Below are 70,002 nucleotides of genomic sequence, written 5' to 3' on the forward strand. Positions count from 1 at the left end.
GCATCCTGGGAAAAGCCAGTGGGAGCAAAGGCAGGACTGGGGCTCACTCTGCAGGGGGGCAGGGAGGGAATGTGCTGTGGGCACCACAGTGGGTCAGGAAGGACTCTAAGGGTACACCAGTGAGACATCCTCTGCCCTCCAGGGCCAAAGGGCCCCTGTGTGCTCTGGCCACCAGACAGTGCCGAGTGAAGGGTGCAGGCAGCCCTGTGGGGCAGGGCAGGGTGGGAGCCAGGGCGGCAGCTCAGCTGTGAGCCAGGGAGGGACGTGGATCCTCCAAGAGAGGAGGAGGGGACGGAGGGGACCAGGTGGCAGCAGGGCAGAGGCTCTGTTCCCTTACGTCCATTCTACAGAGCGGGAAGCCCAGGCTCAGAGGCCCGGAGGTGTGAGTGCAGAGAAAGTCCTTTCCTCGCTCCCAGAGGCTGCTGCCTCGGTCGTCAGCTGTTGCATACCCTGAGATGGGCCGCCAGCCTCACTGGCAGCTGTGGGCACAGGCACCGCAGGGGAAGTGGGGAGAAGGGTGAGGGGTCAGAAGTTGGGGCCAGCCCAGGGCAGCACTGAAGTTGCAAAGGAACTGGCCAGCGAGCCTGGGTAGAGGTGGGCTGCCAGAACTCTGGCCCTTCTAGCCATCGGTCCCCACACCTTACCCAGCAAAGCCCGCAGGAATGGCCTATGTGTGGGAGCAGCCGGGTGGCAGGCCTGGTGTGGGCGACACCTGCAGGGCAGGGCTGGCCAGGGCTAAGCACGTGGGGTCACCACCCCATGTAGCAGTGAGCCACTGAGTGGGGGTGCGAGGGGCTGGCCAGGTGGAAATGCTCCCAAAATATAAGCCTTAGGGGGGGAGCCTGGGGCTGGGGTCAGGTGGGCCCCCAGGCCAGGCTAGCGGCAAGGGCGAGGCCTCCAGCGGGCCCCCTGGGAGGATGTGCAGGGCAGCCCGAGGGGACTGGGCGGGGATTGAACCAGAGCCAAGAAATCAGTACAGTCTGGGCACCAGGGCCGGGCATCTCAGAGGCTTCCTCATTCCTGGCCCTGTGGGAGTAGCCGGACCCCAGCGTGCCGCTGCCGCCGCCGATTCACTTACTGTCTCACGGGGAACCAGGGCCTCCTGCCAAACTGCCCAGCCCAGGCCCCATGCATGCCAGCCCCATGGGCCCTACTGACCACCAAGTCCTGGCCCCAGGCTACCCCCTGCTCTTAGATGGGGAGACTGAGGCTGTACATCCAGGAGGGTCGCCCCAGAGGCTGCCCATGCATCAGGAAGGAACAGGGCTGGGGCTGTGAGTCCAACGCTCTTCTGGCTGTCGCCCCTTCTCTGCACCCTGGAGGGATCCATTCCCCTTGAGAAGCCCCTCCACTGGGATCTGGGTCTGGGGCCAGTTCCGTGGGTGCCCAGGCTGGGCACAGCAAGGATGGGGTCTGTTTGATCAGCAGTTTCGCCCAATGCCAGGCTGCTGGGACAGCAGGCAGTGGCCAGACCGGCCCTGCCACATGCCTCCGCCCCTCGGGGGAGCACTGTGCATTGCCGTGTGCACGGCTCTCGCAGGCTGCAGGCTGGGAGGCCCTGCCACAGCTGGGCTCTGGGGAGGAGCAGTGGAGCCTGTGGCCAGCCGCAGGCTGTTGAGTTTCTGGGGGCCTCATGTCACCTTCCCAGGCCTGGTGAGATCAAGGCAGGCCCCAGGGCTGTGGAGCCAAAATCCACCAGACCCAGCTGGATGGACCTACAGGGACCCTGAAAGCCAGACGCCACCCTGGTCAGAGTGGAGCAGAGGCACAGGGGCCTATGGGGCCTGCTGTCCCTTCTTCTTACAGTAGCTCCGGCCCAGCCCCCGGTAACCAGGTGCCAGGCCCACAGCCCTCCTGTCCCTGCAGCCTGAGCCTGGTGCTGTCCAGCAAGGCCTCAGGGTCTGTGTCCAGTGCCCCAGTGCCCCTGGCTGGGTGGGGCCAGCCCAAAGGTGCCTGGAGGCAGGTAGGCATGACTCGAGCTCCAGGGTGGGCTCTGGGCAAGGTTCTCTGGTGTGAGGATGGGAAGGACGGCCCACAGAGGGGCACGGGGAAGCCAGATAGCTGGGGGCACATGAGGGCCTCAGGGGCTCGTCCTTGGTGGGCAGAGCATGTGTCCCCACTGGTGGGGCCGCAGCTGCAGGCGCATCGCATGGGGACTCCACACACACTCACTTTTCTGATTCCAGCTTTTATTGGGCTGAGCGCTCCCCTCCAGGGGAGGCTGCCGTCAGAAGGGCGGGACGCAGCACCTTGGTCGCCATCACCCCCATCTGGGCCACCCTGACCCCGTCTCACCCAGGCAAAGGGCCTGTTGCTGACAGACTTCGGGGTGGGCAGGGGCTCAGTGGGGTGCCCAGCAGCCAAGGGACAGTGCGAGTGGCTCGGTGGCATCAGGGGCCCCGAGGGTCTGTTCAAGCAGAAGGAGGAGCCTGGTTCGGGAGATGGGGGATGGGATGGGGGATGGGATGGGGAATAGGGATGGGAAATAGGGATGGGGGATAGGGATGGGGGATGGGATGGGGGATGGGGCCGCAGCCATCCCCCACTCCAGTACCCAGTGTAGGTCACAATAATTTAAAGACACTATAGACATTTCGACGCTATATAACATCATAAGTTAACCAGGTTCCTTGCAGAGGCTGCCGGGCCTATGGACTCAGGGGTGTTCTGGAACTTGGGGAAGGTGAGGGGATGGCGCCAGGCTGAGGGTGGGGTATTCATGGTGGCCCAGAGACTCACAGCATCCAGGCATGGTTAGGGGCACATGGGCTGGACCACAGGGTCAGAGCCCAGGAGGGACTCACTTGCCCCAGGCTGGGCCCAGGCCCTTGGCTTGTCGGCTGCTCAAGAACACATTCCCATAGGCTTCCAAGAGAACACACCCTAAATGGGGGCCAGGCCGTGGGCAGTGGAGGGTGCACCAGGAGCCAGCGGCAGACCATCCCCTCTGGCCTCGGATGAGTTCCTCCCTCTGTCACTCACGCTCCTCAGAGACAGGGGTGGGAGCGTCCAGAAAGGACACGTCCAGCTCTGGATACAGATTTTCTCAACATTGCAGTCAAGGTGAAAGGACTAGGACAGGGCCAGACAAACCCTCAAAGGCACCGAGGGGAGTGCAAGCCCCAGTGAGGCTGTCATGGCGGGGAGGGAGCAGCCGAGTGCCTCAAGGCATGGGAGCCACCTCTTGCCACCCTGGGCATCCTGATGTGTTCTCCTGGGTCCAGAGCCCCAGGCTGGGCAGGAGAAAGGTGTAAGCCTCCACTCACAGCTGCAGGGTCTCTGGCAGGTCCTTGTGCCACTCTGGGCCTCAGAGTCCCCATCTGTCAAATGGGACAAACATCCCTGACCACTCACCACCTGCCTGCCCACCCCGCAGCGGCACTGTCCCAGGGGTCAGGCTGGCTCCAGGGGGAAGGGGGGCTCTGTAAACTGGAGGTGCCAGGCCGGGAGGGCGACAGGATGAGGGAGGGAACGACACACTCCTGGAACCTGATGTGGGTGACATTTTGATTTGCTCGATATTCTTTTCTTTTTTCATTTTTTGTTTGTTTGTTTGTTTGTTTTTGAGACAGTCTCGCTCTGTCACCCAGGCTTGAGTGCAGTGGCGCAATCTCAGCTCACTGCAACCTCCACCTCCTGGGTTCAAACAATTTTCCTGCCTCAGCCTCCCAAGTAGCTGGGATTACAGGTGCGCGCCACAATGCCCAGCAAATTTTTGTATTTTTAGCAGAGACAGGGTTTCACCATGTTGGCCAGGCTGGTCTCAAACTCCTGACATCAGGTGATCCACCCACCTCGGTCTCCCAAAGTGCTGGGATTACAGGCATGAGCCACTGCGCCCAGCCATTGATAGGATTTTCAAAAGAAGGAAAGATGGCCTGGAGGAGCCTGTCCATGGCTCTCCTCCAAGGCCTGGTCAGGGCTGTGTGGTCCGACGCGCCCCTGCACAGCTTACTTCTAGAACCCGCAGGCACTGCGTGGTCCCCATCAACCCCAGGCTGCCTCCACTCTGCAGGGGCAGAGGGCCAGCCAGGTGGGGCTGGGAAAGGAAACAGAAAGGGTGTCGAGGGGATGGGCTGACACAAAGTACGGAGTTACGACTGGCTACGCATTAGTGCTGAGAATCCTCTTCTGATACTAAGAAAACATAAATAATTTGTGTCAACATCTGTCCCCACCGCCCCAGGGCCCAGCAGCAGACCCGGCCTGGGAATCGGTCTTGAGGGGCCAGCCAGCGTAGCTTTTCTGTGTCCATGTTGCCAGGTGGGGCAGGGGACGCTCAGTCTCGTCGTCATTTTGCTCTCTGGGATACACGTGTGTCCTGGAGGTTCATTTTCCCAGAGAGAAGAAAGGGAACTTGCTGGGCCGCGTCGGGGAGCACAAGGCCCCTGGCCTTGCTCTCTCGGTGGGTCACGGGGGCTGTTCTGCCGCAGGAGGTGATGGGAGGAGGTGGCAGGAAGGAGCCCCAGGGAGGTGGGTAGAGGGCGTGGGCCCCGGCCGGTGTCCTCCTGCACGTGGAGCTCCCCGCTTCTGCACCCGCCTCTGCCTGCCGCTGGCAGCACCAAGGCAGGGAAGGCGAGGATGGATGTGCAAAATGCCGCTGGGTGTCTGGGGTGCCCACGGCCGCCTCTGGGCCCGGCCTCACTTGCAGGTGAAGACCTCGGTGCGCTCGCTGCAGGTGTTGCACTTGACGAAGCAGCACCAGTGGAATTTGCAGTTGCACTGCCACACCTTGGTGTACTGGTGGGTATTGTAGCCTCGGCCACAGCACATGGTGTCACAGCCGTCCGCACCGGGCGACGTGCGGTTGCAGAGGCGGCCCTGCGTGCCCACGCTGCCCGTGGCCGCGTCCTCCTCGCAGTAGTTGGGTGACTTCTCGATGTACACCAGGTCCGTCTCCATGGGCTTCTGATAGCTGCGCAGCTGTTTGATGCGCAGGAAGGTGGGCTGCCGCAGGCGGCTGGCCCGCACCACCTCCACCTGCACGGCCGCGTTGTACTTCTCCTTCAGCAGGTGGCCCACCTCTCGGAACTTGGGCAGCGTGGTCCAGCAGGTCTTGGTGGTGCAGGAGCCAGACACGCCGTGACACTTGCACTCCAGCTGCATTCGGTCCTCCAGAACCTGAGGGCGACAGGGAAGCTGCTTGGCACGGCACGGCCCAAGCTGGGCCCCTCCAAGTTCCCCTACCCCTGCCTCCAGCCCACCCCTGGAGCCCGCTCCTTCACTTGCAGCTGTGTGACCACGGGTAAGTGTCTCTCCCTCTCTGAGCCTCAGCCTCCTCACCCATTACTTGGAGCTGCTAACAATAGGTCTCCACTGCATAGGAGGGTGTAAGGGTGCAGTGAGAATATTTGGGACTTGGCAGAGCCTGCTGTACATTTATCGAAGGTATTTTGTTAGACTCTCACAGCCCTTCAAAGAGATGCTATGTCCTGGTCATGCACTGGTGAGGAAACTGAGGCTTGGGGCTGTGGGACCTGCTGCAGGTCACAGGTGGGGTTCGCCCAGCAACAGTAGGTACTTAATAAATGCTCATTACCCCACCCTGCCATCTCTCCTGCTCCCCACCCTCGGGCTTGGCGTAGGGTCTGGCATGCAGTTGGTGCTTAACAAATGGCTGTTTAATGGAAGCCTGAAGTGCCGGTGGCCCTCGGTGCACATTTGCCCAAGGCCGGAGGGTGAGCAGGGGAGGCGAGTACACAGGTCAGTGAGGCCCGGGCGTGCTGAGAAGCCGACAGCCCCGGCCCGCCCGCTGTTGTTCTTCCTCCTCAGCTCCACAAGGGCCCTCCACGGGTGCAGTGTTTTCCTTGGGCCTCCCTGCATGGCCCCAGAAGGCTGATTCCCAGAGCCAGCCCTGACCCCAGGTACTCATTTACCCGGATCGAAAGGGCCCTGCCAGCCGGGCCTGATTGAAGATGGGGAATTATTAGCTGGCGCCCCGCGGCTGCAGAGGGGCCATTTGTCAGCTGTCAGAGCTCTGCTGGCCTCGCTCGGCAGCCCAGCCCTGCCGGGGCTTGGCCACCCTCTGTCCCTCGGGCCAGAACTCACAGTCATGGGGCACCTGCTGTTGGCCCCCAGCTCTCCCCAGTGGAGAAGTCCCCCAGGAAACAAATGAATGAATGAGTACAAGAAAAAGAGGGAGAGAAACAACTCCACAGAGATGGCTACTGCCCCGAGCAGCTTCCCTGGCCTGGCTGCATGAGGTCCTCTGGGGCTCGCAGTTCAGCATGGGACACAGTGAAGGTGCTGCAGGAACCCAGGAGAGTCTAATCCTGCTGGAGTCAGGGTGCTTGAGGTAGGGGCTTCCTGGAGGAGATGTGGGTATTGATGGATGTGTCGGAGCTCATTAGAAAAGGGGACAGCATTCCAGAAGGGGTTCAACATGAGCAAAGGTCTGGAGATCACCAAGCATGAAGGAAAAGACTGGGCCCAAAGGCTCAGCAGGTGGGTGCTGGGTGGGCCCTAGGCTGGCAGCCTGGAGCTGGGGTGTCCTCTGCTCTGCATCAGTGATGCCCTTGGGCAAAGACTGGAGAGACTGGGGAGACTGGGGAGACTGGGGAGAGGTGGCAGAGCGAGGCTGATGCCCCCCCCAGGATGGCTGAGGGTGGAAGGAGTCCAGGAGTCCTGAGAAGAGGGTGGGGCAGCTTTGGGGAATTGCAGGGCTCAGAGGCTGGGCTGAGGGGCGTCTGGGCCAAGGTCGTGGGCCAGAGCCTGGACTGGGTGTCTGGGCAACCCCCAGAGAGTATATTGGGACCTCCTCCCTGTCTCCTGCCCCTCTCCCATCCTGTCCATCACCCCAGCTCCCTGTTCATCTCTGCTGGGATCTGTCCCCTCCCGGAAAAGCCCCTCCCTCCACTAACCTGCCCCTCAAGCCTGGAAGCATTGCTGGCCCTGGCCACACGGCCTGCCCGGATGCTCCCCAGGCCGGGCGCCACTCCAGGAGCTGCCCTGATGGTGGCCCCTCTCGGAGTTCCCAGCTGGGAGAAGTTCACCCCACCCCTGGCTGTTCACCCTCCTCAGATGGGCCTGGATGGCTGGAGACCTGGCAGGCCTGTCCAGACTAGAGGGTGTGCAGGCCACGTGGTCCAGGCTCAAGCTGCCCTCTAGTGCTCCCGCCGTAGCCCAGGATGGCTGCCCCTGGTACCGTGCTCGGCATCCCTCCCCCTCCTCCCTCGCCTACCCCTGTCTCCCAGTCTTCATCAAGGCCAGGGAGCCCAGTTGTATGCTACTGCCCGCCTGGGGACAATCGGCCCCTGCAGGGCCAGGCCGGTGACCATCCGCAGATAAAGCCTAATGGGCCGCTGTTTGCAGAGCGAGGGGCCACATCCTCGCTTGGCTGGGTCCCTTGGGTCAGAGCCTCTCCCAGGAAGTGATCACAGGGTTCAAGAATGTGCCATTTCCTTCACCAGTGCCCTGGCTATTCGAGCCACAGCAATGGTGGCGCCAGCGCTGAGACCTGCCCCCTGCCCCAGGAGACCACCTGGCAGGGCGCAGAGTGAGCTCATCTTGCTCAGAGGAGCTGCAGGCTGCAGCAGGGGCCGCTCCTCCAGGCCTTGGTTCCTCCTCGACCCTGGGGGCCTGGTTGGGTGGTGGGGTGGTAGACTGAAGGGGCTCCAGGAAAGGGCCGATTCAATGTTCTTTCCCGAATAAGGGTGTAGCCTGGAAGCAGTGCTCAGGTATAGCCAGGCAGGGGAGTCATGGGGTTGGTGAACTAAAGTCCTTCTAGGGGGAGGCTGACCAGCCCAGGAGCCTGGCGTCCAATATTCCAGCCACTGGGGCCGACAAAAGGCATCTCACCCCGGATCCTGGCGATGGCCTGGGGCTGTGGAACGAGGTGCCTCACACCCTCTTCCACAGCACCTCCCATGCCTGCTGGTCCCTGCCCCTAAGTGTGGCCCTGACCTGTGAGCCCCTCAGGGACACAGCCCATGTCTGCTTCACCCTCTGACCACGAGCCCACAGAGTAGATTGAGTGTGGCCTCAAGTGAAGTTATGTCATGAGCCACTGGCCGAGGAGAGAGTGTGGAGGGTGTGCCCCTCCCAGGATCCGGCACTCCCATTAGGATGGTGTGAATGATATGCCCACCCAGCAGGACGCTGTGGACCCTCAGTCAGGGAAGAGCTGTGCCAAGATGTGGGACATGGCCAGCTAATGGGGTTCCCAGCCCCCAGTTCCAGGAGCTAGTGGCACTCCACAGCGATGGCTTCTAACCTCATGTCACCAAGAGAGGTGCCCTCAGCTGTCCTGACACCAGCCCCCAGGCCTCTGCAGATGGACAATCTCCTGCCTTCACTGGGTTGGTCTTGGGGGCATGGCCTCTGTCTGCCCTGCTGACCTGCCCCACACAGCAGTGAGGACCATGCACCAGGGGCAGAGCCAGCGCCGGGCACTGGGCACTCAGGTCTCCAAAACCTCAGGGGCTGCTCAGAGCTTTCTGCACAGGCACCCTGTGGCAGCCCATTAAAGGCCACTCTAGCCCACCAGGGAGCTTCGGGAAGGGCAGTCAGGGCCTTGGTCTGGTAGAAGTGGGGGCAGGGCGGGGGCGGGCCTTCAGACTCTGCCCATCTCACTCTTGCCCACCAGGGACACCAGCCTGGGCCACATGCCAGCTTGGGGAATGGCACAGTAACCCCCCAAATTCACGTTTGCTCAGAGCCTTGGCAAGTGACTTTATTTGGAAGTGAGGTCTTTACAGATATGATTAAGGAAAGGATGGAGAGGAGGTCACCCTGGGTTGTCCAAGTGGGCCCTAAATCCAATGAGAGGGTCTATACAAGAGATGGAGAGGGCCAGGCGCAGTGGCTCACGCCTGTAATCCTGGCACCTTGGGAGGCCAAGAGGGGCGGATCACCTGAGGTCAGGAGGTCCAAGACCAGCCTGGCCAACATGGTGAAGCCCCATCTCTACTAAAAATACAAAAATTAGCTGGGCACAGTGGCACACACCTGTAATCCCAGCTACTCGGGAAGCTGAGGCAGGAGGATTGCTTGAACCTGGAAGGCAGAGGTTGCAGTGAGCAGAGGTCAGGCCACTGCATTCCAGCCTCCAAGCAAGACTCCGTCTCAAAACAAACAAACAAACAAACAAACAAAAAAGAGATGGAAGAGAAGAAGACTCAGGCTCAGAGGAGACCTGGTGAAGACAGAGGCAGGGGCTGGAGGGAGGTGGCCGCAGCGGAGGAACACTGGGAGCTGAGGAATGCTGGGAGAGCCAGGAAGCATCCTCCCCTGGTGCCTAGAGGGAGTGCAGCCCTGCCAACCAGCACCTCGATTTTGGACTTGGGGCCCCAGCGCTGAGAGAGAACAGATGTCCTTTGTCGTAAGGCCCCACTTGCGCCACTTGTCTGTGGCAGCAAGTCAGCTGCTCTCCACCCACCTCACTGTGCAGTGGGGTCCTGAGGAAGTGGGGGACCCACCTCACTGTGCAGTGGGGTCCTGAGGAAGTAGGGGGGCAGAGGTGGGCCTGGTACTCTGTGATGGGGCCAGGATCCCAGCATCAACCCAGGAAGGGCTGGACTCAGTGCTTATGGAAATTTCCAGAAGCCCCACCCTACACTCACCCCCCACTGCCGTGATGAGCACCGTGCTCTTTTAAAAGGACCCTGTCCTGAGGGTCACCGTGACACCACCACCCTTGGCCTTTTCCAAGGGCTCAGGCCACACTTGTGCCCCACAGGTGCACAGGGTGGGGGCTGTTGGAGGGGCAGTGAGGAGTCGGGGGGACAAAGTGCATTGCACCTGCTGTGCAGATAAGAAGGCCAAGGCTCCGCAGAAGCATGGGTCAACCAGGGCCTCACCGACCATCCGAGACAAGGCTGATAGGAGAGTTGGCCACTGGTGGCATTGTCAGAGCCCTTTCCTGTGGCTGTCCTCTTTGTCCCCTGCCCACCTGTGGGGACCGTCACCAGTCTTCTTGTTTTCCCACCTCCTGTCTCCCCAGGGGCCAGTCCTACCTGCCTCCATTTCCCTTCTGCCTTTCCATCACTTGTGAGTCACCAGACACCTCCAAGTCCCATACCAAGTCAGCCCTGGGGTTCACACGGCACCCTAGAGCTAAATCAAACACAACTCTGGCCCTTGAGTTGGTCAGTGTCACTGCCCCAGGGCCCTGCAATGACACCTGTAGCCCAGAGACCAACAACACCCTACCCGGCCATCCCCGCCCTGGTCTTGCCACACTGCCTACCATGACCTGGGTCCCCCATGCCTTTACCTGTGCTATTCCCTCTGCCTGGAGCGTCCTTCCCCGCTTCTCTGCTGTGTACACTTCCCCACGAGCAGGGACCCAAGCCACTCAGCCAGGTCTGCTGCTCACTCTGGGCCTCATTCTCCTTATCTTTAAAATGGGGACAGTGAGAGCTTCTTCCCCGGGGGTGTGAGAAAGGCTCTGCTCAGAACCTAAGCAGCTGCAGAGGCTCAAGGGTGGTGGTGGTTCCCATGAGGGCTCAGCCTCGCCTTCTTCTCCTACTTCTCCTCCTCCTCCAGGGACTCCCCCAGGGAGTCCAGGTAAGTGACCCACACTTTCCTCTGGCCTCTTAAGGTTCGTGAACCTCCATTTATGGCATGGACTGTGATCTGCCCGTACCTGGAGACTAGTGTTCACATGCTGTCTGTGAGTTCCTTGGAGGCAAAGGCTGTGTCACTGATTCCTTCATCCATCCATCTATCCACCCATCCATCCATCCTCCCATCCATCCACCCATCCACCCATCCACCCACCCATCCTTCCATCCATCCATCCCCATCCATCCATCAATTCGTCCACCCATCCATCCACCTACCCATCCACCCATCTTTCCATCCATCCATCCATCTATCCAACCATCCATCCATCCCTCCATCCATCCATCCATCCATCCATCCCCATCCATCCATCCATTCATCCACCCATCCATCCACCTACCCATCCACCCATCCTTCTACCCATCTTTCCATCCATCCATCCATCCATCCATCTATCCATCCATCCCCATCCATCCATCCATTCATCTACCCATCCTTCCATCCATCCATCCATCCATCCATCCATCCACTCATTCATCCACTCATCCATCCATTCATCCATCCACCCATCCATCCACCCAACCATCCACCCACCGATCCATCCTTTCATCCATCCATCTACTTATCCATCCATCCTTCCATCCGCCCATGCATCCCATCCACACATCCACTCAACCATCTACTCACTCATCCACCCATCTATCTACCCATCCATCTATCCTCCCATCCACTCATCTATCCATCCACCCACCCACCAATACTTCCATCCATCCTTCCACCCACCCACTCATCCTTCCATCCATCCTTCCACACACCCACCCATCCTTCCATCCATCCATCCCCTCATTCATCCATACTTCCATCCACTCATGCATCCACGCATCCATCCACCCATCCATCCATCCATCCTTCCATCCATCCATCCACCCACCCATATACCCATTCTTCCATCCATCCATACACTCATACATCCACCCACCCATTCATCCACTCATACATCCACCCATCCATCCTTTCATCCATCCATGCATCCAGTCATCCATCTACTCACCCATCCATCCACCCATCTATCCACCCATCCGTCTATCAATCCACCCATCTACCCATCCATCCATTCATCCATCCATTCACCCATCAATCCGCTCATCCATCCACCCACCTATCCATTCACCCATCCACCCTGCCATTCATCCATCCACCCATCCATCCATCTAACAATAACTTAATAACCACCTGCATAATAACCTCCACATCTACAAGAGAAAGTCAAATCGTTGACCTGGTGTTCAAGATCTCTTCTTGAACAGGCCCTACTTCTTGTGCCAGGCCCTACTTGCTTCCCAAGTCCTGTGGCCATCAAGCCTTCACTCTGACACTCTCCTACACAACCAGGCCCTCACCATCCTGGGTGTGACCCCTGCACCCCTCTTGTGGACGCGGTTCCCATAGCCAAGGCCTTGTCTGATTCCTCTCTGCCCTGTGCCCAGCCTAGCACCTGGCACAGAAAAGGGCAGTGAGTGACCAGTGGTCTCAGCTATAGTCCCTGGGCCCGAGGGATTCTTCAACTCCTCTTTGCCTGGAATGGCAAGTCTGTCCCACACCTGAGGAGCCCCCTAGGCTCTGCTGCCCTGGGTGCAGCCCCCAGGCCTCGGAGCCAGAGCCGGCTAGGTGTTCCACTTGGCTGGCCACCCTATCTCAGGCCATCTTGCCGCCGTGCGGCTGCTCCTCCCAGCCCAGTATCTGGGGCCCTCATCTCCAGCGGGCGGAGCCTGGCTTGCTCTGACTTCTTCCCCAGTGTGTCCCTGCCTGAATTTCCTCCATTGCCACCCACCACACTCCGTCCCGCCCTGTGCAGGAGCAGCCTGCTCCCCAGCAGACCCCAGCTCACAGCGTCCACCTTCCTCAGGCTGCTCCTGCCTCCTGGGGGCATCCCTTCCTTGCTGAGTAAAAAGGCTGCCTCTGTCAGGAATTCTTTCCTGGTGTGCTGATGTGACCTCTGGGACCAGGAACGCCAAGGGCAGGGACAGGGGCTGTGGCCTGGGACCTCCCCTCACCAGGTCCCCAGCCAAGCCCAGCTCACACCCTGCATGGAAATAGGGTCCCCGTCTTAGCTGGGGGCTGTGAGCATCGCGTCAGCACTCAGAGCCTCAGCTCTCACGTCTCTGGATGGGGCCAGCCTCCTCCAGGTATTAGGAGGCTCAGAGCCATGCACGTGGAGGACCCAGACGGCCCCACCTGCTGCACACCTATGGAGACTCAACTGCTTCTGCTAGAAGAGGAGCCTGAGGCTCCGAGAGGTCAGCGGGTGACATACCAGTCCCAGCTAATGCCCCCACCAGCCGCACCCGCACCCTACCTTCCTGCCGGCCTCATTGTTGTGCAGGTTCATGAGGCGCCGCGCGTTCTTCTTGATCTCCCGAGCGTCCACGAAGCGCCGGGAGAAGTCGATGCCGTAACGCACGTCGGCCGAGCAGCCACCCCACTTCCAGCCCTCGGCCTGGTTGTAGTAGCCCTGCTTCTCTCGGTCACAGCCGCAGTTGCTCAGGTTGCCTTGGCTGCAGGCAGCAGTGACGGCGTGCGCTACGCCAGCCGCGGTGATGGCATACGTGAAGGCAGCCTCACGGCTCCCTGCGGGGACAGACAGGTGCACAAGGTGAGGCCCCAGGCCCTGGGCCAGGTGGGCTCAGGGGATGAAGTGCCGGGCCTCGATCCACCTGCTGTTGGCCAGTTGTGTGACCCTGGGCTCATTGCTTGCCCCTCTGAACCTCTGACTCACCAAAGCAGGGCTGATGGGAGCCACCTCTCAGGGCTATGGTGAGGGCAGTGCCTGGAATACAGCAGGCCCCAGTGCACCCTGAGACCCGCCCTCCAGCATGCAGCACTGCCGACAGCTTCTCTCCCTGTTCCCAGGACTGGGCGGGAGAGGCCCAGTTTCTCCAGCCCTGAGAGTGAGCAGTGGGGACCCGTGGAGGGGATGGGTATCCCTGCCTCTGCCCCTCCCCTCTGCCAGCCTCCCAGGAGCCCCTTCTCGTGAACGGGCATTTGCACTGACCCCGTGGGGACCAGCTATGCATGGCCAATGGAAGCTGGGGCCACGGGGAGCATGAGGGGCCTCACCCCCACCCCAAGCCAGGAACCCAGGTAGAAGTCACACAGCTCAGAAGCCCTTTGTTGCCATCTCCCCTCTTGGTCCACCCACCTTCAGTCCATCTCCAGATCCTGGGCCCCTTTTCCTCACCTTCTCCTAATACCCCTGCCTGACCCAGGGGCCCCAGAACTGCCTGGACCTGGGCAACAGTCCTCCCTGCCTCCCTCATCCCCCCAGCCACCAGCTGGTTCACTCCAAGGGCTGTCTGGCCAGGGCCCTCGCTGGCACCTTCGCTGATTCCCTCTGCTGGTAGAGCCAAGCCCACGGCTGAGCTGGGAAGGGAGGGTCCCAGGTCAATGCCCGCTGGCTGCCCCAGCCCTCTCTCCCCATCCTCTGCCCAGAACAATGACTCAGTCTTTCCAGGCGCTGCCCACATCCCCTGGGGATTATGTGGTCTTTTGGTGGAATTCCCTCCTGCTTCATACCCAAATACCAAGGACCTTCCAAGGCCCAGGTCTGAGGCCTCCCCGTCCAGGCAGCCTTCCCAGACCCCCGGACAGAAGGGAGCACTTGGTGCCTGACCCCTCAGTTCCAAATCTGACCCAGATCCGGACACCCTCTCCCTGGTGAGTCTTACAGGTGGGTACTTCCATATGCGTCCGAAGGCCCCTGAGACGGGCAGGTTCAGCTCTCATTTCCTCTTTGTTTTCCCCAGGCCCAGGCCAGGCCCTGTGCATCCTTCCATCCCGACCCTGGACTCTTGGGTCCCTCTCAACCTGCCCCTGCCTGGGTCTGTGTCATTCCTATGTCCCCAGCACCTGGCCCATGTGGACACCGAGCAGGCTCAACTGCGCCAGCTGGAGGACCAAGACCCAAACTCCAGCGAGCGGGAACCTCCCTGCCCATCTCAGCAACAGGCAGAACAGGGCCGGTGCTCAGCCCAGGAGAGGGCAGCTGGAGACTCACACTGCTGGCATGGCACAGTCCCCTGCCCAGCACCCGCGAGCACCCACACAGCCCTCAGTTGCCCACTGCTGTGCCTGTTATTGGGGCTGAGGTGACAGCCCACAGATTGAGACACAGTCAAGTCAGGTCTGTTCTATGAACAACCATTGAGCACCAACGGCATGCCCAGCCTTGTGCTAGGGGCTATGTGTGTGCTCTGGGGCCACTTCGTTGCCCGCAGCCAGCTGGGGGCTCAGCCAGGTGGGGTCCCTCTTCCCTAGGGTATCTTCCATCAGGGTGAGAACTGGGGTGGGACCCACCAGCGTTAGGAGAAGACCTTGGTGGGCTGTCCGTCTGCTGTCATGGAGGGAGCCACGGCTTCCTAGGAACTTCCTTCCTGAGAAGAACTAAGGGGAGGGTAGTGTCCAGCATCCCTCCCTCCCCAGCAAGGTTCGAGACTGCAATGATCAGCCTCCTCTGAGCTGCAGGCAGCACGGCCCCTGCCTTCGAAGGGCCTCATCCTGCCAGCCTCTCCTCCTCTGGCCGCTGTCCACCCACACTGCCCACTCTCTGCCTGGGCCAGAGCCAGGAAGATTTAGGAATTCACCTCCCCGAGTCTAAATTAGGTCAAGATGACCCAAAGGGAAGCCCTTGCATGATGTGTGAAGTGGGGTATTAAACGCCCCATCCTGTCTGCATTACCCAAGCACAGCAGGGCCTGCTGGCAAGAAAGCCTCGGAAATATCTCATGGGGGTAGGGGTAGGGGGCAATAAACCAAGAGGAGGATCCCAGTAAAGGGTCGAGAAGGGCCACAGAAGGGTCACGGCACCTCAAAGGATTCACTGACCTGCCTCTGTGGAGTGGAGTCAAGGAAGGCTTCCTGGAGGAGGTGACATTTTAAGTAGGTACAGTCTTAACAAGAAGCATGGATTCACGTGTGTGTGTGTGTGTGTGTGTGTGTGTGTGATGTGTATGTGTGGCTGTGGTAGGCATGTACTCCCAGCATGGTCACACAGAGGCAAAGATGCTGAGCTGTGGAAGGGTATGGTGAGGTCATGAGTGGCCATAGAGGAGGGGGAGAATGTCTTGCAAGCAGGTGGCACTTTCTGTCCAGGTGCCAGGGCCAGCTGCTAGGGAGGGCTGGATGTCAGGGCGCTTGCCTGGCCACACAGGTGTGGATTCTGGAACACTGAGAGGCCGGTTGACACCAGCACCAGTGTAGCCCATCCTCAGGGCTCTCCCCGTGCACGGGGTGCGCACCCAGCCCTCACACGCGCTCCCATTTCACCTGGACGTTAGGGTGAGGTGCGTCCAGCCATGAGTCCCAGTTTACAGAGGAGGAAGCAAAGGCACAGAGAGTGGCTGGAGCAAGATTCAGACCCAGGGAATGAATTCAAAGACCAGGAAGGCTGACGGAGGAGCAAAGCGCCTAGGGTCGGGGGCGCTGGAAGCTCTTCTGCCCCCACCTTGGCCTGTCTGAGTCTAAGGTGACCTGGGGCAGCAGGAGAGGGCGAATGTGGGCTGTGCAGCCCCCAGGGAAGATGCTGCCTGTGAACAGTCTGTGGACCTGGGGGGCAGGGGCAGCTGCAGGCAGGCTCTGGGTGGGAAGCTCTAGGGAGCCTGAGCTGGCTTCGGAGTGGGCACGTGTCACCTGACGGAGGGGGTCTAGGAACCCCAAACGATTGTGTGGGCCCAGCCGGTGGAGTTTGAGGACAGATGTGGATGTCCCCTCAGAGGTCCTGGAACAACAGCCTGTGATCCTCCTCTTCCTCCCCCATGGCAAGGCTGCAGAGTGGGTCAGAGGATGCCACTGTCCTGAAGTGCCTGAGCAGGCTGGCAGGTCCACAGTGGAGTTTGCACACTTGGAGGACGCTTCCTACAAGCCTCCCTTCCAGCCTCCCGCAAGCGCCTGCTCTCACCCGGCTATGCCCGCCCCAGGCTTAGACTCAGTTACTCACCAGTTACTCATCGCCTGCCGCTCCCGCTAATTCCTTTTTTATTTGCTTTTAATGAGCCAAACTCTCTGGTCTCCCATGGAGACAAGCAGGAGGCGAGCTGCAGAGAGTCGTAGTTTTGGGAGAATCAATAAGAATGACGTTAGGTCCAGCAAGAGTCGCTCCCGTGCGCCTGGCACGTTGCCTGTGTTGTCCGGTTAAATTCTCGCAGCAGCCCACGGGGGAGGGCCCGTTACCCGATGTTACTGACCTAGACGCCCACTCCAAGGGCTTTGTCATGGAGTGCCTGGGTGTGTAGTGAGAAGGGCAGAAGGGCTGCAGGCTTCCCCCGTGTCTCTCCCCAAGTCACCCCTGGAGCCATGACTGGGGCACCTTGCCAGTCCATGCACACACCATGCTTCCTCCAGGCTGACAGCGAGCTAGCGCTTAGACTTAGAAGCCGGTCCTCTAAGCGGGCGCAGACAGACTGGACCCATGCGCCTTGCTCAGCAGCTGTTAGTAGCCCCCAAGGCCTCTGAGATGACTTCCAGTGACTTGGCCTGGCCCCCAAGGTCCCAGAGGCCTGATCCCACCAGTCCTCGCCCACCATCGTCTGCAGCCCAGTGTGGCCCGCCTGCAGGTTGGGCAGCCACCTCCGGCGCACAGTAACTACTCCTGAATAAAGGACCTGCTGGCTTCCTGCCGCCTGCCCTGGGGACAGCAGCCCCTTCTCTTCCTGGAATACCTGCCCGCTCTCCCACATATCCATGCACTACTCAGGCTCTGGACGCAGGCAGGGCTGCTCCCTGCTCCCCGAATTCCCACTGTGGTGGGCACGCCCTCCTCTGGGCTCTCACTAGGTGCTCCTCAGGCTGCAGGGATGGTGGGCAGGATCCACGTCAGATTCTTTTCTGTACCCCCCACCCACCCACTGCTGTTTCCCAAATCCCATGCATGAGCAGGTCTGGGCTGGTCACCTCCCTACCACCACCTTGTCTCCAAGACAGCCCCGTTCTGATCAGACCCATTTCACAGATGGGAAAACTGAGCCTTCAAAGCAGGAAGTGATTTGCAATAGACCCATGGCAGGGACCACAGTCATCTGAGCTCAGCAGCTGCCCTAGATGTGTGTGGTGATGGGGAAGCTGGATGAGGGCAGCATGGATGCTCTGTTTGGGGCCGGCAGCTGTCCTGCTGATACACTTGGGGCTCGGGAGGCCTAGGGGCCTCTCTGAAGACCCACAGCTTACCCAAGCACAGGTCTGTACCCTCAAACTCTAGAGCCAGCAGCAGCAGCCAGCCGTATCCCTAGAAAATGCCAGAGCAGGCTATATTCTGGCCACCCCTCATCCCACAGCCCTCAAGAGCACTGGGCGGGTTTCTGAGTAATGGTCCCGAAGCTTCCAGCCCCGCTGCAGGATTCACTGTTTCCAGTGCAATCTATCTCTGGTGCCTCGGCAAGTCACCAACCCTCTCTGAGCCTGTGTTCCCATTTGCCACATGGAACTCAAAGTCCTCACCTTGCTGCACAGCCCTAGTTGCCAGCTCAGAGCAAACAGGACAAGAGGGCATGGTACCCACATCACCAAGATGGTGGGCAGTCCAGGGCCGGCTGAGGGTGGACCAGATGCAGCAAAGGACTCCAGGACAGGCTCAGGTGTCTCTCTGTGCTCCATGCAGACTGGGCTGGAAACAGCCTCCTCCCTAGGGCCAGCCCCCTCAGCCCTGCCCAGCTGTCCCCTCAAATCCAGAGTATCAGAGCAGCAGAGTCCTCAGAGGCATGTGGGTAAACGGAGGCTGCTGGGGCAGGAATGGTCTGGCTACACAAGGGCCATCCAGCTCTGCTCTCTTTTCCATAAGTTATTTGAACTCGAGCCCTCACTAGACCCCCTGGCTGGGCCCAGGACAGCCTGAGAGGGAGGAGACGCAGCCCCCTGCCCTGCCCCTGCGGTGCCAGCCAGACCCTGATGTCCAGGGAAAGGGGGTGTGCTAGGGCAGAGCCGGGCCCTCATCCACAGTCATCTCACTCTGACCATGAGGAGGACGCTGGGGACCCTGGCAGATCTTTGTGAGTAGCTTCTAGAAAGAACAGACGTGTCTCCTGAACAAAGCTGGGGCTTGGGCAGGACGGGGCTTCCCACTCCCCTCCTCAGGGCAGAGCTGAGGGCTGAGTCCACCCTCCCAGCCACAGCTGCCACTCCTCACCATCCACTCACGCTCCCTGCCACTTCCTAGCGTCCACAGGGGCCAGGGCGCTTTTACTAGCAAGCCGTGGCTGAGCTCCTAGTGACCTGATTAACTGCATGGAGGCAGAGGTGGGAGAGGTGCTTGGTGCCCTCTTAGGAGGAGAGCCAGGAGTCTGCAGCCTCAGTGCTGAGAAGGCCCTCGGGGACCATCCAGTGCGGCTCCATCCCAGCAAGGAGCCTGAGGCCCAGAGACGGGCAGCATGCTCCCCAAAGTCACACAGCAGCTCAGGAAATGGGGGATCCGGGATCTGAGGTTCTCAAGTGAATGAGGTGAAGGCAAAGGTCTGGGGGCCACACATGGTCCCGGAGCTTTCTGGAAGCAAGGGGGCGGCTCAGAGTCTGACACCCTGCCTTCAAGTCTAGACTCTGAAATTTGCCAGCTGAGTGACCTCAGACCGGTGAAGGGGCCTTTCTGTGTCCCCGCCTCCCTACCTGCAAAATGAGAGAACTGCTCCAATCCAGTCAGAAGGACACATACAGTCCTGGGGGCAGGTTGACCTAAGCTTCATGCCTACAGGTGTGACATACGACACATTTGGGATCTTCGTGGGCGGACACACATTTGGGCATCTCTGGGCAGCAGGTGTGCACCTCTGCACGTGTCCCTGGGCGTACACCTGGGCTGACCCTTGGAGGCAGTGCCTGGGAGCGGCCGTGTGAACCTGTGCTCATGGATCTGTGCTTCCGGCCCACACAGTTCAATTCTCCTCCTCCCTGACAACCTGTACTTGTCCCTCTTTTTTTTTTTAAAAAAAGGGACGTTTTGGGCCAGGCATGGTGGCTCACGCCTGTAATCCCAGCAGCACTTTGGGAGGCTGAAGCAGGCGGATCACCTGAGGTCAGGAGTTTGAGTCCAGCCTGGCCAACATGGTGAAACCCCATCTCTACTAAAAATACAAAATTAGTCAGGCATGGTGGCAGGCACCTGTAATCCCAGCTACTTGAGAGGTTGAGGCAGGAGAATCGCTTGAACCTTGGGAGGTAGAGGTTGCAGTGAGCCGAGATCATACCATTGCACTCCATTCTGGGCAATAGAGCAAGAATCCGTCTTAAAAAAAATGACATTTTCTACAACTCAATAATAAAATGGTTAACAACTCGATTAAAAAGGACAAAGACCAACGGATGAATGGGTAAAGAAAAGGTGGTATAGATACACAATGCAATATTACTCAGCCATAAAAAAGAATGAAACCCTGTCATTGCTGCAGTGGCACGCGGGTCATCGTGTTAAGTGAAAGAAGCCAGGCACAGAGAGACAAATATCGCGTATTCTCACTCACATGGAGGAGCTAAAAAAGTTGATGTTATTGAGGTAGGGAATGGAATGACAGATGCCAACGGCTGGGGAGGGTGTCGGAGCATGAAGAGAGGTGGGTTAAGAGGTACAAAGATGGCCGGGCGCAGTGGCTCACACCTGTAATCCCCGCATGTTGGGAGGCTGAGGCGGGTAGACCACCTGAGGTCAGGAGTTCAAGACCAGCCTGACCAACATGGTGAAACCCCGTCTCTACTAAAAATACAAAAATTAGCCAGGCGTGGTGGTGGGAACCTGTAATACCAGCTACTCGGGAGGCTGAGGCAGGAGAATTGCTTGAACCTGGGAGGTGGAGGTTGCAGTGAGCCAAGGTCAAACCACTGTACTCCAACCTGGGCGACAAAGCAAGAATCCATCTTGAAAAAAAAAACAAAAAACAGAGGTACAAATACACACAGGTGGAAGGAGTGAGGTGTAGTGCCTGACAGCACAGTGGGGTGACTAGAGTTAACAACAATATATTGTGTATTCAGAACAGCTAGAAGAGAGAACTGGAAATGTTCCTAACACACAGAAACGATAAATATTCTAAAGGAAGGAAATCTTAAATACCCTGACTTGATTGTTACACATTGTGTACATATATCCACATATCACATGGACCCCATAAATATGTGTAATATTATGTATTAATTTCCAATCAAAAAATAAAAGCTAAAAAATAATAGGCCAAGGACCTGAACAGACATTTGTCCAAAGAAGGTATAAAAACATCCAATAAGCAGACAAAAAGCTTCTCAGCATTATTGGCTGTCAAGGAAATGCAGATCCAACCCACAATGAGATGCCATTTCACACGCACTAGGAATAAAAGGTAAAAAAGACTGACAATAACAAGTGCTGGTGAGGATGCAGAGAAATGGGAACCCCGGTGTGCGGGTGGCAGTGTGAGACACTGTAGCCTCTGTGGCAAAGTTGGGCAGCTCCTCAAAAACTTAAATGTAGGGTCACCATGAGACCCAGCATCGCCACTCCTATGCATGCACTTCAGAGAAATGAAACAGGCGCCCACTTACAAACTTGTGCAGAAGTACTCATAGTAGCCTTATTTGTAACAGCCCAAGGTAGAAACAGCCCAGGTGTCCATCCATGGACGAAAGGATAAGGAAAATGTGTTCTATCCATGCGACAGAATATCATTCAGCCTTAAAAAGGAATGAAGTATTGCTACATGCTCCAGTGTGGATAAAACTCGAACATATCGGCTGGGCACGGTGGCTCACGCCTGTAGTCCCAACGCTTTGGGAAGCCGAGACGGGTGGATCCCTTAAGCCCAGGAATTTGAGACCAGTCCGGGCAACATGGCAAAACCCTGTCTCTACAAAAAGAAAAAAAAAAAATACACACGCACACACACACACAAATAGCCAGGTGTGGTGGTGCACATGCCTGTGGTCCCAGCTCCTCAAGAGGCTGAGGTAGGAGGGCCACTTGTGCCCAGGAGGTCAAGGCTGCAGTGAGCCATGTTCACACCACTGCACTCCAGCCTGGGCAACAAAGTGAGACCCTATCTCAACCCCCACCTCAAAAACCCCAAAACATCATGCTAAGTGAAAGAAGCCAGATACCAAAGGCCACATATAGTGTGATTCCATTTCTATTAAATGCCCAGAGGAGGTGGACTTGGAGAGACAGACAGTACCTCAGTACTGCCAGGGGCAAGAGGACTGGGCTCAGTACTGCCAGGGGCAAGAGGACTGGGACTGATTAAGCCACAGGGTTTCTTTCTGGGGTGATGAAAATGTTCTAAAATCAACTGCAGGGATAGCTACACAACTCAGGATATACTAAAAACCATGGGCTTGTACACATTAAATGGATGAATTGTAAAGTATGTGAATTAGATCTCAGTGAAGCTGTGATGGACACATAGGACACTGGGTGGCTTTCAGAGGGCTTCAGACCCATGTCCTACTCAATTTAAACCCTCCCTGAGGCCCCATGGGTATGAACTAAGATCCCCCCACCTCACAATTAGGACACTGGGCTCAGGAGAGGCAGGCGACTGGCCCAAGGTGGCACAGCAAGTGAGACACTGAGCTGGGATCTGATGGGACCCCAGAGTTCGTGCTCAGCCCACTCCCCACCCACCAGGACAGGGAAACCTGCAAAGTCTGCTTTGCACCTCACTGACCTGGACACCACACTCACCTGTGCCAGCCTCTGACACTCTACACACGTGCGACACTGCCTGTAACACTCACATTGTTGCCACCTGTGTGTCCCCGGCACCAAGGACAGCCTCCCTCCTGGCTGGACCTCCCAGAATCCCAGGGGTGAGGCTCTCAGCCTCCCATCCATCAAGTACTTGCCCAAGGTCAAGTGCAAGGCCTAGCACACAGCAGGGCAGGACCAACACACAGAACCTGGGGGGCAGACAGGCCGGGAGCTGCTCACAGACAGTGCAGCCAGAGACCAGGGATCACAGCCACAGAGGAGCCGGCAGGGCAGAGTGGCTGGAGGGACTGGGGTGCAGAGTGGCCAGTGAGGGCTTCTCTCAGGAAGGGATGCTGAAGGTGGGTCCCAAAGGATGGGAGAGGTGAGGAACACAGAGGTGCAGGGAACAGTGTTCCAGGCAGAGGGAACAGCAATGCTAAGACCCCGAGGTGAGAATGAGCTGAGCACGAGCGGTTTGTCCCAGCAGAGATCAGTGAGGATGAAGTGGGGGACGGCCCTTGGGGGCTGTACCATGTGGCCCTCGGAGAAGACTTTGGACTTTGTTCTGAAAAGATGGAAGGCCCTGGAAGGTGTCACTTTGACTTACATTGAAAGGGACCGTCCACCCCACCCACTGGGAGGCCTGTGCAAGGGTTTGGGTAAGAAATGCTGATGACCCACCAGGCAGAGGAGGTGAAAAGTAGCCAGGGCTCAGAGTCTCAGGGTCCAGCTAATGGGACAGAGTCTCGGGGTAGAGCTAACGGGATTAGCAAGTGGACCGGGTGAGGCGGTTTAGAGAGAAAGGAGTGCAGAGGGGTCAGGCACGGTGGCTCACGCCTGTAATCCCAGCACCTTGGGAGGCCAAGGCAGGCGGATCACCTGAGATCAGGGGTTTGAGACCAGTCTGGCCAACATGGCAAAACCCTGTCTGTACTAAAAATACAAAACTTAGTCTGGTGTGGTGGCGGGGGCCTGTAATCTCAGCCACTTGGGAAGCTGAGCCAGGAGAATCACTCGAACCTGGGAGGTGAAGGTTGCAGTGAGCTGAGATCGCGCCACTGCACTCCAGCCTGGGCGACACTCCAGCCTTTGTCTCAAAAAAAAAAAAAAGGGCGCCGAAGGGGCCCCAGTGCAAGTGAGGGCAGCTGGTGGGTGCTGCTTACTAGGAAGCAGGACAGGATCAGGCGGAAGGAGTTGCCTCGGCCACGGGTGGTTTAAGGTGCCCAGGGATGGCAGGAGGGAGGCGAGGGGCAGGTGGGAACTCAAGCCTGGCACTGAGAAGATGTCCCAGCATTGCCCAGCCCCTACTTCCTGGGGCCAACCCCCCATGGAACTGGGGCTTGGGCTCCGTGACCCTGGCCAAGGCCCTCACTCCTCGAGCCTCAGCTTCCCCATTACCATGGGATGAGGCCTGGTGTTGTGGGTTCTTTAAAATTCCTTTAGCAGGGGAGCTTTTGTGAGATAGACTTTCCTGAAGAATGGGTCAGGGGAGGGCTGCTGGGGCTGAGGTAGACTAGGGATGCAGGGTGGGGTGGGGTCCCTGAGGCCGGGCTGGGGAGGGGTCCCTGGGACATAGCTGGCTGGCGAGCTCTTTGGTCATCTGAGCCCCCGTCTGCCCCCTACCCCACCTGATTCCCAGGCTCTTCACAGCCCTGAGCTGCACGGTGGAGTACTGTCCCTCCTCCCCAGTTTACTGGTGTAGAGATTGAGACTGAGGGAGGTGAGGAGACACCCCTGGGCCACACCCACAGCTCCTGGTGTTACTCGGCCCAGCTGGTGTGGTGCCCGTGTCCAGGCTGGGGGTCTTGGTCTAGACAGGGCTCAAAGTGGCTGTTGGGCACAGAAGCTGGAAGAGAAGCTCAGGCCCCAGGTGGGGCCCCATAATGGCCCCCTGTGGCTGTCCATGCCCCAGCCTGCCCTTTGACCCCAGCCGGGGCTCAGTCACAGGGGGACAAGTCACCGCTTGAGCTAGTCTGGGATCTGCATCCCTGACACACACAGAGCTCAGGCTGGGGACATCGGGGTGGAGGCAGGGACCAAGGCATGGGCAGAGAGGCCTCCAGGCCACAGCTTGGCCCCAATCCCTGCTTGTGCAGTTGAAGGATCAGAAGCCCAGAGCCCTGGCCTGCCTGGCTGTGCTGCAATCCTGGCCTGGACCACCCGGGGCCGAGGCACGCTCTGGCCAGGCAGGGCTGGGCAGGCTGCCTCACACCCTGCTCCTAATTCTGCACCTTAAACGAAGGTGATAGCAGCACACACCTTGTGGGGTCCCACGTGGGGGAGAGGTGAGGCAGTGGAGGGCTCAGGACGGGTAGGAACATAAAAGTGCCAGATGCGTGTGGGCCGCTTTGATTAATATTACCCATCTCTGAGCAGGCCTGGACCCTAGGCCCGATGGTCCTGGCCTGGGTGCAGCCTGAGTGGGTGCTGCATGTGTGTGCATGTATGTGTGCATGTGTGTGTGTGCGTGTGTGCAATGTGCACGTGTGTGCAATGTGCACGTGTGTGCATGTGTGTGCATGTGTTTATGTGTGTATGTGTGTGTGTGCCAGGTGTACTGCTGTATGTCTCTCCACACGTCTCTGTCCTTCCCTCTCTGTTTCTCCCTCTCCCTCTGGGTCCCTCTGTCCCTCTCTGTCCCTCTCTGTCCCTCTATCTCTCTCCAGCCCCGCCCGGCCCCCGCCCAGGCTCGGGCTGAGTCAGCGTCTCCACACTAAGCTCTTCCCTGCCGTTGTCATAAACAGATCATTGGAAAAAGTCATGCCAGGACCAAACACACTGGCGCCCATGCGCCTGAGGCCTTTGTTCCGACCCAGCGGAGGCCCTCACACGCCAAGCAGCAGCCCCCCAGGTGGGGACAGCAGGCTCCGAGTGGGAAGGACCTGGCCTTCCGGGAGCTTTTCCCCAGCCCTGAGGTGCCAGGGATGCCCAGGAGGCCCCTCCTGCATCCAGCCCAGGTGGCCTGCCCTCGGGAGCGCTCTGGCAAAGCCAGCAACCGCCTGTGTGAGGTGGCACAGACACCCCTTCCTCCCCGGGGCTGCCCCAGGGCCTCTCAGCACCTGGATCCTGGCGGGTGGTTCCCTGAGAGCCTGCGGGCTTCTCTGGCCCTTGGGGGCCACGTGGCCTTGGGTGAGTCACATGGTCTCCTTGTGAGCCTCAGTCTCCCCATCTGTGACGTGTGGACGACAGGACCTGAGGTGGTCATGTGACAGGGCCCAGCCCAGGCGGGGGCTACAATCATGAAAGAAATGACCCTCCTAAAAAGGTGGCAGGAGTTGGGCTGAGTGATGGCTGAGGGCCAGGCTGCTGTGCCCCTATGAAGCTGAGGGAGGGGCCCTACCCACCCTGGGGTCTGCGTCCTGCTTCAGTGGCCCGGGGCTCTGGAGGCTTTGCCCATGGAACTCATGTGGGAAGCTCTGTGGGGACCTCCATGTCCTTATTCTGAGGAGAGACCCCAAATCCTGGCAGAGTCCCAGCCCCCGCCTCGGCCCCTCCTGAGGCAGGTGGGGCACCAAGGCCCCCAGGGCACCGGGCTGCACCCAGGGTCACACAGCGGGACCCGGGCAGGGAGGGCCTGTGTCCTTGGCAGTGGCCTCTCCACAGCCAGACCCCATCCCCACTCCACTCTTGTCCTGTCTGTCAGGGCCCTGCCCGGGAGGATGGAAAATTCCCAACTTGGATGAGTTCCAGGTGGCCTTGGAGGGGCTGTGTGGAAGGATTGGGACGGGAGGACCAGCCACCACCCAGCTCACAGGGCCTCCATGCCACCCCCAGGAAAGGCCACAGCCCCACCACTGCCACAGCCCCTCGGGCTCTATCCTCCCAGGTGCCTGTGAGCTGCCTTCCTGGGGTGGGGCAGCCCCGGCCTCATCCCACCCCGAGCCAGGAGTGGGCTCGGGCAGCCTCGCCTCCGGGAAAGTCTTTCTGACCCTGACCGTCAAGGCCCCAGTAGCCCCTACAGTCCTGGCTGCCCGGCCCCTGAACCTCAGAAACTTCCACTGAGCTGCCTTGGGCTGGGCCCCCCGGATGAGGGTGGAGGTGGGAGTGACCAGGGTTGTCAGCCTGAGGCCTGCAGACCACCAAGGTGCAGCCAGCATGAGACTGGGCCCAGCAAGCATTGCCTTCCGGCCTGGCCCCATTGGCCTGTGCTCACCCATTGTGTCCTGGGTGCAAGCCCTGGCCTGGCATACAGCAGGCACTCAATGAATGCAGGCTGAAGAACAACCAGGCCTGATAAAGGGGGCTGCCCTCCTGCCCTCAAGCTGACTCTCCTCCAAAAACGGCTGCTCAGTGACCCTCTGCCCTCAGACTGCCCCACCCCACGCTGGAGGACAATGTCCCGGGAGTGACAGATCCAGGTTCAAATGTCCCGTCTGTCTCTGACAAGATGACTTGGGGCCACTCCCTCCTGTCCCCTATGGGTGCAGCACCACTCAATGGAAGTCTCAGGCAAGCTGTAGGTGTCAGCTGAAATTTTCTAGTAGCCACATTAAGAAAAGTGAAAATAATTTTGGTGAACTTATTTTTTTTTTTTTTTTGAGATGGAGTTTCACTCTTGTTGCCCAGGCTGGAGTGCAGTGGCATGATCTTGGCTCACTGAAATCTCCTCCGAGGCTCAAGTGATTCTCCTGCCTCAGCCTCCCGAGTACCTGGGATTACAGGCGTGTGCCCCCACACTCAGCTAATTTTGTGTTTTTAGTAGAGATGGGGTTTCACCATGTTGCTCAGGCTGGTCTCAAACTCCTGACCTCAAGTGAACCACCCACCTCAGCCTCCCAAAGTGCTGGAATTACAGGTGTGAGCCACTGTGACTGGCTGGTGAACTTAATTTTGATAGTATATTTTATTTAGCCAATATATCCAAAATCTTACCGTCTCAATATGTAATCAGTAGAAGAGTTATTCAAGAGATACTGTATTTGCTTTTGGGGTTTGAGTCTTCAAAATCCATGTGTATCTTACACTTACAGCACATTTCAGTTGGCCCATACCATATTATGAACGCTTCCCTGCCAGAGGTGGCCTGGGGCCATCAGAGTGAACAGGTGAAGAGTCCAGCCCTCGAGACCCCGTCCCTGCTGGGGGTCACTGGGCCTGGCCTGCAAAGCCCTGCAGGGCAGTAGATGCACCTGGCCCGGAAGTCACCCTCTCACCCCACGACCCCGGCCTCTCAGATACCCCGAGATGGGTCTCTTGGCCCCTCAGACTGTCCAGCAGCCGACAGCCCTTGCTGAGCCCCCGCTATGTGCAGCCCAGGAAGACACTCCCCATGCAGAGCTCGCCCCCAAAGCAAACAGGAGCAGGCGACAGCTGTGCTGGTGTCCCCGGCCGCTCATGTGAGCGTGGATTAGGGGCAGTCCCTATGCCTGGTCATGTCTGAAGCCAGCACATGATGGGCAGGACTCCGCATTCCCTGGCAGCTCAAGGGTGGGGCTAGGGGCCCGAGAGCACTCAGCCGCTGCCCCAGGCCCAGGCCTGTGGTCCTGGGGGACTCCGGGCTCCGGGGGTGTGGGGGTGGCGCCGTAGTTGGAAGGAAGCGGCCCGCAGAGGGAAGGCCCTCCCCTGCTCAGAATCTCCTATGCCTTCTGGGCCCTCCAGAGCTTCACTGGTGCTCCAGCCCTGCCCTCACCCTCCAGCCTCTCCTGTTGGCCCTGGAAGCTCCTGTCATTCCTGGAAAAGTGCTTTCGGCTTTCTGGTCCTGGAGCCTCAGCAGATGCTGTTCCATCCACCTGGCGCCCATTTCCCTGCGCTCACCTCCAGGCTGGCCTGGGTCACCTCCTCCGGGAAGCCCTTGCTGACAACCCTGATTTGATGATAGTGCGGGTCTGAAACTCCCTGCCTTACTGGGGGGCCCCAGGTTTCCAACAGACTTTCCTGGGATACGAGGTTCTCCTGATGCTCACGCCGCCCCTTTATTCTCCTCCCCCAACCGTGGCAGAAGACTGCTCAGCTGGGGACAGTCACCTCTAAGCTCATTTCTAGTCAACAGAAGAGACAAGAGACAAGCCTCTCTCGACGCATGAGGAATAGGCCTGGGATGGGCTCAGGAGGCCTCCAGGCATGAGGGGGACCACAGCAGTGGAGGGGGGCCTAGTGTGAGCCTTGACCCTCTGAGGGGAGCAGAGCAACTGGAACCCAGGGGCCCAGGGCAAAGCCGGCACAGGGTCATTAGAAGAAACACCTGTCTAATGGGGAGAAGGGAGTGCTCCATCCCCAGAGGCATACAAGCACCCACACCGGGTGATGGAAAAGGGATTGGAACTTTGCACAGCGGGTTGATTTGCCCTTTTAAGGGGTACCCTTTTAGCCCTCAAGATTTAGGCACAGCCTGAGGTCAAGGCCTGAAAGGGGCTGTCCCACCCACACAGGCCAAGCCCCTTCTCAGGGCCAATCATTAATTGGCACTGCTTGAGTGGCTGTTCCCACAAGTGTCCCAGCAGCCTGCCAACCGATGGCCCAGCTCCCAGCCCATGCCAGGGCACCCAGCTGGCCTCGGACATGGCTAGTCTCCCTGGTCGGCCTCTCTTCCTGCTCATGACTCCCCGCAGCTGAGCCCTGGAAGGGGAACAGGGCCTGGCGTGCTTGGGGAGGAGAGAGGAGCCAGATATGCCTGAAGCTCTGGTTTTCAGAAGGGATGTGGGGAACCAGGGTGAATATGAGAGGCAGCTACTCAGATTCCAGGCTAAGAAGTTCACTTTATCCTGAGGCCATAGGGAGCTACTGCAGGTTTTGGAGGAAGGGCTTCTGTTTAACTCAACAACTAGGGCTGGTGTGGGCAGGAGGCAGTGACAGCTGCCAGAGGAGGGCCAGAAAAGCAGACCGTGCTGTGGCCATGGGGCAGAGCCCTGAGGTGTGGGGGGAAATGATACCAGCTTTCTGCTGAGACAAATGGCCTGGGGGAAGCTGGGGACAGGAGATTTAAGTAACAGGGTGCTGAGTGTGTGGGGCCAGATGTTCGCGTGGGTCGCGGGGAACGGAAGCTGTGGGCAGGAGTGAGCCTGCAGTTGACAGGGCAGAGCAGGGCAAGGGGGCCAAGGGGCACCTGGAAGAGCCGGCACTTCCCAGCTGGGACTGGGCAGAGAAGTCCAGGCTACAAGCCAGGGCCCAGAAGCCAGGGAAGAAGGGGGAACAGTTGATACCAGGAAGGCCACGAGAGGTCCAGACCGAGAGCAGTGGGGGCCCCCGATCAAGGGTGTGAAATGAGGATGGTGGGTGTGGACAGCTCTGCCAAAAAGTTTGCTTCTGAAACACTTGGGAAAGCAAGGGGGGTGTCTTAGGTGAGTTCCCCAGCAGAAGAGACTGTGACGGGATGCAGCACTTCCAGGATCGAGGAACAGGACAGCACACACAGCCGCATGGCCACACAGCCTGATTCCCAGGCGAGCTCAGGGATCCCACAGAGATGCCCAGGGCGGCCCACATGTCCCTCACCCCATGTCTCACGGTCCCAAATAAAGTTCAAGCTCCCAGCCCTCTGTCGAGCAGCAGGACAATTTCCACGTCTGCCCCTCTCCTGGCGCGGTGAGGCAGTGAGGATTAGCAGGAGCGGTGAGGGACACCTGATCCACGCTCAGCTCCACCACAACTCCCCGGGGGCTCGGCCGGGAGGCAGGGGCACCCACAGCTGCCTCCGAGCCCGCCAGCTCAGCGCTGAGGGGCCAGGCAGGCAGATGGGCCCTAGCATGAGTGAATACTCGTGCCGACACCCTCCCCACAGGGGTGGATGGGCAGCCCTGCCTGCCACAGCTGGCACCTGGAAGGAGGGAACTGCACTTGGGTGGTGGGGCCCCAGGGAGCGGGCGGTGCCACCCTCCTCTCTGTGCCAGGCGCCACCCACAGGCTGCTCACCACAAAGGGGCCCCCAGGGGCTTTTCCCCTGCGCCACCCCCAGCCCCACACCAGCGTTCCAAGCCCTGCAGAACCTAGCTCTGGCCTGTGTCCCGGCAGCTGCGGCTCTGCTCAGCTCCAGCATCAGAAGGACATGTTATGCCCATGGGCTGGGCATCCCTGCAAGCCTGGCACTGTGCCCGAGTTATCCCCCCTCCTCTGCCTCTCGCCACAGCCTGGAGGGCAGGGCACATCACTAGCCCCACTCTCATGCACAGAACAGCAATTTATTGAGCACCTGGGAGAGCCACGGGGACCCACACAAGGGCCTACTGGCTTGGAGCTCACGTCACCCGTGGGGAAGTTGAGGCCCTGAGCAGCCCCGAGTGACGTGCTCAAGGTCACACAGCTGGATTCAAACCCAGGTCAGGCTCCAAAGATCCCTTTTCCTTTTTTTTTCTGAGACAGAGTCTTGTTCTTTCACCCAGACTGGAGTGCAATGGTGCGATCTCGGCTCACTGCCACCTCCCTCCGCCTCCCGGGTTCAAGCAATTCTCCTGCCTCAGCCTCCCAAGTAGCTGGGATTACAGGCATATGCCACCATGTCTGGCTAATTTTTGTATTTTTAGTAGAGATGGGGTTTCACCACGTTGGCCAGGATGGTCTCAATCTCTTGACCTCAGGTGATCCACCCACTTCGGCCTCCCAAAGTGCTGGGATTACAGGCATGAGCCACCAGGTCCAGTCCAAAAGTAACTTTTTTTTTTTTTTTTTTTTTTTTTTGAGACGGAGTCTCGCTCTGTCGCCCAGGCTGGAGTGCAGTGGCCAGATCTCAGCTCACTGCAAGCTCCGCCTCCCGGGTTCACACCATTCTCCTGCCTCAGCCTCCGGAGTAGCTGGGACCACAGGCGCCGCCACCTCGCCCGGCTAATTTTTTGTGTTTTTAGTAGAGACAGGGTTTCACCGTGTTAGCCAGGATGGTCTCGATCTCCTGACCTTATGATCCGCCCGTCTCGGCCTCCCAAAGTGCTGGGATTACAGGCTTGAGCCACCGCGCCCGGCCCAAAAGTCACTTTTTAAAGCCTCTCTCTGGGCCTCAGTCTCCTTATCTGTAAAATGGGTATGATGAAGCCTTATCCCCAAGGCTGTGAGGAAAGGGAGGGGTTGTGGCCTCAGGGGCTGTGCATAGTCGGCAGGGTTCTTGCCAGCCCACCTGGCAGGTTTCAGTGATCTCTTGGTGTCCATCAAACCAGAGGCCCACGCACTCCGCACATCCGCCCACCCGCCCTGCCCTCCGGCCATCGGATTCTCCGTGCTCCATGTGTCACGCTGGAGCATCATCCTGCACAGTTCACTTGGCTCCCTCTACCTGGAAGCCCCTCCACTCTCAGAATCCACGGCATTCACGCAGCACTTCCTGTGCCCCAGCTACCCCCTGCAGTAAGCATTACTATTCGCTACTCTCCAGATAAGAGGAATGGAGGTGCTGCCAGAAGAGGCAATGTGCCTCCCTCTACACAGCTGCTAGGCAGCATCACAGTGCGTCCCAACCACTGCACAGCACCGCCAGCACCGCCACGCCGCCAGCCTATGGGCCCACGGCCACGTCACGACAGTGTCCTCCAGCCCTGAGCAAGGACCCTCATCTGCACACAGCCTGGCTCCCATCGAGGCCTCAGACGCGGCAGCGCCCCCTAGGGCCAGGCCAGGCACGCAGAAGGGCTCACAGGAAGGCAAAGAAATAGACCCCCGGGGAGGCGTGTGCGGAAGGAACAGTGGCCTGGGCTGGCCTTCAGTGGGTGGCCTGGCCCACTGCCCCGGCCGCGATGGCTGGGCCCCTTGAGCCCAGAGGCGCCCTTACCTACTCGGAGCTCTTGCCCAAAGACAGTCTTCTCGCCGAGGGCAGAGCAGTTCCAGCGTCCAAAGCGGAACTGGTACTGGCACTCGTTGATGCCCATCTGCGCCCCCTCCCCGATCACAATGATGGCATCGGGCCGGCTCTGGCAGATGGCACGCTGCCGCGGGGCTAGGCCAGGAATCTTGTTGCAGATGATGTTGGCTCCCAGGGCCACCACTGATGACAGTGCTCTGCAGAGGGGAGGAGACAGAGGCTGTGAGACAGCGGCGGCCAGCGCCCCTCCTCACCCCCACCACCTTTCCCCCACTCGGCCTCTCAGTCGCAAGCCCTGCACTAGCTCCGCCCACCAGGGCACAAGCAGATCCCTGCCATCAGAGGGGCCATTTCCCATCAACTCACACGCATGACCCCAGGTGACCACACGTGTCACCCCAACTCACACGCGCAACCCCAGCCACATACACCCAGGCCTCTGAGCCTCAGAATACAAGAATCACGTAACCGCAAGTCCTACAGCTCTCCAGGCCGCTGAATCAGATACACAGCCCCTTCAGATTAGACAGGATCATGCTTGGGATGTGGCAGCCGCCAACTCGGGACTGTCTGCAGCTGTCTCCAAGCGGCAGACCCCAACTCCCCGACCAACGGGGCTTCCCCCTCATTTATAAATTCCCTGATGGCCCCTGCGTGGCACCTGGGCCAGGTGGGCTGCTGAGCAGAACAGCAGCCAAGCCCACCCAGTACTGACTCCAGCTCTGACCTGTGTGTACCTTTGAGAAGGCACTCCCTGTCTGAGCCTCAGTTTCCACACCCATGAAATGGGGGTATAAACCACCCATCCCCAGGCTCAGACGACCACAGGGAGAAAGGCTGCACCGGGAATGGCAGCTGTGGCTGTTTTCTCTCCTGTTGGGGTGACTGGGTGCATGCAGAGGAAGAAATTAGGCCTGCAGCAAATTGAGCACTTACTGTGTACTGGGCTCAGCAGGGGCCTTATTGCAATATTGCAGCTTCGCAGTGGTCCCCCAGGGGTCCTTTGTCACTAATCTCCTAGCAACTCTCAGGACCTGAAGCCCTAGACAGGAATCTGCAGGTCCCACTCACTCTACTTCAAGTGTTATAAGAGGGATTGTCGTTGTTTGTTTGTTTGTTTTGAGACAGAGTTTCAGAATCTTACTCTGTTGCCCAGGCTGGAATGCAGTGGTATGATCTCAGCTCACTGCAACCTCCACATTCCGCATTCAAGCCATCCTTTTGCCTTAGCCTCCCGAGTAGCTGTACTACAGGTGCCCACCACCACACCAGGCTAATTTTTGTATTTTTCGTAGAGACGGGATGTCACCGTGTTGGCCAGGCTGGTCTCGAACTCCTGACCTCAGGTGATCCACCTGCCTCGGGCTCCCAAAGTGCTGGGATTACAGGTGTGAGCCACCGCACCTGGCCTTGTGTGTTTTTTTAATGAGGTGAAATTCCCATAATATAAAATGAACCACTTTGAAGTGTACAGTTCTGTGGCATCTAATACATTCAATGTTGTGCAACCTACAGCACCATCAGGTTCCCAGATATTTCCACCACCCCAAAAGGAAACCACACCCATCAGTCACTCCCCGTCCTCCCCTCCCCGACCCCGGCAACCACCAGTCTGCTTTCTGTTCCCATGGATCTGCCCATTCTGAACGTTTCCTACGGATGGAATCATTCATCACGTGACCTTTGGTGTCTGACTTCTTTCACTTAGCGTCATGTTTTCAAGGGTCATTTGCGTGGTCACAGGTCAGTGCTTCATACCTTTGTAAGGCTGATGACATTCCATTGTGTGGATAGACCACATTTTGTGTATCTGTTCATGGCTGGTGGACATTTGGGCTGTTTCCATCTTTGGACTACTGTGAGTAATGCCGCCATGAGCGTGCTGGTAAGGTTTGTGTTTGAGCCTCTGTTTTCAGTCTCTGGGGCATGGACCTAGGAGTTGCTGGGTCAGGTGGTCCCTTCGCTTTCTGAGGACTTGCCGGACCGCCTTCCACAGCGGCTGCCCCAGTCATCTGGCGTGAAGCACCCATGGAAGGGGCAGTAAGCTGGAAGGAGTGGGGCGGCTGGATTCAGGCCGACCTTCAGGCAACAGCGAGTTTCAGCACAGTGCTTGGCTTCAAAACAACAGATCGGGCCTGTTTAATGAGGGGGAAAGATGTGGGAGTTGGGGGGACCGCCAGGGGCCCCCGAAGCTGATGCCCATGGCCCTGGGCTCCTAGTGTGCTGGGGACCCTTCTACCTACTGCCCGCCCGCCCTTTTCTTGAGGGAAACAAGTCAGTGATTTTCCAGGGCAGCCGAGCACCCACAGCCAGCTGGAAAGTCCCCGTGTGGCCTGAGCCCACAGCACGTGCTGCAGCCGGGCCGCCAGGGTGACACTCAATCCCCGAGGCCCGCCCGGCCCGCCCACTAATCTGGCCAAGACCTTCCTGGGTCTCCCACGGGCACAATGGGCAGAAAAGCCCCAGGCTGGCATGGAGGAAGAGCATCTGGATGGGTGGGGCTGGGAGCGGGCTGGAATCCGGGGAATTCAGCCCAAAGTAATTGTAGATCCTCGGAAAACCGAGCTGGGGAAATGAGATGGATGGGAACCCTGCCGGGCACCCTGCTTGCCGGGGGACAGAGCCCGCCTCAGTCCTGGCCTGAGGGACACTCTCCAGTCCCAAATTCTCCCCGCAGCCTCAGGGCTGAGAAACCCCCATTATCTGCAGTAGATGCCCTTGCTGGGGGGACCCTGATAGGACTTAGTGTGGACCCTGGGGCAGCAATGGATCATTGCGATGGCCAAAGCCCTGGCCTCCCACCTCCAGGCAGCTGTCCACCACCGGCCCTGCCAGCACCCAGATCTGACCATGTCAATCCTCTGCTCAAAGCCCGTCCCTAGGTCCCCGTTGCCCAGGGGACTATCCAAGCCTCTGTGCCTGGAACTAGAGGCCTCTTGGGGTCTGGCCTCGGGTGACCCCGCCTCCCAGTGTCTGCTGGTCCCTCCCCTGGGTGCTGCTCCTTCTCTGTTTTTCCTGTCTGACATATTCCATTTCCCTTTCAGGGCCCAAGTGAAAGCCCCACTGTGCTCAAGCTCCTTATTCCCTGGCACTGAGGGGGAGTACAGTGGGCGCTGGTTTTGTAGGTGTAGAGCCCATTCTCCAGTCTCACAGTCACTGTGTCCATGCCCGGCTTCCCCACCAGACGGTGGGCCCCTCCAGGACAGTGTCAAGTCTGCTCAGTCAGGTCTCGGGGCTGCCAGGTGTAGCCATCTCGAGTGTTTGTGATATAGATAAATGAATACATGAACAAGTCAATACTTAAGAACCACATCTGAAAGAACTCCTACAACTCAACAACAAAAAGACAAATAACCCAGTGTGACAGTGAGCAAAGCACTTGTAGACATTTCTCCAAAGAAGATATACACATGGCCAACAAGCTGGAGAAGATGCTCAGCCTCGGTAATCACTGGGGAAGTGCAAACCAAAACCAAAATGAGATGCCACCTCACACCCACTAGGATGACCATGATAAGAAAGAAAGAAAGAAAGAAAGAAAGAAAGAAAGAAAGAAAGAAAGAAAGAAAGAAAGAAAGAAAGAAAGAAAGAAAGAAAGAAACAAGCGTTGCCAAGGATGTGGAGAAATTGAAACCCTCATACATTGGCGATAGGAGCATGCAATGGTATTGCCACTGTAGAGAATGGTTTGGCAGTTCCTCAATAAGTTCAACCTGGAGTTACCCAGTGATTCCACCCCTTGGTATATATTCAAATGAACTGAAGACAGGTGTTTAGACTAAAGCTTGTACACAAATTATCACAGTAGCACTACTCACAATAGCCAAACAGTGGAAACAAATTCAAATGCCTGTCAACAGCTGAGTGGATAAATCAAATGGGATCTATCTATACAGTGGAACATTATGTGGCCATAAAAACAAGCGAAGCACTGGGTTATGCCACAGTGTGGAGGAACCTCAACAATACAATGCTACATAAAGGAAGCTAGACTCCAAAACCACATATTGTGTGGTTCCAGGGATATGAAATGTCCAGAATAGGCAAATCCATTGAGACAGAAAGTAGAAAGGTGATTGCCAGGGCTGGGTAGAGAAACGGGGAATGGGGAGTGGCTGCCTAAGGGGTATGGAATTTCCATCTGGGGTGATGGAAAGTTCTGGAACTGGGGGTAGTGATTGCACCACATTGTGAATGGACTAAATGCCACTGAATTGTTCATTTAAAAATGGTTAAAGTGGTAAATTTTATTTTACGTATTTTAACCACGATTTAAAAAACTCTATCTTTACACAGGACTTCTGCACCCCAGTGAAGATTAGGTCCCAATTGAAGGGGAAGTGAGAGGCCCACCCAGCCGACGCCCTGCTTGCTGCCTTGCACACTTACCCGGGGTGTGTGGGGCTGATGGAGCAGGGGGACTAGAGCCCCCAGTAGCCCCCTGTGTGCCCGTGCACAGGTGAAAGGGGAAGTAAAGGCATCGGGGAATAGAATACAGGCTCCTGCACTGTATTTTGTGCCAGGAGTATAAATAATTAGATGTGGTTGATAATTCAGAAATAATTTCAAAATTGTCCCCCTTACTAAGTGGGGGTGTCTGTGTTTCCACTAACAATACCAGGTGCTCCCATTCTGAGGGTCGACTCTGGGCCGTTGGGACCTCCAACCTCACCGGTGTATCACTTAATCCTCACCTTGCTAGGTGAGTGGTGCCATCCTCATTTTGCAGGTGTGCAGACTGGAGCTCAGAGACGCTAGGGGACCTGCCTGGGGCTGCACAGCCAGGCTTGGAGCCCAGTCTCTGAGTCCAGAACTCAGGTAGAAGAAGGAGTGCCATGTAGTAAGTGTGGGACATACGCTGGAATGTGGCCTGGAGCAGGCACTGGGTCGGCTTTTCACTCTCAAAACAGCTTGAGTTCTTCCTTTGCTTAAAATCCTTCAGGCCGTACAGCAATTCACTCCAGGTGCACAGGCGGCTCCCATGCAGCTGCCATCCCTGCCCTCCCACTGCTGCCCCAGGCACTGTCCAGTCTGACCCCTGCCCTCCCGGAGCTGGCCTGGCCCTGCCACACCCCAGACCTGGCCCATGCCATTCCTTCCACCTGGAGGGGAGGGGTTGGGGAGAGGGGTGACTGGGACTGGCCCTCCTTAGAGAATGGTTGGCGTGGGAAGTGGGGGAAAAATATCTACCAACTAAATAGCCAGCGATTTAGAGGAGGCCAGAGAGCCACGCGGGTAGCGTGCTCTCCCCAGGGCCACTGGGGAGCGTGGGGGCACTGGGAAGCACAGGATCACTGAGGAGCATGGGGGCACTGGGGAGCCTGGGGCCACTGGGGAGCGTGGGGGCACTGGGGAGCGTGGGGGCACTGGGGAGCGTGGGGGCACTGGGAAGCACAGGATCACTGAGGAGCATGGGGGCACTGGGGAGCCTGGGGCCACTGGGGAGCGTGGGGGCACTGGGGAGCGTGGGGGCACTGGGGAGCGTGGGGGCACTGGGAAGCACAGGATCACTGAGGAGCATGGGGGCACTGGGGAGCCTGGGGCCACTGGGGAGCATGGGGTCACTGGGGAGCGTGGGGTCACTGGGGAGCATGGGGCCACTGGGAAGCACAGGATCACTGCGGGGTATGGGGCCACTGGGAAGCGTGGGCTGGCCATGGGCACCCTCAGCAAACCCTGTGGAGCAGACCCAGCTTCGCTCCAAGTGTGAAAATTCTCAGGGGTGGCTCCCTCGTCCTCGGCTGCTCTCCTGGGTGCCCAGGGAAGGTTGGCCAGGGAAGCTCTGAGTGGCTGTGAGTGCAGAGATGCTGGGAGCGGGGGCGTTCATGTTTCAGTCGCTGACCTTTTCCATGGAAAAATTCTGCCCCCGGCTCATCCCCCTGCACCGAATGGGGCCTCGGGACACAGGCGAGATGCCAGGTGGGATGGGCAGGTTGCAAGTTAGGAAAGTTTCCTTACCCCAGCCTGGGCCAGCCCGCTGCAGGGAAGGGGCTTATGGGAGAAGAGTTTAGCCCTGCAGACGAGAAGCCTCCTCCTCATTCCCCAGGGACTGTGGACAAGGCCCTGCAGTCTCAGGCCAGGGGCCAGCAGAGGCTCAGGAGCTTCCTGAGATGCATCCCGGTGCAGGTTTTGAGCCAGCCCCGTGTACAAGGAGGGGCTGCCGCCGGGTAGCGGGACGACCTTGCTCTTTGGCAGAGTCTCCCCAAGGGAGTGGGGCTGCCTTCAGGAGGAGGTGGCTGCAGTGGGGGTGAGGGGAAGGTAAGGACACTCCAGCCCCTTCAACCACTGCCAGGTGACAGATGAGAGCAGAATTGGACAGAAGACGGGTCCTTGGCGGCAGTGTTAGCCAGGTGCCAGGCCAGCCCCACAACCCTGGGGCGCCTGAGTCTGCAAATTCCTAGCTGTGAGACTCAGGCAAGTTTCTTAACTGTGCCTCCGTTTTCTCCTCTGTAAAATGGGAGTGATAACAGCCCATATCCATCTCAGGGCCGCTGGGAGGGCCCATCCTGTGACGTCCACAGCACGGGCCGCTGGTCTGCAGTGAGAGCCCTCATCATTAACCCTTGAAGCTTGAGACTGCAAAGTTCATTACTGACTCATTCACTGGACGCACAATGTCTGACCCCCAGGATCTAGCCTCCCCCTGGAGATCAGGGACCAGCGTCTATGGGGCCCCAAGCCCGAGACCAGCAACTGTGAAGCCACTGGGTATCCACATCAGCCACTGCACCTACCACCAGTGGGTCCATGCCCAGATCAGCCCTTCCCTGTGGCCCAGCAATCTCTCTCCTGTACCCAAACCTGTGCTTGTGATCACCCAAGGATACGCACATGGGTCTATCGCATAAATGGAGAACAACCCAGGCGTCTGTCAACAGGAGGATGGAGAAATTAAGTGTGGTCCATTCATGCAGCGTGACTACACGGCGAAGAAACTGCCGACCCGCGTCAACACGGATGGACCTCACAGACATCACGGTGCGTGAAAGAAGCCAGGAAAGAGGGTGTGTGGATTCCACCACTTCTAAGAATCTCCGGCCGGGCGCCATGGCTCACGCCTGTAATCCCAGCACTTTGGGAGGCTGAGGTGGGTGGATCACGAAGGCAGGAGATCGAGACCATCCTGGCCAACATGGTGAAATCCCATCTCTACTAAAAATACAAAAATTAGCTGGGTGTGGTGGCGTGAGGCTGTAATCCCAGCTACTCAGGAAGCTGAGGCAGGAGAATCGCTTGAACCAGGGAGTTGGAGGTTGCAGTGAGCCAAGTTCGCACCACTGCACCCCAGCCTGGTGACAGAGTGAGACTCCATCTCAAAAAAAAAATACCCAGAACAAGCCCACCTCATCTTGGAGAGAGAAGTCAGAATAGTTACCCTTGGGTGGGTGGCACCAACTGGGAGTGAGCAGAGGGAGCCTGCCGATATACCAGAATGTTCTTTGTCCCCAGCTGGGTGGTGGTCGCATGAGTGCACGCATATGTAAAAATGCATCAAGGTGTGCACTAGAGATTTCCGCATTTTACATAAATTATATCTCAGCATAAAAGGAAAGTATTACAGTATGTGACTTTATTGAAATAGGGCAATAACAAAGCAGGAATGGAAACTCCAGGCTTCTTACAATAATTAAAATACAGAAAACAGGCCGGGCACGGTGGTTCACACCTGTAATCCCAGCACTTTGGGAGGCCGAGGCGAGTGGATCACCTAAGGTCAGGAGTTTGAGACTGGCCTGGCCAACATGGTGAAACCCTATCTCTACTAAAAATACAAGGATTAGCCAGGCATGGTGGCACACGCCTGTGATCCCAGCTACTTGGGAGGCTGAAGAAGGAAATTGCTTGAACCAGGAGGCGGAAGTTGCAGTCAACCGAGATCACGTCACTACACTCCAGCCTGCGTGAGGGAGCAAGACTCCATCTCAAAAAAACAAACAAAAAAAACCCAGAAAACACACTTCAAAATTCAAATGCCAACATCAAAAATCATGCCCGTGTGCTTTGTGTGTGCCTGGCCCGCCTTGCGGGTGCTAGCGTTTCCTGCACACATGCTCCATGGGGCCGCTGGGCTGGGCCAGCCACCGACCTAAGGCAGAGCTGGGCTGAGCCAGAATGCCCTGCCAGGGCTCCTCTGCCTCAGCCTGTGCCCATCAGCCAGCCTGTCCCCACCAGGCCCTCAGCCTCTATGGACCCTGAATGCGGGCAACAGCCCACCGCAGCAGCTCCCAGGCAGTGAGAAGGTTAAGTGCAGGAGACCCCAGGGAGTTGTGGGGGCTCATAGCCCTTGGTGGAGTGCCCTCCTGCTCTGCCTATGCCCAGCCTGGCACTCAGGCAGTAGACAGAGCTGCCACATAGCGACCATCCTTCCTCCCAAAGGAGCAGGGCCATCAGCAGTGATGGGGAGGAACAGGGTTGTGGGACGTGGCCCCTCTGGCCAAGACCCTCATTTGGGCGGCGCCATCTCTGCCAAGGCCCAGCCTGGGGGCTCCCTCCTCCAACATTCTTAGGAGCTTTGGGGTAACCTATCATCTCACTCTTGGGTACCCTGAGCCCAGGTGGCAGGGGGTGGGCAGCATCTCACCTGTGCCCGGAATTAGAGCCACGCTGTCCTCTCCCTGACACCCCTGCTGTGTTCAGGAGTAACCCCTGCTTCAACGCCTCCCCCAGCAGGTAGGCGTCTAACCTAAATCCCGCATGCTGTCAGGGTTTTCAGTGGTTGAGGCAGAGTGAACGCCCACTGCGTGCCTGACTGGCCTCAGAGTCCCCTCAGGGCTGCTATTTCAAAGTTCGGGGGGCCAAGGGCTAGAATGGTGACAATAATCATGATTACTCTTCCCTCAGAACAGGAATCGGAGGTCCAGAAAGCTTCAGCAGCCTTCCTGGTAGCTGAGGAAGGCTGGGAGCGAGCAGGGCTGGAACCCACCCCTCCCATCCCAGTGCCCTGTCATCAACCCTTCCCCTGGGACATACCCCATCCCTGACCCTCAAAGACAGCGGGGGCAGGATGGGCAGAGTGTGGTCACTTGTCCTCCTGGAGAGCCACCCTCCCATGCAAGTCTCTAGGGGCAGGAGGCTGCATCTGGGGGCAGGCTGTGTGGGGTTGGGCCTTCCCTGAGGAGCTCTGGGAGAAGGAAGCCCCCCAACATGCACCAAGCTGCAAGTATTCTCTCAGGCTCCAGACTGAGTCATGGGCCCTCCCCAAACAGGTCTGAGCCCCCGTAGCTGGGTCCAGGATGGCAGAACCCTGTCTTACTCCCCACGATATGCTGGGCCTGGTGCAAGGCCAGGCATGGCAGAGCCTCAGCTGTCACCGCAGAATGAGTGAATGAATGGTGGGTGACGAGTGGCTGATAGACACTTGCAGGAGACACTCTTCCCCGACAGCAGGCCCTGCCTGTGCAGGCAGGGGCTGGGGCTGCAGGCTGGGTGGGCAGCAAGGCTGCTGTGGGGCGTCCCCTTGTCACTCAGACTGTGTTACAGGTCAGTTGAAACCAGCTTGTACCCCCACTTCACATAGGGTTGAGAAAATGCCCACAGTCCATGTCAGGGCCCAGCGTTTAAAACTGGGGGATGGGGTGGTGAGGAGTATGGGGGTGAAACCACCCAAAGTACCCCTCGAGAGGGCACAGCTCCCCGCCAGCAACAGGACAAGCTGTGTCTTTCTGGTGATGAGGCCTGGGAGAAATCGGCTATGCTATGACACAGATGTGGGCTCGTGTCCTGAGGAGGCCTGGGAGCCAGGCACCTCCACCTCAGTATCCCATTTCTCCTCCAAATTCCCAAAAACCAACCCCACAAACCACAGCCCAGCTCCATTTTGCCAGTGGGTAGGGGGGCGCAAATGGCCCCACAGCAGCCTGGCTGGACCCCTGCCCTCCCACCTCGCTCTGGACTGGACACCAGCTCCCAGCACGGCACCCAAGCAGTCCTAGTGCTGCCCATCCCACCCAGTTTCAGGGTGGAAGCAGCCCCCACCCCGCCGCTGAAAGCATCCCCGGGAAGGACGGGGCAGCGCTCCGTCGGGGAGACACGAGATCTGACTTCTTCCTGGAACCCAGCTGGAGCCCGCCCGGGACTCAGCATCCCAGACCCCCCAGAGCTACAGGAACCAGAAGCGGACGCTGGGGCTGCCTGCCCTCCCCCGCAGATAACATGCACCTCTTTCAAACAGCTCATGGAGGTCAGAAAGCCTTTCCCCAGCATGCCCTGCTCTGCCTCCAGGGCACCCACCATCCTACCCCTGGCATGGGTCCACGCCCCACCTTGACACCAGCAGGATCGTGGCCTTAGGGCCTGCCTGAGCCACCTCCCGGCCCCAGCCCAGGCTGCTCCTCCTTGGCCGCTTTGGCCAGGTGGCCCCAGGCCTGCCCCCTCAGTCCTCACTCTTGCCCACACTCCTTCCTAGCATGCAGGCGCCTGACCTGCTGAGCTCTCCACTGCAGAGACCCCTCCTTGGGGAGTCATTCCCACCCATCAGCCCCCTCTGGGAGCGCCCAGACTCTATGCTTGACCTCTCAGGCTGTCCTAAAGCCACTGTGTCAGCGGCAGACTCCCCAGGGCAGGGGTCCCCAGCATTGCCCAGCACCTGGCCAGGCCCTAAGCTCAACATGGGCATGAGCCACCCCACCCCCCCAGCTGAGGGAGCATGGGCAGCCCCCTCCCCAGCTCTCTGGGTGGCAAGGACAGGCCGGCTGAGCCTGGGCCTGATCTCCGGCCTCCCTCCCGGCCCCTGGCCCTGGCTGCTGGGCTGCCCCGGGCTCCTACAGCCCACGCTTCTGGCCCGGGGCGCTTTGTAATTCTTCCTTCTCAGGCATCTTCTGGCAAAAATATTTGAAGAATGCTCCAATTATCTGTGATCAGCCAGGGAGGCGGGCCTGGATCCACCCATCCAGGAAGTAACTCAGCAGATACCCAGAAGGACAGCGCCTGGCCCCTGTGCCCACCCAGGGCCGAGTCCTCGCCAGTCTCTTCCTCAGGTGGGCAGAGGGTTGGCCCGGAACTTTCCATCCATATAGGGGCTCGTCTATGGCTTTGGAGCCCAGCAGGGTTCCTTGGGGCTGAGTATGGGGCAGGGGCTGGTGGTGGCCTCAGTGTTCCCGCCTGTCAAATGGGGATAAGAATGTGGGCCAGGTCTGGGGTCATTCAGCAGACCCCATGAACCACAGGCTGCAGACTGGTCAGACACCCCCACTCACCTAGAACACAGCTCCACCTGCACCTGCCCCGTAATGCCTGGACCCCACAGCAGCTCCAGCGCTGCCCTCAGAGGAAGCTGGAGGGGATGCATTGCAGCCCAGAGCTGGGCGTGCCGGTGGGAAGGAGCCAGAGAGAATGAATAGGACAGGTCTGGGCTCAACAGCTGGTGCCCCATCCTTCCTGGAGGAGGGCCCCGCTCCGTGGGATGGGGGTCGGGGGGCTTGGGTCAGGGGTTTTCCCAGCCACCCCAAGGCTGTTCTGAGTCTCAGTTTTCTCATCTGAGAGCAAGGGACAATCAGCCCTCCTTTGGCAAGTGGCAGGTGAGGCCTGGAAGGGGCCTTACACCTGTGGGGAAGGGACAGGCCCAAAGCGCTCCCCTTTCCAAGCAGGGTTCATGGTATGTGGGGCCCTGGAACCGCTTCCCACCCTTTCCCACCCTCTCCCCACTCTGGTTCCCCTGGCTGGTCCTTGCCAGCCTGACCTTACAGATGAGGAAACTGAGGCTGAGAGACAATAGCCAGAAGAAAGCAGTGTGGGTGGGGGCTGGGACAGTGCATCCTTAGAGGAGGCAAAGGGAGCTGGGCGGGTGGGGGGTGGGCAAGGAAGGGGCTGGGGAGAGCAGAGGGCTGACACCCCCAGGGCCCAGCTCAGGAATGAGGCCATCCCTCTGCCCCTCCCTGCCCTTCCTGGCCTCAGTTTCCCATCTGTGTAGTGAGGGGCTGAGGTGACAATCTGGGTACCTGCAGCTGTGTACTAAAGAGGTTTGCTCGTTTGCTTGGGTTTGGGGTCCTGTGTTCGAGTTCCGCTCAGCTGCTGGCTCTCGCTGGCCTCCCTGAGCCTCAGTTTGCCTGTCTGTCCAATGGGGAGAAACGCCCTGCTGGTGGGTGGGGCATCCTGCAGGCTGCCTCCACTGCGGTCCCACCTGCCACTCTTTCCACGCCACTGCTCTGCTCAGCTCTCAGCTCACAGTGTTCCCAGGGAAGGGATCAGAGCGTCCACTTGCTCCCTCACGCCCCCGGCGGGCGGCTGCCCCCCCACCCTCCCCACATAGCTGGCATTCCTGGCCTGGCAGCCTGGGACCCCACCCTGGAGAAGAACCAGACCGCCTGGGAAAAAGCTGGCGAAGAGCTGGGGGCCCCAGGCAGGGCTGAGGCTGCTGCAGGTGGATGAGCCACAGCCAGGGGATCCATTGCACCCCTGGCCAACACAAGGAGCCCACAGCTAATGAGGTCAAGGGCAGACACTCCCAGCCACCATATCTGCTAAATCTGTGAAATGAGAGCCTCACCCACTCACTGTGATCCCCAAACCACAGGACAGTGACCTCTGACTTCAGAACCTTCCAGATCTGTACCGGCACCCAGGGCCCATCACGATGCACCAGGTGCTGGCCACATTGGGCTAGCTCCCCCCCATCCAGGGGCAGGCAGCTTGCCCCCTCCAGCAGCCAGGCAAGATTCCAGACCCAGCTTAGTGCCTCCTCCTCCAAGAAGTCCACTAGCATCTCTCTCCATTCTCCCCTCTCCACTCCCTACAGGATCACATCTGTACTGGGCTCCTGAGGAAGCCGTTGGGACTGAAATTCAGCTATACCCTTCCCTAGGTCTTATCCTGGCCTTTCTCTTTGCTTCCCACAGTACAGATGGGGACAGAAACACCCAGAGATGCCACAGCACCTGAGACCACACAGCTAGCTAAGATCCTAGCAAGGATGGGACTCCCAGCCCCAGCCCTGGCCCTGATGCCACAGATCTGTTGGACGCAGGGGCGCCTTGCAGGCCTGGGTGACCAGGATGCCAACCTGAAACCTCAGGACAGATGGGTGGGTGGACAGACAAGTGGAACAAGTTGGAGGGAGCTGGCAGGCCCCATTGGCCCATGGCCAGGATAGGAGTCTGGACACTTTGTGGCTGGGCCAGCACCTTGGCCTTCCTGGCCGCTCTGAACTTGGCTGAATGGCAAGTCTGGGGGCCGAGCCATCACTTCTCTGCAGACTGCAAGATAGGACTGAGCTCCCGGCCCTGAGACTGAGCCTCAGGCCATAGTCCTGAAGGGTCCTCCTTCTAGGAACAGATGGGAGCCACACCCAGTCCATGCCTGGGCCACACAGCGTCTCAGACAGAGGGTGAGCCCGAGCCAGGCCAGCCCCGCATAGGCCATCTGCATTCTCCAAAGCAGGGGACCCATTCTGGGCCACAAGCCCCCTCTGCATAATTCCACATCCCCCTCACCTTTGAAGCAGCCCACTTTTCTGGAATGCTCCCTCCAAGAATTCCTAGGCTGCCACGGCCTCCTAGCCAACTGCGCAGCTTGGATGCTTCGTGGCCCAGAGTGCCCATTTCCCCAGGGGCGGCCTCCTCCGCCTCTCATCAGCCTGGCTGAGTGAGTGTTTATGGAGCCTTCAGAACTCCAGGGCCCTTGACTGAAGTGGCCCGAGGTCCTGAGCGCCATCCCTGCCTTCCCCACGGTGAGCCCGCAGTTGGAGTTCGTCATTCCCATTTTACAGAGGCGGCTTAGAGAGGAGCAGCATCTCGGGCCAGGCCACACAGCAATGTGGCAGTGATCTGGTATCAGAGACAAGAGCAAGACCAGACCCCGTGGCTTTTCCCCCACCTTTGAGCTCTGCCTCTTCCCACCCTCCCGTCCTGCGTGCCACAGGAATCTCCACCGAGGAAGGCGGTAAGGGGAAGCCGGGCTGGGCTCTGGGCTCACAGTCAGAGCTGACTGCAAAACCGGGCTCTCCCCAGCCTCTGAAGGTAGGGGACCAGCCCCAGCCACCTCTTCGAGGCTGCTCCAAAGCAGCGATAGACCACAGGAGGTCTCCTGCAGGAGAGGGAAGCATCACACCGCACACACTGCCTGACTCCTAAAGATGCCAGAAGGAAATACAAGAGCACGATGGGGTACCAGGTGATCCCCCATACCTCCAGGAGCTGCAGCCTGGAGGGGAGCCCCCAGGCCACACGCTGGGAAGGCAGGTTTTGAGAGAGAGCAGATGGGGATGTGCAGTCGGCAGCCCTCAGCCCAGTGCCCCTCCCCAGGTGCAGGTCCACAGCATCCCAGGCTGGCCACTTCAGGGGCTATGTCCCGCAGGTCTTCAGGCCCTGCGTCCCTGTGCACTCTGGACTACTGCAGACATGGAGTGACTGGAGTCCAGAGTCACTGACTCCCCATTCAGTGCTCTGTCCACAACACCAGCCTGCCTGGCATCCAGGGATCCTGGGCCTGTCACCCCCAGGAACACTCCCTGAACACCCTGAGGCTCAGGAAGGCATGCCCGACGTGCGACTCCATCCCCAGGGCAGTGCCACCAAGGCAGGTGACAACCCTGCTGGGGCAGTGATGGGGCTGAGCAAGCGCTTCAGCCCACAGGAGTGTGGCCTCTGAAGGCCAGCCCTCCCCAGGCTGAGGGGAGCCATGGGGCACACAGGAGGAGTCCCAGGATGGATCTGCCTTCCTTGGGGGGGCAGTGTCGGCCATACCTGGAAATTCCCAGCACTTCCCCGCCAGCGGTGAAGTCATCCTGGGAAGACCTGAGTCAGGGGAGCCGGGAAGTCATCCAGCCCCCGGTCACCCAATCCCCCTTCCCACCTGTGCCGCTGGGGCCCAAGCACACCTGGGGCCACCACAGGCTCTGCCACCCCTGGGCGATGGGCCCTGACCTGGGAGTTCGTGGGGCCCCAGACCCAGAAGCAGCCATCAGACCCCTCTGACAGATGTGCTGGGTACCGACTGAGTGAGTGCCTGGTACTGCCCTGAGTGCTGGGGAGGAGGCAGGCGACCCTGCAACCCCAGACCTGGCCAAGCACACTCCCCTGGCACGCCTGCCACCAGACAGTCCTGCAGACTCAGTCATCCCCTCTCCTCAGCCCCGGAGTGGCCCGGGTCCTGCATCTGCGGCTGGTGGGCAGGACCAGCCTCCTCCCTGCTTCCCCATCTTCCACCTCATTGCCCAGAAGGGTCTTTCTAAAGCTCTGCTGAAGCCACTCCTCCCTGCCCTGGGGTCCCCAGACCTGAGATCACTGCCTCTGGCACCGCCCCCACCTCATCTTCCCCTGCCCCAGCCCACTCTAACCTGCTGCTCCCCACTTCTGATGCCCAGTCGCCACATCCTCTTCACACCTCCAGGCCTTTGCCCACGTCTGTCCCTTTCCCAGGAACCCACCTTCCTTCCTTCCAGCAGGTCCTTCAGGGCCAAGGTCAGAGGCTGCCTTCCTTGAGATGTCTTCCCCAGACCGCCCTCGACCAGGAGCTTAGAGCTCCTGCTGTGGGTCCCACAGGGCTTTGCGTAAATGACACTGGAAGGGAGGGAGGCAGGGGCTTTCCTTTCCAGCCACACCTGCACACCCGGCCAGCCCTGATCACCCACCCATGGGGGCTGCCATCACTCTGTGGGCATGAAGGGAAAGTTCAGGGTGGTGGTGGGGCCAGCAGGAAGGGGAGGAGGGAGGAGGAGGATCTGGGGAAGCATCCAGACCTACCACCCAGATGGGGAAACTGAGACCCAGAGAAGTGGAGGGATGCCTCAAGGTTGCCGCAAGCCCATAGCTGAGGCAGCAACAGGGCCTGGGCATCTGGGACCACACTCACGCTGACCCAACAACGCTGGCCAGGCTGGTCTCAGAGCTCCTGGCTCAGGGACCGAAGCAGGACAAGGCCCAGAACAGAAGGTCTCTGGGTTTCCCGTACCCACAGGAGAGCTGCACCTCTGGTCCCAAAGCTAACCTTGGAGGCAGCCCCTGCAACCTTGAGACCCTCGCTCAGGGCCCCGGGGACTCCTGGTCAATACACAGTTCTAAGCAACTGGAGGCATTGGTTTCTGCCTGGAGAGGACAGGCGGGAAACGGGACAGGCAACAGGGCTCACCCAAGGCTGAAAACTCGCCTTGGTAAGACACCATGACAAGTGGCATGGACCCAACAGCCAGGAGGCCCCAGGCTCAAATCTGGGCTCAGCTGCTTGACCTGGGTGAGTGACTCTGCACCCTGACCTTGTCTTCCTCACTCCACCACCTAGCACGGCAGACAGGCCTCTCCTAGCTCCCCTTCTCTGGGAGCCCGAGGGGGACACAGATCCCCAAGCAGACCCTGGGCACTGTGCACACGTCAGTCCTGCCAGGGAGGGCCTTCTCGGGGAACCCAAGTCCTCCAGAAGTGGGAATGCCTCATCCTGTGTTCCCTAAGCGGGGGTCTGCGGGGCAGGCAGTGCATTCTGGAGGACTTCCCATTGGAAGGGGCTTTGCCATCTGTCTCACCGCTTGGGACTGCACAGGCCTAAGTCTCAGCTCTGGACACCTCCTCACCCTGGCCACAGCAATACCCACTGCGCGGAGGCCGGCTGAGACACCACCAGTCCTTGTGGCCGGGCTCGCTCCCTCCAGGGGGCCTGGTCCATTCAAAGCTCCAACTGGGTACGGAAGGCTTGGAGCAGGGATCACAGTGCGGGAGGGTTCCAGAAAGCGATGGAGGCCCGCAGGGGTCATGGGGTGGGACTCCAGGGCATGCTCACTCAGGCTCTTCTCCATTACTGCTGACACCCAGTGAGCTGCTCTGCGGGTGGGTGACTTCCTCCCAGGCCCATCTCCGGGCACCTGCAGGCTTCACATACTAAATCTGCAAAGGCCACTTGGGGGAGTAGGACATTAGTGTCGTCTGCACACAGCCTCAGACCCAGCCTCGTAGCAGCCCCAGCACCTCAGCTGCCACCTGCTCCAGCCTGGGGATGGAGGAAGTGTTGATGGCCCTGTGCCAAGCCTCACCTGCCACTCTACCACTGAGACTGTGGGATGGCCTCAGTGGAAAGGCCAACCACTCCACTGGCTGCTTGCACAGAGAAACTGTGAGCGCGGCTTCTCTGCCCAGGCAGGGACCCTCCCCAGCATCCCCGGCCCTCACTCCTACTGCATCTGCTTGTATGCCTCTGGGGCTGGAGAACTCACTGCCTCTCTGCCAACAGCGGAACTGACCCAAGCCTCAGGACCCACCTTCAGAGGATGAGAATGCCCTGGGTGAGGGGCAGGGATGGGGGAGGGGCCCCAGGAGGGCTGAGTGGGAAGACAAGGAAGGGAGGGGGGAGCGCACCTGTACCCACCCCCACCCTGCCGGCCAGCCTGAGGTGAGGCCCCCAGCCCCGCGCCAGGGACGGAGGACAAACGGTGGTTTTGTCCTTGGCCAGCGGGCGGCCCGCACCACACAATGACCCTTTCATCAGGCTGAAGGAGCCCTGGGCCGGGGTTTCATCTGACAAGGGAGGGCGCCTGGCCTCCTGTCCCTTTGGGAGGGGAGCTGAGCCCCATCTGAGCTGGACCCAGGGCCGTGTAGGGCGGCAGCCTTAGGAGCCTGCTACAGCCGCTCCATCTGCCCGGGATGACAGGGAGCGGTGTGAGCAGTGAGGGCTTGAGTTTCTGCTGCATGTGGCTCTCAGTTCCAGGGGCTCTGCACCCTGGCCCTGGGCTGATGGCCTGGATGCCCACAACTGAGCCCTCTACCTCATCCAACACTGCCACACCCCAGAGTCTGTCAGGGTGCTCCGAGAACAGAGCCTTGGTCCACACCCAAGCAGGGTCCCTGGGTTCCCCACAGGCATCCACCTGCCCTGCCAGGGTGACTCAAGGCTCCAGGTGGGTGGGAGGGGAAGGGGCGGGAGTGTGACTTGCTTGGCCATTGTCCCCAGAGGAGCTCACGGAAGTGTGTGAATGAGGGAACAATAATGTGCTGTTGGCGCCTCAAAAATCACCAACTTCATGATCATCACCTCGCCTCCCATCAGCACCTCCAACCACTGGCTGGAGCCTGAGGCCCTGGGAGACCCCGATTCCTCTCCCTGTGGGACTGCATAGGCGGAACTTCCCTTCAGAAGCAGTGCTGGCACCACGTGAGGAGCTGGAACTAGGAAGGCTGAACCCCTGGGCTTCAAGGTGACCTTGGGAAACAGCGTCTTCTCTGGATCCTGGCATCCCATTGATCCACCTCAGCAAGATGCTCTGAGGCTCCCTGGAGTGGAACCCCTGGTGAATGTGTTTGACAGTATTGTTCCCTCGTCTAGGGGTCTCTTTCACGTGCCTGTTTCGTCTGGCCAACTCCTATCCATCCTTCAAAACCCTGTCTGAGAGTCATCTCCTCTGGAAGCCCTCTGAGATGCCCTAGGGGGTCCATCACTCCTTCCTGAATGAACACAGCCACTGGGCCTCCCTCTGTGCTGCCTGTGGCCAACCTCCCTATTCCTGATAGCTGAGAATGGCCAGTCTCCCGTGCACTGACCGCACCAGACATCAAGCTAGAGCTTCCCACAGCCACCCAGTGAGGTTTGTGCTCCCATCATCTGCACTGGAGAGGGAAGAGCTGGGCCTGGGGACACAGCCAGGCAGTGAGGGCCCTGTGGAGTCAGGATGAGGACCCAGATCTGAGTCACTATCATGCCCCTTGGCTTCACGAAGACTCAAGGGAAACCGTATTAGAAAATGGCACATTATCCTACAGGCCTCTGCACACAACTGTGGCACCCAGTGCCATCCCAGCACCTCCTGTCCTCCCTCCGCAGACAGACAGTCCACGATGCACATTCTCCCCTTTAGCCAATGGTTGGTGGGTCTCGTCCACATGATGATGAGTTCTGGGGAGTTTCTTGTGATTAGGGGGTCTCCACTTGTCCACTCCAGTGGAGGGTCCCCAGATGAGATCTCACCAGATTTCCCAGCTCGAATTCCACATGTACTCCCTCTCTGGAACGTTCTACACTTTCAAGTTCCAACTACACATGGCCTGGTCTGAGCCTTGGGGGAGGGATCACCATCCCAAGTGACCCATGAGGAGACTGAGGCCCAGAGAAGTCCATGGACCTGCTCAGGGCACACAGCAGAGCCCCTCCCAGACTTGGATAGACGCAGACCCTCCAGGCTGGGAGTTGCCCTTCCCCCAAGGGCAACCTTAACACGCCTGAGCCAAGGGGCGCATCCTGTCCCCACACAGGCCATGGTACCATGGGACTGGGCCTGGTTCATCTCCTCCCCACCGAGGATCATGGCCACAGCACTTCTGGGACTGTGGCTGGCACCGCTGACAAAGCCGGGAAGAGGCCTGGCCTGGCAGGGCAGCGGTAAGCGCCCCCCCATCCTACCACAGCCAGGTGGTCGGTGAGTAACCGCCCCGTCACCCATGACTCACTTGGCTCCCCAGAGCGGGCGGTCACCATGAGAGGCTCCTACCGGAAGACCTGGGGGGGTCGTCAGAGCCAACCCCCACATCTGGGAGAGGAAGGCTGAGACCGGAAGAGACCTGCCTGGGACAGAAGCTGAGCCTGGTCCTGGTCAAGGCCTCAGCCAGGCCCCCGTTCCAGCTGACCCAACACCACAAGCCTTCCTCTTGGCCTGCGGTCCCCCACCTGCCCTCCCTTGGGCCCTGACTGATCCCCGCTGGCCCTGGGAGCTCCTGCACTGACAACAGAGCTCTGCACAGAGAAGGCGAGGGCTGGCCAGAGCCGCCTAGCACCGCTGCAAGTCAGCATTGTAGCAGGGGCGCAGGGCGCTTCCAGGCCAACACACCCGTCCAACCTGATCAGCGGCAGGGGCCCAGGCATGCGTCTGGGATTTGGTGTGCACAGACCACAGCCCAGGACAGGGAGCTAGGGGAGCAGCCCAGATGAAAGGAGGAGGATCAGCTGTCGGCCAGTGTCTGAGATCCCAGCAATGGGATCTGGAAAGTTCCTGAAAGTTCTCTGGAGCAGAATGAAGCCTCCACCCAGCGACCCTCCTAGCCCAGGCATCCTCAGATCCAAAGGCCAACGCCATCAAGTGTGCCTGCAGTGCTGAGGGTGGGCTGACACTGACCCCCACCTCTCACAGCTCTCCAAGGACTTGCGTCCTGGCTGCCTCCCCCAAGTGCAGCCATTGGGTCGGAAACACCAAAACCAAGGTCTTCTCCCTTTGCATGCTTTCATTCAAATTGAACTGCGCAGGTCCTACTCCCACCTAGGGTCAGCCTTGTGCCCACCAAACAAACGGGGCAGGGGAAACCTGAGACCCGCCCCCCTCGCTCCTGGAACGTGTCTGGGTTCCTCTCTGCTTGGGGAAGGCTGGCGTCAGCGTTTTCCTCCCTGTGGCGCAGGAGCTGCTGAGGGCAAGTCAGCGATGCAGCCTGCCTTCCTGTCCCCCACGACCCAGGCCGGACCCCAGCACTGGCCCAGGGATGTCTGGAAAAGCTGTTTCCTTAGGAGAATTTCTGCCAACACAGCTGGCAGTGCACACTCCAGGAACAAGCCTGGCGGCTGTAGTCATTGCAGGCCCAGATGAGGAGGACAGCCCTGAGATAAACCTGGGGTCTGCAGAGGTACACTGGGCACCACCTTGCCCCAGAGGCCCCTCACTGCTGCCTTGGCATCAACTCCCACCAGGCTTCTGGGGCCCCTGTGCACCTCCCTCTCTCAGACCCCTACGCCAACCCTCCAATCCCCCCTTCCCTCGCCCCCACCTCCGCAGGACTCCTGGTTTCCCACCCCGGACACCTCTCCATGAACACCGAACCTTAGCCAGCCAGCTCCAAAAATGATTTCCCAAGCACCAGAGCTGCCAATTCTCTAGCAAGGCTTAAGGCTGAAATGCCAGGATTCTGGGGAAGAGGAGGCTTCCTGACCTCCAACCGCCAGAGGCTGAAATTCCAAGGCCCCCTGTTGATGCAGTTCCTGGGAAGGACACCAGAAGCAGGACCCAGGGACCCTGGCACTTTGATAGCCTGGGTCCCCACTGCTCAGGCGGTCCCCACCCGCATGCGCCCTGCTACCCCGCCCCCCTCAGGCGATGCCTCCGCAGCCGGGGCTGCCCGCCGGGCCTGGAGCGCTCTCTGTGCCCGGACCTTGTAATTATGTCCCACAGCCCGGGAAACCGCGGGCCTCGCAGCATCTGGCTGCGGTTGCGAACTTTTGTTTCAAGATGCGCGACTATTTATAGAAGGAAAACTGGTAGGATAGTAATTTCCTAGGAGCAAGAGGAGAAATTGGCTGCGTCTTTATTAAATGGGGGTGGGGGCGCGGCGCTGTATTAGGACTGCGACCGCATGGGGGGAGGGGGTGGCGCAGGGAGCGGGAAGGCAGCGGCTGCCCCCTCTGGCCGCGTCAGGCGACCCCGGACGTGGCCCGCGTGTAAAGGACGGGGAGGGGGAAGGGAAGAGAAGGAGAGGGAGAGCAGGCGCTGAGGTTTAATCAGTAGCATCCAGCTTAAATTCCCCCAAACGGCGGTTCCATAAATCAAACTTCTTTTTGAGTCAGAGGCCAGAGCATATGAGTCCCATTAGGAATCGAGCGAAGCCACCACTGCGCCCCCCCTGGGCTCACTGGGCTGGACTCGGCCCTGCCCGGAGCTTCTCAGAGCCCAGTGGGCTCTGCCCTGCTGGACGCACACAGGAGGACCCACGCTCCGTGCTCTCCCTCGGCCGAGACACCTGGGCGAACGCGGTCGCCAGCGCGCAAAGCGCGTCCACCTCGCCCCTAGGTGAGGACTCGGCAGGGGCAGGGATCAGGTCACCCAGTGCTGCAGGAAGGCGCAAGAAGCCGCAGCGACTTCGGGGTGCAGTGCGGACGCTGTCCAGTGGAGCGTGGCGTGCACGTGCGTGCCGGTGTTTGCACGAGGGAGCCGGTGTGTGCGTGCGGCTATCCCAAGTGTGGCATGGTCTTGCGCGCCCCGTGGGCTAATATGGGGAGGGGTCCTCCACTGGTCCAGGACTCTGCTGGGACGCGCAGGGATTCTCGGCACCGCCTGCTGCCCGCGAGCCCTCGCGCTGGGCGTGCACAGCCTGCTCTACTCCGGCAGTCGAGCCGCTCTCAGGCCATCCTTTCTTTGACCCCAGAGCCAGGACTTCTCACTGACGTCGCTGGCCGCCAAGTGCTCCACCTCGGCAGCTTACGCTAGCGAGGCGACCTAAAGTCCCGGCTCCCGCGCTCGATGGTCACCCGGTGCCCCGCCCAGGGGCCTCGCTGCCGCGTTCCCTGCCCACCCTGTTCCAGCGCTGGAGGCCCGAGGGGAGCCCACCCGCCCACCCCGCACGCCGCCCGCGGCACTCACAGGTAGCTGCCGCTGGACAGGAGGAGAAAGATCTGCGGGCAATAGACGGAGACGAGCGCGCTGCGCGGCGACAGTAGGAGCATGGTGGGCCGGCGCGCCTGGCGGGGCTGGGCAGGCTCCACGGGCAGGGCGCCTGGGCCAGCTGAGGCCGGGGTCCCCGCAGAGCTCCCCGATGCAGGGCGGCGGCGCCAGGCGCTAGGGGCTGGGTCTCGTGGACCCCGGCGCAGTTGTCGCCCGTGCCCCGCCGCCAGGGCCGTGCATGGCGCTGGATCTGGGGCAGCGGCGGGAGCTGGGGCTGGAGTGCGGGGCGGGGACCCGGCCGGGGGCAGCGGGCGCGCCTTGGCTGCGGTCTGGACCTCCGTCCGTCTGTCGGTGCGAACCGGCTCTGTCGCTCGCACTGGCTCACGGCTCCAAGTCTCCCGAGGCGCGCAGCTGCCATTGGACGGGCAGTCCCTACATCCGCCTCCTCCCCCGGCGGGTTTTTTTAAAGGGGAGGCTGACCGGAGCGTGCGGTGGGAGCCGCCTCCAGGGCTTGCCCAAGTTGCCTTGGCCGGGACACCCGCACCCCCATCTTTAGGAAGCCACACAGCTCTGGCCTGGCTCCGGAAGGTGCACCTGGGGGCGGCTCTGCGGGGGAACTGCGCGGAGGTGTGTGCTTGGGGGCTGTGCTCAGCAACGTATGCGCGTGTGTGCATGCATGTACCTGCATGTGCCTGCGTGTGCCTGCAGGAGCATGGGCGGTCTGTGAGGACAGGTGTGTGTGCACAGATGCACTGAGTGTCCTGAGCCTCTGCCCCCGTGTGCCCTGGGTCTAGTGAGGCTGGCTGTGGGTCGCACACAGGCACTGCCATGGTTAACCAAGCCCAGCCTTGAGCTGATGCTGAGACTGCAGGACCCTGCCTGGGCACCTCTTTGGAGAGGCCGCCAGTGGGAAGGCATCGCCGGCAGGTGCTGCTCTCCTCACACAGAGGCGTCCCCACTCTGGCTTCCCCATCCCGGTTGGCGGGGATGGGTTTGGGGAGAAGTAGACCTACAAGGACATTCTCCCTCTTAGAGTTCGTTTTATTTATTTATTTTTAAGCCCGGAAACATAGGTCTAGTGTCCCACCTCCTGTTGTTAGCCAATCCTGGTTCCACTTGACCATCCCTCTACATCTGAATCACAGTGCAAAGCAGGAAGAAGGCAAGACAAGCGAGGGCTGGGTGGTCTGGCCCGTTGTCCTGAGGAAGAGGATTTTCTAACTTCTAGACCTGGTATGGAGGCTCATCACCCAGGAGAAAGCAGCCACTTCCTCCATCTTCATCCCTCCCAGTCCAGGGCTCTCAGGCCCCTCTGCTTCTGGCCCCAAAGGCAGGGATAGGCTTGCAACGGGGCTTGTCCTAGAACTGCAGTGACTCCAGTTCCAGTGAGCAGAGGGTGTCCAGACTTCAGACGGGCTCCTCTGAGCTCTGCTTTGGCCTCCTCCGGGGCTGGAGGTGAAGGCCGCTCAGTCCAAAAAGGCCCCTGGGTGAGGAACTGTGACTCCCTGAAGCCATCAGGTTTTCAAATTGCTCCAAATCCCAGGTGCATCTGTTCTTAGGGCCATGACCCCTAAGGGGATTGTGAGGGCTGAGTTCTGGTTCCTGCTGGTACTGGATTCCTCCAGAGGTTGTACCTGTGAGTTGCACCAGGCTTAGGGGCACATGTGTGTGATGGCCGCACGTGCCCAGGTGGCCCCCTGTGTAATGAAACACAGGCAGCAGGCAGGGGAGTGATCCTGGAATATCCCCCCCATGCATATACAACCTCTGATCTTTGGTCAGAACTTTATGACCCTGAAAATCCCAACTCCTGAGATGCAGATGCCCTGGAATACACCATCTGGAGAAGTCCCCAGGGTGTCAGTCCCGGTGACATCATAGTCATTAACAATAAGAAAGATTCTCCTGGTGTCTACAGGTGTTCATTGGGACACATATCTCCACCACCCGCAGGGCAAAGGCCCCCAGGACTAACACAGGCAGCATGAAGTGAAGGGGGTGTTGTGACCCCGTATTTTGGATGAAGAAAGGGAGGCTGAGGTTAAAGGGCTCACTCAAGGCCACAGGCTAGGAGTGACAAGAGGACAGAACACACAGCCCATTGGTCCCAGACTCCCAAACCTCCTCCTTAATGTAATGGGCTTCCAGGTCATTTAACCCCTTAGGATACACCTGGGCCCAGCTTCCCCCTTCGACCTCTGCATGTAGCCAAGATGGCTCGCCAAGAAAGCAGGGCCCTTCTCTCCAATCCTGGGAGCAGGGGCTGAGCCTCGAGGGAGGGATTGGCTCTCCTTCCCTTAGCAGATCCCAGGGTAGATCTCTGGCTTTCCTGCTTGCCATTCCACAGGGTGTTGGGAGGTCACATTGTGGAAATCCTGGAGGTGAGGAGCGTGTGTTTTAGATTGGCACACCAGGGGGAGGAGTTTCCCCTCCAGGGGTCCTGGGTGGGACCTGAGGGCAGAGCCAGGGCCACACAGAAGGAAGCTCAGCCACTGCCTGGCTCTTACCCCCGCCCCCAGAGGGAGGCTGACACAGGTGCCTGGGGCTCAGGCTGGGCTACAGGGAGGCCCGGTGGGGTCTTGCTCACTCAGACCTCTCTCAGACACTGGCCACCATCCTGTTCAGGATGGCCAGGGCTGCAATCCCTGTTTACAGAAGGGACCAGGAGGCTTGGGAAGAGCACACAAACCTCAAGCCCTGGAAGCAGCCCCGGGAGCAGGGCTGGGGTGGACCCTCGGCTCCTGCTGCTGCCTAAGGGGGTTCCTAGAGCTCTTCCCACCGGCTCACTCGTGGGAGTAAGGGCTGCTTTCTGATGACTGATTCAGAAGAATGGACACTAGGAAAAGCGGCCTGCGGCGGGGGCGGGGGGGGGGGGGGGGGGGCGGGGGCCACAACCAACTGCAGTTCCAGCTCTGTCACTGAATCCTGAGGACAGTGACTTAGGTCCTGTGCCCAGTTTCCTAATCCTTGAAGCCCAGACAGTAAAAGCGCCTAACCTTAGGGGTGCCAGGAGGGGAAAGGCCTCAGCGCTGAGAATCAGGCTGCAGGGACAAAGCCTCATTAAGGGTTGCCATCACTTTGAGGGGCCCAGCGGGAGTCATTGCAGGACTGCTGGAGATGCAGGAAAAGAGCAGCCTGCCCACTCCACCCCCAGCCCAGCAGGCTCAATGCCCCGCACCCCTCACCTCCATAAACAAACACCCTGGGACACAGCCTACCCACAGACCTATGATAACCGGGGCTACTGGCTACCGGCAGCCGCAGGCACGCCCGCCCAGACCCGCAGGGCTCAGGCTAGGACGGGGGCTTCCATTCCTGCCTCTGAGGCCACTGGCTTTAGTCCCTGCAGGCCTTGGGCCTCACTTTCTCCACCTGTGAAATGGCGGAGTAGAGATGGGATGGAGGGTGATGGAGAGACGATTTCCAGCGCCTTCTTCCACCTCTCCGCCTGGTAGCCCGCGTCTCCCCGCAGTGGTACCGGGACCTGCACTTCCCGCGGGTCTGTTCACAGCCTTGCCCGTGGCCTGGACGGGGCTTGCCTCGGGGCAGCGGGCGGCGCACAGTAGGCGTGCAGGGCGCGGCGGGGCGCGGGTCCCCGCAGGTGCGATAAGCGCGGGGCAGGCAACTGGCGGTGGGCGCCCCTGGCGAGGTGCACCGCACCCCCTCTCCGTCATGCCGTTTCTCCACCCCCACTTCGAGCGAGGCCGAGACAGATTCTGTCTAAAGGAGATCGCGGCTCAACAGGTAAGGACTCGGCTGGGTTCAGGAATGTGGAAATACGACTCGGAGCAGCTACCGCAGAGAGCAGCTAGCGCGGCTCGCCGGGCGCCCGCCCGCCGGGCCGCGCCAGGGGGAGCGCGGCGAGAGGGGGCCGGGCCCAGGGCCCAGGGCCCCGGGCGGGCGGGGCGCAGGCCCCGGACCGAGCCCGAGGCGGCCCGGCAGGCCCCACGGCCCATCCCGAGCCAGCCGGACGAGTTGTCAAGGTAATTTCAACACGTCTGGGTGATGGATAGAGACGAAGGGCCGCGGCGGGTGCCCCGGCCTGCGCGCTCGCGGCCGGGTGCGCGCCCCCCCCGCCCTCCCGGGCCTCCCCAGGCGCCGGACGCCCCCCGACCCCGCCCCGGCGCACCCTCCAGGCGGCGAGCGCTCGGCCCGGGCTCGGCGCCCAGCGCAGCCCGGGGGAGGGAAGGCGCGTCCCACCCCCGGGGCCTGGAGCCCAAACAGGTGAAAGTACGCGCCGGGCACGCTCGCCGCTACCCGCGAGCCCGGCCGGGCCGCCCGCGCGCCCCGCTCTCTCTCCTCCCGCGCTGGGCTCAGCGCCCCTCGGGAGCTCAGGGGGCTGGGCTGCGTCTCTGCTGGCGTGGGGCGAGAGTCTGACACACGGGCCAGCCCCGGAGCCCAGAGAACTGCCGTGGCCCCCTCCCGTCCCCACGTCCCCGTGGGGACGCCCTGGAGGCAGCCCCTTCGTGCTGTCTTGGCCCCCGGCTGCCGCCCCCGCCCACGGGATACTCACCCGAGCTTCACGTACAGGACGCCAAAGCAGAGAAACACGTAGAAAATCCACTTGCGAAAGTTTCTGTGCATGATCCAGGGAGGGGGGCTGCGCCATAGACAGCGGCGGCCGGAGGGGACGCGCGGGCCCGGCAGGGCCGGGCAGGGGCCAGGGGGCTGCGGGCAGAGCGCGCTCAGCCGGCGCTGCGGCTCGGGCGGCCGGCGACGCGCGGGCACTCGGCGCGCGCTGCCACCATGGTGAGCCCGGGATGCCGCCGCCGCCGCGTGCACCCGGGGAAATGACCCAGGCTGGGGGCCGCGACCTCGAAGCCCGGTTGAGCGACCGTGGGCCTCTGCAAGCGCGGGCCGGGGGCCCGGGCGCGGCTGGCGGGCGGGTGCAGCCTCCACTGGGCGCAGCCGCCTGAGGCCGTGCGCGCCTCGCCGAGCGCAGCGACGGCCAATGTGTCCGCACTTGTCGGCCTCCCCAGGTGACTCGCGGCCCCGGCAAGCGAGCCGCGAGCGAGCGAGCGCGCCCCAGGTAGGAGGATCCGCCTCCCGCCCGCCCTCCTCGCTCGCAGCGCTCTCTCTCCCTCGCTCCCTGGCTCTCCCCTCCCTTTTCTCCTCCCTCCCCCGTGACACACAAACGCATCTACCCCCTGGGCCCCCCCTCCCCAGGCCAGCTCCCTTCCGATTGCCCTCCGGGGACTGGGCGGGGGAAGCGGGCTTGGGTGACGGGTGGTGGGGGTGTGGGGAGGGTGCGGCTCGGAAGAGACACCTGCGCTCCTCCGCGCACGCGGGGGTAGGGGCGGGGGTACAGGTGGGGGCGGGAAACGACCGGTACAGGTCGCAGTGGCCACTTGGCTTCCAGTTTCCGGTGAGGGAAGGAGAGACCACCCACTCCCATTGCCTCTCCGAGTGCACTTTCCAGACCCCCAAAAATTATCCGCATCAATGGGATACTCTGGGGCCATACTCTTAGTCCAGGCAACGCTGCCACTCCAGCAAACCTCAATGGGAGATTCCCACAACCCCAGGTCCCAGCACTGCTGCCACCTGCGCTAGTCCAGCTTTGGGACCTGAACGATGACAGACAGGCTAGCCTGGCCACATGCCGGGAGATGGCATGCGTGACCTCCTGCAGAACCCATTGGCCAAGCACCGTGATGGAGGCCTGTGGAAGGAGGCTGAGGGGCTTCCCGGGCACTGGGAGGCTACTGGCCCCCAGAATCCCTGCCCCTGCGCCACGGTTTTCGTGGCCTCCTCTGCAGCGCCTAGTTGTGTTCAGATTCCCTGAGGAGAGCCCGAAGTCAGATTGACTCTGTGCCTCGCACACCCAGAGCCCATCTAGCCTGATTTAGCCCGGGGCGAACGAGCGCCAGAGTCCCGCAGACCCTGCTGCGCCAAGCCTGGTCTTCCCTCAGGGGGCAGGACCCAGACCCATGACCAGATCGCTGTCCAGGCCAGGCTCCCCGCCTGTTCTGTGATTTCTTAACCCTGGATGGCTCCCGGTGCTGCAGGCACACGGGACAGGGAAGAGCTCAGTCCCCGAGGACCAGCAGGGACTGAGGCCACCAAGGGGAGAGTCTGTGTGTGCATCCGGCTGCCCTCTCCCACCTGGCCAAGCCTGGGTAGGGACCTCGAGCTCAGAGCCTGCCTCCCCTGCCCCTCCCGCAGTCCCGCCAGACCCCCTGCCTCTGATCCCTTCTCTTCTTAATCCCTCCAAATCCCTGAACCTTTGCCACGACCCCGATGCAGGTCATTCCTGGGCCCCCGGATCTGAGGCCCCCGGTGCCCCCGAGCCCCGTGCGCCGATGGGGAGGGTTCCCAGATAAAGGGCGTACGTTGGCGATCAGCACAGACAGGGGAACCGAGGCACAGGAATAAGTGAAATGGCAATAGCAGCTCCACCCGCTGGGTGACCCCTGCTCCCCAGAGCCCCACTGTAGGGCAGCCACCCCCATTTCACGGCCTGGAAGCTGGACGCGGGGAGCAGGAGAGTCTGGCCTGGCTCTCGCAGGCAGTGACGGGCGCGGGCGCAGCTCGGGCGCGGGCGGATGCTGCCACCCGGCGGCGGCACTGAGGGCTCTCGGACTCAGGCGCGCAGGGGCTGGAGGTGGCGGGCGGCGGAGCCACGCTGGGCCCACGGCCACGAGGCGGGCAGGAACCCCATCCCCTCCCGGAGCCCGGGACTCCTGTCCCCACTGCCGCCAGCCTCGGTCTCGGCGCCCGTTAATGGGGCGGATCGCCAGGAGCTGTCGGGCTGTGGCGGAGCTGGAACCACAAGAACTGCACCGGCGGCCTCCCCGCTGCGGGTCTGGGCGCTCGACCCCCGACCCGGCCGCGCCGACCCCCACCGGATCTGCTTCCGGCCCGAGGTGGGGACGGCTCTGGGACCGGCCGGGCGGGGTTCATCCGGGAGAGGAGGGGGTGACGGTGGGCGAGCGGGATGCCCGGGTTCGTTCGCCGCCTCGACTGCGTCTCAGTGCCTCGGTTTCCCCGGGAGAGCGGAAGGCGGAGCCGCGCCTTGGAGCGCAGAGGGACCGCGGCGTGGTGCTGCCCCCTGCCGGCCGCGGGGAGAGGCGGCGCGCGGAGAAGGGCGGGACTGAGCGGGGTCCCGGCGGCTCGCGACCCCAGCGAGTCGCTTCCAACACCGGGTGGTCTCCGAAGGTCTTTGAATGACTCCAAGGTTGGGGAAATGTGGGGTGGGAGGCGCTCACAGCCCACGTGCGCACAGCACACATACACCACACCACACACACAACACACATACACCACACCACACACACAACACACAAACACACACCACACACACAACACACAAACACACACCACACACAAACACAACATACACCACACACAACACACATACGCACACGCACAACAGCACACACAACACACACACGCATGCACACAACACACAAAACACAACACATACCACGCCACACACACAACACACACCACACATTAGACACACACACACACCCCACACCACACACAAACACACACCACACAGCCACCACACAACAAGCACACAACACATACACAACACAATACATACCCAACACACAACACACACAACACACAAACAACACAACACATACCACACAGCCACCACACAACACATACACCACACACAGCACACACAAACAATACAATACACACCACACACACAACACAAAACACACCATACACCATACACACACACACTATACACACATGCAGTGCAATACATACAACACACCATGCACACACACTACACACCACACACTACACACCACACACACCACACACATCACAAACACAGAAAACACACAACTCACACAACATACATAACACATCACACACACATTAGACATAACATGTAAACACACCACACACACACCACACACACAACACACATAACACACCACACACAACACATACACAACACACACACACACCATACAGACACACCACACATACACAACACAAATACACACACAACACAACTCACACACAATACACAACACATGAACACCACACACACAACACAACACACACATGCCACATTCATACACCATGCACCCATACCACACCACACACACACCCACACACACCACACACAGGCAGCAGGAATCCCCAGGGCAACAGGGCGGCTGTGCCTGAGCCTCCATCCAGCTGGGGCTCTGAAGGCTGGTCCCAGGCCTCTGAGGTCTGTGTGACCACAGGCAGGCAGGTCCACTGTCCCCCTATATGGGATCATAGCTCTGATCATCTCGAACGTGAGGGTGGCCAGGATCCAGGCCCAAGGGCCCCCACGCCTGTTGTGGGTAGGGGGTGATTGAGTGAGGGGAGGTGGAGCCTGTGCTTCTGCTGGGAGCGTAAGCCTCTCTGGTTCCCAGCCAGCACCGAGACCCACCAAGGCCTGATGTCTCCAAAGTCAGGACAGCCTGGGGCCCTGGATGGTCACCTTTGGGCTCCATGGAACTCAGCTACTTCTTACCTGTGTGTACTGTGTGTTTCTGTGTTGTGTGTGTTGTGTGTGGTGTTGTGCGTGGTGTGTGTTGCTTGTGTGGTGTGTTTGTGTGTTGTGTATGTGTTTGTGTGTTGTGTGTTATATGTTTGTGTGTGGGGTGTGTGTGCATATGTGTGTTGTATGTGTGTGTTGTGTGTTGTTTGTTGTGTTTGTGTGGTGTGTTTGTGGTGTGAGTGTGCTGTAAGTTTGTGTACTGCGTATGTGTTGTGTGTAGTGTGTGTGCGTGTGTGTGATGTGTGGGGGGTGTGTTTGTGTGTGGTGTGTGTTGTGTGTGATGTATGTTTGTGTGTGACCGCAGGTAGAAGTGTCAATGTCCCCAGCCCTGGCATAGTAATCATGAGTCCACACCCCATGGGGTTCTTCCGACGGGGGAATGAGTTAACTCAGAAATGATTCACCTGGCCGAGTGCGGTGGCTCACGCCTGTAATCCCAGCACTTTGGGAAGCCCAGGCGGGCAGATCACCTGAGGTCGGGAGTTCAAGACCAGCCTGACCAACATGGTCTTTAGTAGAGACCAGTCTCTACTAAAAATACAAGATTAGCTGGGCATGGTGGAACATGCCTGTAATCACAGCTACTTGGGAGTCTGAGGCAGGATAATCCCTTGAACCTGGGAGGCAGAGGTTGCAGTGAGCTGAGATGGCACCACTGCGCTCCAGCCTGGGCAACAAGAGCAAAACTCCGTCTCAAAAAAAAAAGAAAAAAAACGAACGATTAACCTAAAAACGAGTACAGTGCCCAGCGCACACGGGCAATCAATCAATGTTCTATGTCCTGACCCTACAGGCCTGTGCCAGGCAGAGCGTAGGGTTTGGCCCAGCAGGGCAAGCCAGGTGCTGGATCCCATTGCCAGACCACCTCCCTCCGCCAGTCCCACAGTTCCCAGAGAGGGCTGAGAGGAGCCGACTGTGGGGTGGCCGTAAGCCGGACCAGTCCCTAATTGCACGGGGCGTTGGGGCAGGCATCCATGTGTCCTGCCCAGGTCTCCTTGAAGTACAGAGTGTAGGGGAGGAGCCCACCACACCTCCCTCTGCCAGGCCCATGGTGGACTCACGGGCGCCCCGGGGCCTCTTTCTTTTCTCTGGGAAGCAAGGACTCCAGCCGGACTCTCTCTCTCTTCTTTTTCTTTTTTTTTTTTTTTTTTTTTTTTTTTTTTGACAGAGTCTCGCTCTGTCGCCCAGGCTGGAGTGCTGTGGTGCAACCTCGGCTCACTGCAAGCTCCGCCTCCCGGGTTCACGCCATTCTCCTGCCTCAGCCTCCCAAGTAGCTGGGACTACAGGCGCCCGCCACCACGCCCGGCTAATTTTTTGTGTGTTTTTAGTAGAGACGGGATTTCACCGTGTTAACCAGGATGGTCTTGATCTCCTGACCTCGTGATCCTTCTGTCTCAGCCTCCCAAAGTGCTAGGATTACAGGCGTGAGCCACAGCACCCAGCTCCGGACTCTCTTTTTAAGCAGCTGCCTCTATGGGGTCTGCCTTCTCCAAACATGGAGGGTTTCTGGAGGAGGTGACTTGCAAGAAGCTGAGATCCGGAAAAGCATGGCCCCTGTGGGGAGAGGCGAGTTCTATGTGGCTGGAGTGGAGGCAGAGCCTTGATTGCCCACCCAAGGATCCTGGGCTGGACCTTGAGCACGGTGTGAGCCATGAACTGATTCCATACAGGGGAGCAACGGGGTCAGGCCCATGACACCACATTGGCCCTTGGCCAGGGCCCTCATCTGTGTTTTCCGGGCTAGACGTCTCAAGGTCAGTGCCACATCTGACTTAGCCCACGTTCCCAGCATCTAGAACAGAGGTGAGGGTTTGGTGAGAGTAAAAGATGGATGGGGCCGGGCGCGGTGGCTCAAGCCTGTAATCCCAGCACTTTGGGAGGCCGAGACGGGCGGATCACGAGGTCAGGAGATCGAGACCATCTTGGCTAACACGGTGAAACCGCGTCTCTACTAAAAAATACAAAAAACTAGCCGGGCGAGGTGGCGGGCAACTGTAGTCCCAGCTACTCGGGAGGCTGAGGCAGGAGAATAGCATAAACCCAGGAGGTGGAGCTTGCAGTGAGCTGAGATCCGGCCACTGCACTCCAGCCTGGGCCACAAAGCGAGACTCCGTCTCAAAAAAAAAAAAAAAAAAAAGATGGATGGAAGGATGGATGAATATGTGTAATACTGGGAGGATGGATGGATGGATGGATGTTTAATACAGGATGGATGGAGGGATGGATGGATGGATGGATGGATGGATGGACAGATGGACGTCTAATACAGGATGGATGGATGGATGGACAGATGGACATCTAATACAGGATGGATGGATGGATGGATGGATGGATGGATGGATGGATGGATAACACAGGATGGATGGATGGATGGATGGACGGATGGATGTTTAATACAGGATGGATGTAGGGAGGAGACAGCACACCCCCCTACCCTCACTCTGCTCAGTGTGGACGAGTGTGGGCTGTAATGATGGAATCAGGTCTAGGTGTAGTTTGCCTGAGATATTTACAGTTTTAGCATTGAAAGTTCCGCATCTCAGGAACCCCTCAGTACTGGGAGAACAGGGATGGTTGGGCACCCTAGATCTAAGATTATAAAAGGAAAGATGACTTCATCTTTAGTATTTTCGTGGGTACAGACAGTTTCTCTGGTGCCCTGGCAAGGGGCTTCTGGACTGGTCACACTGGGATGTGTTTTGTGTGGGAACGGGACAATTAAAAGTGATTTAAATAATAACAGCTCCTATTTAGTGAACAGCTGCTGTGCCAGGTCTGTCCCCGCTGCTGGATCCCCCTGAGTCCTTGTGAGCTTGCAAAGCAGGACGCGTCCGCACCTTCGTGCTCTGGGTTCATTTGTCCTCCCACTGGACAGGCATTCCTGAGCACTCATGATGTTCCAGTCTGGAGTGAGGTCCTGGGATGTGGAGAGAACATGTCCCCGCCTTTGGGGGCTGGCAGGCTGGAGGGGGAGGTGAGGACACAGAGGTCACTAGGGCCTGGGACCCGAGCCCACACTCACACCGGTGAGTGCATATGTAGCCCAGCCTCCTCCCCAGGAGCTGCCTGCAGGGTGCGTTTGTGTCACTGTCACCGGAGCTGGAAGCTTGATTCCTCCACTCCAAAGCCTCATCCCAGTTTCTCAAGATGGAATTCGAGGAGCTGCCCTCACTTCCTCATCCTTTCCACCACCCACACCAAATCCACTTACAAGGCCTTTGACCCTCATTCCAAAACGGATCGTGCTCCTACCCTCCCACCTCCACCGCTGCTGCCTACTGGTCTGAGTCCACCCAGAAGATGAAATAGGCCCCAACTGCTCCTCTGCTTCCTCTCCTGACCTTCTGCAGCGCATCTTCCAGCCGGCAGCCGGAGGAGTGTTCCATAAATGCAAGCCAAATCAGGCCATTTCTCCTGCTTCAACCTTCTATGGCTCCCCATTGCTCTCTGAATAAAATCAAAGTCCTGTTCTGGCCTGCAGCCTGGCATCTTCCGGCCCCCGCCTGTCCCCCAGCCTCATCATGTAAATGAGCCCGCTTCTTCTCTCCTCTCATTCTCCATGTTGTTTCTTCTGTTACTTGAACGAGTCCAGGGTGGTTCCTGCCCCAGGACTTCTGTATGTGCTCTCCCTTCTAGCACAGGGCTCTTCCCCTGGTTTTATGTGGCCTCAGCTTAAATGTCCCACGTCAGAGGGGGCCCACACTCCTCCCTACAAACACGCTCTCTGATATTTGCTACCATAACACTTGCTGCTTCCTTTGTGACACTGAGGACACTATGTCATTATTTTTTCCTGTCTGTGTCCCACCAGTACATGAGCTCCACAGGGGGCATAGCAACACCTGCTTTGGTTACTGCTCTATCCCCAAGACATAAGACAGAACCTGGCATATAGTCAGTACTCAATGAAGCAATGAATGAATGAATGAACGAACGATTTTCTAGGAAGCAGCTGGCATACATAACCAGCATTGTTATAAGCTGGAGAGGGCAGAGACCTGACCTGGACTTTTTGGAACTTCACTTTGAGCCCAACCCAGCATCACCAGTGTCACCCCATCCTTGCTGCCCTGCCCCAGCTACCTTCTTGCATCTTATGACTGGTGTGACTGACAGGCATTTCCTGAACCCCAGCAACTCCTGCTTAGGTGACACTGGGCATATGTTGGTTCCTCTAGGTAAAGAGCAGGTGCTTGTTTGTTGGACCTGGCACAGTCTTGTGAAATAGTGCTACTGGACTCATTGTGCAGATGAGGAAACTGAGGTAGAGAAGGAAGTGCTTGAAGTCACACAGCTGGTGGAGCTGGGATTTGAACCCATGCTTGTCAGGCTCAGAGCTTGAGCTCCTTCCACTGCGTGGCCCGCCTCCTGGAATGGGGACTATGGGGTAAAGTGTTCACAATCTGCTGCCAGGACCACCAGTCCTATGGCAAGAGGACATGAGGCCATGAGGAGCCCATGACGTCACTGGGCACACTCCAGCGGGACCAAGGCAGGTGCAGGGGGCCTGGAAGGGAATCAAGGTATGGTGGACAGAATCCTAAACCATCCCAAGATGTCATGTCCTAGTCCCAGGACCATGAGTATGAACAGACGTCACACCCATGGTTTTGTTATGGTCCGTGACAAAAGATGTAATGAAGGTTGCTGATCAGTTGCTGTGATGGTTAAGTGTCAACTTGATTGGATTGAAGGATGCAAAGTATTCTTTCTGGGTGTTGCCAGAGGAGATTAACATTTGAGTCAGTGGACAGAGGGGAGCACCCACCCTCAGGAAGACCCACCCACACTGTGGGTGGATACCATCCAATGGGCTGCCAATGCAGCTAGAAAAAGCAGACCCATGACCTGGGGTCCCTGGCTGGACCACACCATCTTCCTTCCCTGCAGGGGCCTAGGGAGGTTGGCACACAGACCTGGACTCCTTAGCCCCTCTCCACAGGGGTCCCCAGTTCAGCCTGAATGCACACAGGCCATCAGCAGGCAGTGGCCAGGGTGTGAGGGCGGGCTCCAACCCAGGCCCAGAAAATGGCTTCATAGCTGTAAGGCTATACAGCTGCGGAAGGCTTCGGGCAACCGCTCAGACTGAGTCCGATTCGAACCCCGGCCCTCTGTGTACACGCCGTGGGATTCGGGCAAGTCACTCCTCTCCAGGACACCTCAACCAAAGGTGTGAATGTCCACATCACCAGGAGGTTTAAGGAGGTAACACCATCTACCCAGCAGGGTGCTGGGGTCCTCCTCGGGAGCTGTGACAGCTGATCCTGGGTCCATGGTGAACAGAAAGTGGGTGTTGGGGGCAGAGTCTGGAGACGGGGACAGTGGGGCACCAGGCTCTGTAACCCTGAGCCTCAGCTTCCCCATCTGTGAAAGGGCACCCGGCACCTTGATCTTCGAGCACATGAAGCCCTAAGTGAGGGCCTGGCACACACTGAGTGTTCAGCTAAACCAGCGAGTCACACTAACTGTAGAGACCAGGGCATTGCCAGGGTTATTGGAGTTTGAACGCCGCATTTGCAGTGATCCCACTTGGGCTGGGGCTGATTGCTCTTCAGAGTTGCTGTGGCCAAAGGAGGGAGTAGATGGCACATAGGGGAGGCAGCCCAGCCGTCGCCCCCCTCAGGTGGGCACCCAGGGTCCCTGGGGGGGCGCTGGGTGGAGGGCATAGGTGAGACACCCTGTGGAAGTGGGCAGTAAGAAAGTCCAGGCCAAGGCCAGGGACAGGGCCTAGCCTCTGGGACAGTGGGGTCCTGCCCATGCACCCTATTTCCTGGCCCCCTGAGACCACAAAGAGCTGCAGCTCCCGAACCCTCCCCACTTTTCACGCACTCTGAGCTGCATTTCACATCACCCTGAGTGCGGCATCTTGGGCCACCCTTCAGCGCTCGAGGTGCCTTTGCCCTCCCTGCCTGGTGGGAAATGGGGACATGTAAGTCCCTGGCAAAAGCAGGGGTTGGGGCTTTTATAACACTTTTCAGGAACTGGAGCCAATATGGCAAAGATTTCGAGGGGTGGGAATCCTGACACAAATCAACATGCCTCAAACATACACATCAAACTAATTTCCTCGCCGGTTAACGTGGCTGAAATGTGGTCTTCTCCTTGAGCCAGGCCAGGAGGAAATTGATCCGGATCCCAGGAGATTAAAACACGTGCAAGTCAAACTGAAAGCTCAGAGGGCGCTGGCTGGGCACTGAATTGAATGACGTTGCCTACAGCTGGTGCTGTAGTCGTAGGGCACCACGGACCACTGAGTTATTAAAACAGATATATTACTGCACAGGATCCATCCAGCAGGGCTGTTTCTGGTGATGGAAACTTTTTTTTGAGACTGAGTCTCACTCTGTCGTCTAGGCTGGAATGCAGTGGCGTGATCTCGGCTCATGGCAACTTCCGCCTCCCAGGTTCAACCAATTCTAGTGCCTCAGCCTCCTCACTAGCTGGGATTACAGGCACATGCCATCACACCCAGCTAATTTTTGTATTTTTAGTAGAGACGGGGTTTCACCATGTTGGCCAGCTGGTCTCAAACGCCTAACTTCAGGTGATCCACCTGCCTTGGCCTCCCAAAGTGCTGGGATTACAGGCATGAGCCACCACGCCCAGTCTTTCTCTGGGCTTTTAAAAGTTCCACCAGGGCCAGGAGCAGTGGCTCATGCCTGTACCCCCAGTACTTTAGGAGGCCGAGGCATGTGGATCACCTGAGGTCAGGAGTTTGAGACCAGCCTGGCCTATATGGTGAAACCCCATCTCTACTAAAAATACAAAAATTAGCCGGGCATGGTGGCGGGCACCTGTAATCCCAACTACTGCAGAGGCTGAGGCAGGAGAATTGCTTGAATCCGGGAGGCAGAGGTTGCCATGAGCCGAGATCATGCCACTGCACTCCAGCATGGGTGACACAGTGAGACTCTGTCTTTAAAAAACAAGATAAAATAAAAGCCCAGAGAAAGAGCTGCAGACTTAGGAGATGCTGAGATTTCCTCCACTCCCACCGGGACCTGCGGCACAGGCCAGGCAGGCATGGAAAAGGCCAGATGGGGGACACGCAGAGGGGCCTGCAGTTCCATCCCAGTGGGGAGAGCATGGGCAAGCTTCTAGCCTGTCGAGGCAGAATCCTCACTCATTTGGGCCAGGGGCTCATTCAACAGGACTGGTGGCAGCAGGAGAGGGAGGGGTGGCATCAACTATGTTCCCTGGGCAGGCCACGCTGGCCGGGCCCCAGGGACTTGGGGAGAAATCAGAGGTGGCTCTGCCTTCGAAGGAAGATGCCATAGACACTAACAAGAGCCCAGTGCCATGAGAGCCCCAAGGAAACATGCAGC

At 59.2% G+C, this 70,002-nt stretch overlaps 1 protein-coding gene across 2 annotated transcripts; it reads right to left on the reverse strand.

The window, feature by feature from the left end:
• Positions 1-2,172: 2,172 nt before the first annotated feature.
• Positions 2,173-58,843, reverse strand: LOC105489807 (Wnt family member 7B). 2 transcript variants are annotated; one of them, XM_011754924.2, is made up of 4 exons: positions 58,691-58,843; positions 31,881-32,107; positions 12,860-13,131; positions 2,173-5,121 (listed from the first exon to the last, which is right to left on the reverse strand). In XM_011754924.2, exons 1-4 carry the CDS (start codon positions 58,759-58,761, stop codon positions 4,642-4,644), a joined length of 1,050 nt encoding a protein of 349 aa, XP_011753226.1. In that variant the 5' UTR covers positions 58,762-58,843; the 3' UTR covers positions 2,173-4,641. The 2 variants fall into 2 exon arrangements, with proteins under 2 accessions (XP_011753226.1, XP_011753225.1); XM_011754923.3 differs by lacking the exon at positions 58,691-58,843 and adding an exon at positions 54,157-54,414.
• Positions 58,844-70,002: the final 11,159 nt, after the last annotated feature.

This window comes from Macaca nemestrina, chromosome 15, assembly GCF_043159975.1.
Source record: "Macaca nemestrina isolate mMacNem1 chromosome 15, mMacNem.hap1, whole genome shotgun sequence".
Taxonomy (NCBI): domain Eukaryota; kingdom Metazoa; phylum Chordata; class Mammalia; order Primates; family Cercopithecidae; genus Macaca; species Macaca nemestrina.

Excerpts from the sequence above, each read along its gene's own strand:
- LOC105489807 (XM_011754923.3), bottom strand. The coding sequence starts at position 54,239 with ATGCTCCTACTGTCGCCGCGCAGCGCGCTCGTCTCCGTCTATTGCCCG. Across the intron at positions 32,108-54,156 it reads CTGTCCAGCGGCAGCTACCT|AGCACTGTCATCAGTGGTGG; the intron begins GTGAGTGCCGCG and ends TCCCCTCTGCAG. Across the intron at positions 5,122-12,859 it reads ACAATGAGGCCGGCAGGAAG|GTTCTGGAGGACCGAATGCA; the intron begins GTAGGGTGCGGG and ends TGTCGCCCTCAG.